Source organism: Peromyscus leucopus, chromosome X (genome assembly GCF_004664715.2).
Source record: "Peromyscus leucopus breed LL Stock chromosome X, UCI_PerLeu_2.1, whole genome shotgun sequence".
NCBI classification, from domain to species: Eukaryota; Metazoa; Chordata; class Mammalia; order Rodentia; family Cricetidae; genus Peromyscus; species Peromyscus leucopus.
The window spans coordinates 4,810,922-4,883,010 of NC_051083.1; the positions used below are offsets into that span (position 1 = coordinate 4,810,922).

General features: G+C 40.2%; 1 pseudogene; it reads left to right on the forward strand.

Moving 5' to 3' along the window:
- Positions 1-1,360: 1,360 nt before the first annotated feature.
- Positions 1,361-32,038, forward strand: LOC114686150 (annotated as a pseudogene).
- Positions 32,039-72,089: the final 40,051 nt, after the last annotated feature.

The window sequence follows — 72,089 nt, forward strand, 5'->3', positions numbered from 1 at the left end:
GATTTCCTTTATTGATTCTATTTCCACTTGCAAACTTTGAACTGCTTTGTTCATTTTCTTCTACTGTGAGTGCTGTGGGATGGTCTGTATGTCAAATTGCTCTGGTTGGTCAATAAATAAAACACTGATTGGCCAGTGGCCAGGCAGGAAGTAGGTGGGACAAGGAGAGAGGAGAATTCTGGGAAGCAGAAGGCTGAGGCAGAGAGACACTGCCAGCCACCACCATGACAAGCCACATGTGAAGACACTGGTAAGCCACAAGCCACGTAGCAAGGTATAGATTTATGGAAATGGATTAATTTAAGATATAAGAACAGTTAGCAAGAAGCCTGCCACAACCATACAGTTTGTAAGCAATATAAGTCTCTGTGTTTACTTGGTTGGGTCTGAGTGGCTGTGGGACTGGTGGGTGACAGAGATTTGTCCTGAATGTGGGCAAGGCAGGAAAACTCTAGCTACAGTCTTTCTGTATTTTCATAGATTTCTTTAAGGTATTTATTCATGTCCTCTGTAATAACCTCTATCATATTCATAAAGGCTAGTTTAAGGTCTTTTCCTTGTGCTTCAGCTATGTGGGAATACTCAGGGCCTGCTGTGGTAGGTTTGCATGACTCTACTGGAGATCTTTTGTCCTGGCTGTTGTTGTGATTTTACACTTGTGTCTAGGCACCCGAGATTGGGTGGATTGTAATTCACCTATACCTAGGTGCCTATATCTGGTATAGACTTTTTTTAGGTATGTCTTTTCTTTCTTGGTTTCTGCTTCCTCTCTGTTTCTTGGGAGAGTATAGTGGCTGTGTGTTGCTTGGTAGGAAATTGCCCCACCTGCAGGGCTTCTCGACCACCCTAAGGAGGGAATGTAGGAACAGGAGATACAAAGGAAAAGACACCAAGTCTAGATTCTGATCAAGGAGCTACTTTATTTCCTTCCACAAAGGTTTATATAGTTCCACAGGGTGGGGGGGAGCAAGAAGCTGTCATCTGCATAAGGTGGGGCAAGCTAACAGTATGTTTGTATAGGATGTTTACAGGGTGAGAGGGTCAAGGGCTCTGACTCCATGTCCTGTTGCTAGGCAACCTGACTGTAAGATGATCTAGTTCCTTGTCTTATGGGGGGGTCTGTATTTTTCCACTAACTAGAAATTCTGTCCTTGTCCCTGACATCTCCCCCTTCTTAGTAATAATCTAAGGGCCAACATAAACCAGGTTCGAATGGTCTAAAAGGAGGACTCTGAAAGAGGCTTTGCATGGAGGATTACAGAGGCCATATTCCTTTAAAGGTTGTGAAAAGGTCCCAGAGGGAATGTCTCTCCAGACTCAAGCACCATGGGTGTCCCCATAGTGCAGGAATCAATGGACCATGCAGTTTTTTGAGGGAGCAGAAATGGGTAAGCGCAAGGCTGCTACTGCACAACCACTGTGCAACAAGGCATATAATTCAGGCTCTCGGGATTTTGGGGTACCATGGCCCCAGCCTGTGCAGTCCCAGCTTCACTCCAATCATGCCTTAAGTGAGCCCTTTTCCCACACACAGGTGCAGCCTCCCCTGAGTGAAGGGGTCTGTGTGGGGCATCTCTCATCAGGGGAAATTTCAGCCCTGGAGTCCTGCATATCAAAGCAGTGGTAATGAACCTGGATCTGCCTGGCTGGCAGGTCTGTTATTTGGCTTCAGATGAACCGAGTGAGCCAGGAAAGTGCCCAAAGGCAAGGACCAGGAGCAGACCTACAAACAGGTCCTAGGAGGGAGGAAAGAAGGGTTATTAGCCAAGGGGAGTTTGAAAAACTAATTCTAGAACCACCCAAGCTCTTGTTCTCCTTTTCTTTTTCTCTTTTTCTAGTCCTTTTTTAACCTTTACTATACTATCTCTGACTACCCCGGTGTGGTCTGTAAAGAAGCAACATTTCTCTTTGAGCACAGTGCAAAGGCCACCCTGTTGTAAAAAGAGGAGATCCAGGCCTCTCCTGTTCTGTAAAACTATCTCAGCTAGTGAGGAAAGGGATGACTTGAGGGCAGAAATTCCCTGTTCAAATTGGGCAATATCCTCATCTATGGACAGGTGAAGCTCAGAGTAATGTTGGTTGAACAGGACCAGAGAGGCAATTTCTATGCCTGTTTCCACTGCTCCAACCCCCAGAAGGACTGCTAAGGTGATGGCAGTAACAGGCTCCAGTCAAGGCAGTCATCTCAGCATTGCTTCTCTTCCTAAAGATCTAGGAATTGATCTGAGGAATAATAGGTTAGTCTAGGTGGAAGGGACCTAAGTGCCCTGAGTGGCATCTCTGGTGCTACCCTGTTTGCTGTGCTACCTGCCAGCCACAGGCTGTGTCAAGCTGACCCAACATGGCTATGACCACCTGTGACACCAAGGCCAGCAAGTCCATCAAGCCTTTCTGACACTTTGGATGAAAAATTCAGCACTGCCCTTGGAAACATGACTCCTGCTGTCAGACTGGATTTGTGACAAGCAGTGTCCCTGCTCAGCCCAGAACATGATTGACTATGGGACTTGTATACTGTGTGAAAGGTCTCAAACACACTTTGCTGTAAAATTCCCGCTGTCCCCCCACCGGAACTCTGAGCAGAGTGATAACAGAGCTAAAGGGCTGGTGGGGGTTGCTGTGAATGAGGACAATAGCCTGGATTGTTTGACGGAGGGACAGCATTTGAAACAGAAGAAGTTTCCTCAGGAGAGGGGCTATCTCTCCTGGGCAGATCAGGTATATTTACAGCTCTAACCAGGCCTTCCGGCAACCATCTGGGAGCAGAATGTATCTCTTTTATGGCACCATTAACAGGATTTAGTCTATTTGTGATGCTCAGCAATGTTGTTAATGCTGAATGTTCTCCTATCTCACATCATGAGAATCAGAAGGCTGCTGGCTCCCCCAAATGCCCCCTCCCCCTGCAGGCCCCTGTGACTCTCTCCCCATGAATGAAAGAGCCTGCAGGCGCCCTCCCCTCCCCACTCCATGGCCCCACAAGCTCACCTCCCCCCAGTGCCATTAAGACCCGACCCTCCACAACAGCAAGCATCTGGCCCCATCAGCACCCCAGTCCCAGGAACCACCTCCAAGGCTGGCTCCATCCCCCCACCCCCCAAAGACAAACCATCGCCAACATCTCCTACACTTTGAGATCCTTTACCATCACCCCCTCCAGACCGGCCTTACTCTGTTGGAGCAGAAACAAGATCACAGAGACGGCCCCATCCTGCACATCAGGCAACTGTCTATTCAGAGACAAAATGTCCCCCATCCCCTCTAGACACCCAGGGGACTCATGGTTGCCTCAGGCAAATCTTAAAAGCACCAGTAGCTACCCCAAGCCCTAGTTCCTGGCAGGCAGGGTTTGTGTTTTTAAAGGCCAAGTGTTTAATGAAGGTACTTTTGTTTTTGTGCGGCCCAAACAGTCTCTCGGCCTGGAGGGAATCCTGCCTGTGCTGCATTTGTATCATAGGGGGAGTTGCCAAGAAGTTTCTTTAACATCCAAGTTTTTGAGGACGGCTGTTCAAGTGAAGTAGTGGGAGTGGAGAAGGAACAAAGAAATCTGCAATTGGTTGTGATCAATTAGTTGTGAACACCACTACCCTGGGACCAACCTTCTAGGGAGGCCTCCTTGGCAGGGTCTAGAGGGAAGCTAGAGACAAAATTGTTAAGAGCAGGATAAAGATGGGCAGGGGCGGACTCCTGAGGATTCCTAGGTTTAAAAGTCATCAGTGTCCCCTCTTCCATAGAGCGTAGGTCGTGATTTGAGGGACAGACTGAAGGCACTCAAGAAAGTGTTCAGGGAATCTTAGGGCAGGTAGAAAAGGAGTGAAAGGCTTCTTTGAAGATTTTTTTCTCCCATATTAATAAGCTCTTGCATGTCAGGGGAATGTTTATAGACCCTAAGAATATCATTAATAAAAAAAAAAGCTTTAAGGTCTTTTTTCTTTACCCTAGTTCTTTGTATCTTGAGGGGCTCATTTAGGCCAGAAATGAATAATCCTGTGACGACTTTGCCTGTCCCATGGCTCATCACTTTCTTACCTGCATCATCTCTGCTCTCCTCCGGATTGTGTCCTGAACCAGGCCATTTCAGGGGGATCCAACAACTTCACCAAGGCCTTGGTCTTCCTCTGGGCACCAGTCGCCCCACCTGCAGGGCTTCAATGGGTTCTCGACCACCCTAAGGAGGGAATGTAGGGACAGGAGATACAAAGGAAAAGACACCAAGTCTAGATTCTGATCAAGGTGCCACTTTATTTCCTTCCACAAAGGTTTATATAGTTCTGCAGGGTGGGGGGGAGCAAGAAGCTGTCATCTGCATAGGATGGGGCAAGCTAACAGGATATTTTTATAGGATGTTTACAGGGTGAGAGGGTCAAGGGCTCTGACTCAATGTCCTGTTGCTAGGCAACCTGACTGTAAGATGATCTAGTTTCCTGTCTTATGGGGGGGTCTGTATTTTTCCACTAACTAGAGATTCTGTCCTTGTCCCTGACAGGAAATTTTTTCTGGAGTCCTGATAGGTGTAGGTACTCGGGATTTCAGGAAAAAAAAGTTTGGGGGGTGTTGGAGCTGGCACTTAAGAATGGGGATGGGTTGAAACCAGGGCTGAGAGATTAAGGTAGAATTGCCAAATTAGGGCTGGTTCAGAAGAAAAGTGTTCATCTCCATTATATCAGAGAAGCAGGATGTTCTTTTTACCCACATAACTATTAGCCTTCTCCATGCTCTATTGTGATATCCTGGCTTATAGAGGCTTACTTTAGAAAAGCACCAATACTGTCCAGAGGCCATTTTAACTTTGAGCTTCTGCCTCACACATTGTCAGGTATATATATATATATATATATATATTCTTTTCTCCTAATAGTACATTTTCCTATAAATATCCTATTTAGCACTTTTTGTGAAGGAGATGTTGTATGTAACACACTAAGAAGAAAAAACACATTTCAAGTTATCTTGTGAAGGTAATTATGTGAGAAACTCTCAGGTTGTGAGGCCATTTGAACTTACTGGAAATCCTTAAAGAGTTTATTAATGGTGATGCTTTAATTACATCCTTTGGAGTAATGATGTAGAAGACTTGCTCTGTCCCACATGGTTTTTTGATGAATGGCAAATTAGAATGTGATTGTTGAATCCTGTTCTAACCTCAGAGATGTGCTAGTAGTTTTTTACATCCTGTGTTTGTGCAAAGCCCATGATGCACACTCAGACCACATGATAGAACAGAATCAGGAAAGCCAGTGAGTGTTTCCCCATTGGGTTCTCTCACATGTTGCCATCTCACTGTGTCTCTGAGATACACTTGCTTTCCCTTGGGTGTACAGCCATCTCTGAGCCCTTACTGGTTTGCATGCTTGTAGCACAAATCTTAGAAGGTCTTATTAATAAGATCAAACCTGAAGCCAGGTTTTGGGGGTGAATGCTGGGAGATCAGAAAAGCAGAACAAGCCACAGCTACCTCACCTCGGCAGTTCCTCCGCTGATCCTGTTTCCTCAGACTGGAAGCCTTTGAGTCCTTATCCAAATGAATCTCAGCTGAACTGCTTCTTGAAAGCCTGAATGCTTAACCAGCCTAGTTCCTGGTTTTCACACCTTATATACCTTTCTGCTTTCTGTCCTCACTTCCTGGGATTAAAGGCTCACTTTCTGGGTTTAAAGGCATGTATCACCATGCCTGGCTGTTTCCAATGGGGCCTTGAACTCACAGAGATCCAGACATATTTCTGCCTCTAGAATGCTAGGATTAAAGGCATGAGTGCCACCATTTTCTAGCCTCTGTATCTAGTGGCTGTTCTGTTCTCTGACCCCAGATAAGTTTATTAGGGTGCACAATATTTTGGGGAACACAATACCACTACGCATGCCCCTGGTACTCTCTTGGAGTTATTTCCTTATCACACTGCCTCCTTCCAAATATTTAAATGTTAAGGTCATGTATAAATGTTATCAGCAATGTTTCTTTAGTTTTTAGAGGTTATAAAGCATCTTCTCATGAATTTTCTTTTTTTCTAATTTTTTAGCATATGTTATTTATACTTAATTTCAAATTTGAGTATGTCATCTTCATATGTGTATATATTTAGCACATTCACTCTACAGTACCTCTCTTGACTGCCTCCCACTCATGGTGATGCACTTTTCCTCAAAACCAGTCTGCTTTCTACTTTCATGTTTATTTCTTTTGGGGTTATATAATGAGTTGTTTGTTTGTTTTATTCTTTTTGGTTTGTTTGTTTACTTGCTCATTTTGTGTTGTTCTGGTTTGATTATTTTTTAATTTTCCTTTAAGGGTTATGTAGGAGTGAGGGGAGGACATGGAGGTGACTGGGATGTGAACAGAATTGGGGAGCATGATGTGAAATTCCCAAAGAGTCAATAAAAATTATGTTTAAAAACAATGAGTTTGCAAGTCCTTATTGAAGTTAGCTTAGTGCCTGTTAGAGATAGCCAGCTTCTGAAGGGAAGCAGGCGCACACAGGATCTTCCAAAGGGAAACTCAAGAAGAGACGAGACATCCAAGGACCAAGAAATTGGTTCTGATGGGGAAGGAAATAAAATGGCCCCTCTCAAGAAAGTGGGAACAGAGGAAGCTGGCAAGAGTCTATCTACGCTTGCTGCTCCCAAGGAATCTACCAGTGTCTTATCCTCGGAACAAAACTCAAATGGGTCAGGTGGTGAAACGTTACATGCTAAGTGTCAGACTGGTTCAGCTGGGCTTTGTGAAATGGAAGTGGACACTGAGCAGAACACAGACAGTGTCCCTGTGAAAGCCTCAGCACCTGAACCGGCGTCACCATTGCCTCCGGTCCCATCACCAACCATAACGGCCTCGTCTTCTATCACTTTGGCTGAAAAAGAGTCACCGGACATTGATGAAGATGAAGGCATCCACAGCCATGATGGAAGTGACCTGAGTGATAATATGTCCAAGGGAAGTGATGATTCTGGGCTGCCACAAGAAGCAAGTTCAAAAAGTGGGAAGGAGGGGTTGGCAGTTAAAATAACCTAGGGAGAGTTTGTTTGTATTTTCTGTGATCGGTCTTTCAGAAAGGAAAAGGATTACAGCAAGCACCTCAATCACCATCTGGTTAATGTATACTTCCTTGAAAAAGCAGCCAAGGGGCAGGAGTAGTGAGCCGGCCGTTGGAGGGCAGCTCGTCACAGTTTGTAAGCAATGCCTCACTTTTAGTTTAAGGCTGTAGACACACACACAAGCTCGCTTTAATTAGTGTCCAGTGCTGATTTTTAAGTGACATTATTTCCTTAGGACTGTATGTGTTACCTAGTGACTTGCAAAAACCTTAGCAAATCCTAGGGAGTTAATGTAAGAAAACAGATACTTAATCTGTTAGCTTGTGCAGTGCGGTGAGAAGGGGCGGGATGGTGGGTGGCGTTCTCCGGGGTGTCTACCTGTGTGGAATCGGTCGGGTGTTCTGCCCTTTTTACTTCACTTGCTATTTTTAGTTCCTTGTTTAGGCTGATAAAAATTGGCGTAGCAAATTACTTGAAGAATTTGCTTGCTTTATATAAGTAAAGTTAGCACTTTAAGGTTTCTTTAGAGATGAGAAAAGACATTTAAATTGAAGAAAAATTCTTTCAACAGTGGACATTGTATCCAGGTAATTGCTTCCTGACTTATGGTCGATATTTTGTGCTTCTATGTTAATCATTATGAAAAGTGATTTTTGGTGGGTTTTTAAATTAAATTTTTTTTATTTTGGTGCTTTACTGGCTTAAGATGTTGCACATGGTTTTTTGTTTTTCTTTTTTAACCTATGCAGTTAATTCCCCCCCGTAGAGATAGCATTGTGTTTAATAGTAACACTTTATACATATATACATGTTATTTTTTTTCTTTTTGGGGGTTACTTTTAGGCTTGTTTGCAAAAGGGCCATTTTTCTTTGCTGCAGTTGTCTTTTTTGCAGAACAATAGTGTGTGCAAGTTTATGAGCAATGGAACATGCAGGTTCAATCCATTATTTTTATTTTTTTAATCTTAACCTCTTGATCTATGCCAGAAGCAGTTTCATGTAAGTTATTTTGATGGTGAGCATATGTGTAATTCTACAGCTCTCTGGGTCTGGTTTTTGCAGTAAGCCACTAGATCCCATATTGTACACAATTTAATCTCAGTATCAGCCATTAGAGTTTTTTTACTTTGCTGTTTCTAGCTTATTTCTTACAGAGTAAGAAGTCATTCTCCGTGTTGGCGCACGCCTTTATCCACACTCGGAGCAGAGGCAGCGATCTCTTGAGTTCGAGGCAGCCTGTCTCCAAAGCGATTCAGAAAGCGCAAAGCTAACAGAGAAACCTGTTCGAAAAAAAAAAAAAAAAAAAAAAAAAAAAGAAGTCATTCTTTGAAGAATTTCTTTTTTCAATAGATGGTTGATGTTGGGATGGTTACTCAAATCAAGTGATGAGTGATGAACTCCAAGTCATCCTTGGAAATAGCAAATCTGTAGCCTAACATAATTATCCTTTAAACTAGAGAATATCACTTGTGAGAAAGCCATCATGGCCACATGGCTGATCTAGAGTGGAGTGCTGAGTTCTGGCAAACAGCTGCATCTTTCTTCCAGTGAGTACCTGAATAGGGCTGATGTGAATTATGTACAGTCCAGATTTTAAGAATCATACTTTCTCAGGGATCTCCACAAACTAGTGGGTGTCCTAGCTGCCCCTGTGAGACAGCCTCTGTACGGGAGAGGCCTCACGTGACTTTGTCCCTGGTGTTCCTCTGGGGGCACCTGAGTGAGAAACTGCATGCTCCAGAACCAGCTTTTGTGTCCTTTGGCCAATGCCGGAGTGTGAAATAGTCCAACGTGGGATTTTTCTTACTGGTAGTAAATGAAGGATGATCCCAATCGGGAATCGTGACATTTTTTTTTTTTTTTGATGGTCATGTTCTGTTTTGAAATAACCTCTGTGTATTTCATTTATTTTCTTTTACCTGGCGTTCTCTGAACAGGCTTCAGATTTTGACAGTTGATGAAAGATACGACAAGCATTAATGTGTGGGTGAAAAGCTTGGTGAAATTCTGAGTGAAGTTTTAGTTAAAGTTGGTTGAACTTGGGATAGACTGGGAGGCCAAAGATTTAAAAAGCAGAAGATTCTCTCAAGACACAAGTTGTGTGATAATAGTGTGTTTTGTGTGTGTGAATGAGAATTTGTAAATGTTGAATTCTAGGCTCCGACAATCATTGTCAGTGCAGATCAAGCTGCAAGTATTTATGTTTTAAAACTTAAATTATAGAGCTAGTTACGTCTTTCTAACAACTAGTTTTAATGTTTATGAGCATATTTTACCTACATTACCTTTTCAGGATGTTGAGAAAGATGCATCACAAGCACAGGCTGGAGGCTGGGGGCTAGATGGTTTTGAGGAAGAGGTCTTGGTGGACTCTTTCATAGAGCAAAGGGAAGCAATGCCTTCTGGGAATTGAGCTAAGTTTTAATCTAGTCTTTAAGATTAGAAGTCAAAAACAAAAATATTAAGGAAATGAAAACCTAATTGATCTTTGAAGCATTGTTATGTGGAATTAAGTGGGACTTTTGAGGCCTTTATTCCAGAAAACAAGGACTTGGTTGTCAGACCTATATTAGGTCTAAACCTGGGTGCCATGTATTTGTACTTAAATCATTTCAATGGAAAGTGTCTTAGTGATTGGAACTTCTAGTGCAGTTTGGAGTTCTTCCATTTGAAAAATGTGATATTTGCATGGGATTGTTTGAATCTTGTTTTCTAGTCCCTCCCCATCACCACCCTCATAGTCTGAAGGTAGATTTTTCTCTTGATAAAGGAACAAAAAGGGTGAATATCTTGTTTGTAAATTGGTATCTAGTAACTAGTGGTAAACTTGAAATGGTAGAATTCTTTAAAGCCTAATTCTAGGTAGCCTTAGGAAAATGTATCTTAATTATTTTTGAACCTGTATTCACCTTGTTTTTTTCAAATATCTTAAGTTATATTTTATTTTTCAAAAAAGGGGAAAAAAGGAAAAAGAAAAAAAAGAAAAAAAAGAATTGACAATTTTGTAAAAATTAAAGCATAGAGACATGCAAAAAAAAGAAAGATATATAGAATAAAGAAAGGCAAAAGCCCAGAGGCAAAATGTAGTTAAAGAGAAACAGGATAATTTAAGTTAGAAAAGCTGTCTGGAAACAAGCCAAGCTAAGGCCAGGCTTCATAAGTAAGAATAAGTCTCCATGTGTTTATTTGGGAGCTGGGTGGTGAGCCCCCAAAGAGTAAAACACAAACCCAACAACAGTGCTATAAGAAAGCAGGCTGGCCTGGGCAGGCGTCTCCATGACGGGTAAGGTGACCTGCTGACGTCCCACGCAACCCAAGTCAGAAGCTCATTTTTTAATAAAAGGGGGACCTGCAGGGCCCTGGCCCCATTTTGGCTAACTGTTGCCTTGCTTGTGGACCTTGACCTTGATATCCTCCCAATGCTAATTCCCTGCCAGGTTCCACCCTCCTGAATGCTTAAGGGAAGTTCCTTGCCTGTGTATCCTGAATAATGGGCATTAATAGCTTAGATGCAAGATTGTAAAACATCAGTAGTGAACTTCTGCCCTCCAGGGTCCTCCCATTGTAAGCCTATAATTAAGACCTCCTACCCCCTTCAAGAAATGACATTCGCCATTTAAAATTAAATATATATATATATATATATATATATATATATATACATATATATAATTGAATGAATACTGTGAATGTAATCTATGAATACCACAAATGTGATTAGTATCATGAGTGTAATTTAAAATATATATATACATATATATATATATATATATTAAAAAAAACCAATGAGTTTAACTGGGGTGATTTAGAAGCATGTAGATGAAATGTTATTTACATTGTATGTTCAACTACTATTAGTTACAAAATTAAATAAAATGTCTTTTAATTTCCTGGGTAAGGCATTAAGTGACCATAGCTACTTAGAGAGGAGAAGAGCATATTTTTTCCTCTCTCTAGAAACTGGTAACTGACTATAAATCCTCTTGTGGGATAGAGCTAGGCAAGCCCCTGTGTTCAAAGCTAAAGTGTTGAAGGAGGCATTATGTGCAGATCTTGTTTATACATTTTCTTAATGCACTTCCTCCCATCTAAAAAGATTATATCATTAATCTTCCTAAATGAAGAAAATCCTAGAATTTAAGAAGGTCAAAGAGTGGACTAAATAAATCATGTTTCTGTGACCAATATATCTGTCTTTATTCTCTTTCCAGACTGAGACTCACAAAAACTGAATAATATGTTAATGTAACTGGGAGTGTGATATAAAAAAGAAAAGATGTGGTGAAGAAAAGCAATGGAGGGATCCACAGGGTCTATGAATGGCAGAGATTCTATGAAAAATAAGGCTTCACACAAAAGCTTGTAGAATATTATGTAAGCAGTAAGTAAAATAATAGGGAAAGAAAATATTGCTACAAAAGGATGGTGTATAGAAGTGAATATAGGTAAAGGAGAAAAAATGAACCACACTGGTAAAGGCATCAAAGAATGTGATGCTGGGACAGTATCACAACAAATCCTTTAGAGACCTCTAAATGGGAGATTATAGGCAAGGAGGCATCTGTAACACTTTTACATAGATCAAGAGGTATCATTAGCCACTAATCTTGAGCTGTCTTTCATTAAGCTTGCTTACTCATGGACTAGAAAAAAATCATGAACAGTTTGTTGAAAGAAAGCAGTTTCTGACTTGTAAACACTCTTTACTGCTTTTGTTTCCTATTTGATTTTGGACTTAAGGTCTCCCTAAGCTGACCTTATAAAGGTCTCTGTGTTATGATCCTACAACAGTCTTAAGAATACAGCTATGCCCCAACAGTGGTTAATGTAAACAGGGGAAGCAGTATAATGATAAAATTGTATAATTTCCCTTCATTCTTTGAATTGAATCCTCAACTGTTTCCTCATTCTCCTTACAAACACAAGGTCCCATAAAAAGCCCCTAGGCTAGATTCAATGGTGGAAACTTCCATTTTATAAATACTCAGGTGCCTCTGAGGGTTCCTCTGGATAGGGACTGTGGATGAAAGAGCTTTCAGATATTGACCATGTCTTAGAGGAGATCACAGTGAGAGGAGGGGTCCACAGTGAAAGCCCTATCATTACCAGTAATGGGAATGCTCCACTCTCAGAGCAGAGAACAGCTGCTGCCTCCAGCTTGGAAAGTAGATGTCATAATGGACCTATCAAGAATCTCTGTGGGACAAACCTAAGGGGCTCTTCAGATACCATGAAGACATAAATTCATTTCAAATAGCGTGTCCTATGGATTAGATTGGCAGTGGAACTGTTGCTCTGACCAATAAATAATTCAGCAGGTTTGTGCAGAACAGCATCATCCCCATTTTTATCAGCAAACTATTAACATAAGCTCATTATTATTTGAAGAAAACAGTGTACACATTTTTATTCTATAGCTTTTTTCTTAAGGGTTAATTTACAAGAATATTATTATATAATGATACACACCACTGTCCATAATACTGGAGATTAAAGCCAGGACCTTGATCATGCTATACCAGCACTCTAAAACTGGAGAATGACCTGGGACCTGCAAACAATATGCCAACTAATGCTATATTGACTATGAGAGTCATTGATGAATAGTATCATCCTATATATGTTAAGTCAGACATTGTGAAAAAAGGGGCAGGAAGACTACTGGGAATTTTCCTTAATGATAGAACACTTTATCAGGTGTGTGAAGCCCTTTGATACACTCTTTGTACAGCAAAAAAGTAGAAATAAAAATAAACAAAGAAACAACAAAGGAAGTAGTAAGGATAAGAAACAGAGAATATAAAAGAATACAAAAAAGGGAAGAAAACAAAGGGCTGAGCAGAGAGATGGTGTGGAGGCTCGGGCATTTTAGTTATTCCATCATAACCAATGAGTACATGAGGGGAGATATAAATATGGTAGAGTCCTGTAGAAGTTGGAGATATTTACCTTCAGGTGTTTCTTCTCAGCCATGCCAAAAATCGCTCAGGATGTTCATTTATAAGATGGTGACATGTCAGATTTTACTTGTTTGTAAATATTCCCAAAGTCCAGGATCTTACAGCTTTAGAGAATTCTAGAATGGAGGATTACAGTCCATTAATGGAAGAGGAGGGAGTATAGTGTGATTTCTCTTCTTTGCTAATAATTGAGGCATCATCTATAGCTTTATTTCAGAAGTATCCTTCTGATCATTTATGAAACATGGGGTAAGCTTCATCATTGCCCTAACCTCATCAATATCCCAGGACATGCCCTACCCCAGCATCATGCTGATTATACAAAATTTTAACAACCTGTACTTAGAAATGTGTAATAAAGAAAAACAATTGACTTTGAATGTGTGAGTCTTTGGGTGTTACGTGTGTCAGGGATGGTGGATGATTTATTTATTTATCCCACTGTTACTAGTGTCTTTGCAGTATGGTATTCTCCTTGAACATGAAAAAAACTATGTGGAAATCCCAGAGCTAGTATTTGATTTTAAGTATAGTGCTTATGGACAGTTGTACAATCTGGCCTGCTTTCCTGGTGATCAAAGGGAGACTTAGCACTTACAGACTACAGAGAAATTTTTTTTTTTGCTAAAGCAGAATAGAGACCAAACACATCTTGTCTCCTGTATCCTGATTACACGTGTTCCTTAAATGTGCAAGGATCTGAACTCTTAAATCTCTTACCTTTTTCCTTTATGGTGTCTATTACCTGATGTATAGATGTGGTATCTCTCTCTCTTCCCCCCTTACCCACCCTTCTGTGTACATGTTTTATATTATTTCTGTGATGTGTACAAATTTCAGTGTCTGCTTGTGCATGTTTGTGTACATAGGGTGGAGTGTATCAGTTTGTGTGTAGGATGGAATACATTATAGGTGAAGATGATATACACTGTCATTGTTTGACTGTACACAATAATGTACATTGTGCTTTAATGTTTGTGTTTAATGTTTAAAGCTCTTCTCAATAATCTTCTGAATAAACTCTTTCAAATTCAGACCTGACCTGAGAAAAAGAGAGATGTGTGTGACATTCCCAGGAATTTGACTAAAAAGATCCTCCACAGTCCCTCCTGCCCACTCAACTTTCACTCTCATGGCCACTACCTTTATTAGATTCCTTTACTGGGCTTCTATGATCTGATTTCTGCCATGAATAATAAAACTAGTTGGTTGTCTGTAATTCCTATCAGGAAAGAAAATGTCTTCTCCTTAAAAGAGAACACAGGATAAGGAATGTGAAGAGTGCCTCAGGATGCAGTCTAAAGAAGAGCAAAAGTCTGCAGAAGAGAAAAGGACATAGTGCAGGTCTGAGTCCTATGGTGGCTGGTCTCTGTCTCACCATAGGCCTGCATAAGATAGAAATGAGCAGTATGATCAGTGACTGCCTTGCCATTTGTCCATGAAGAAAAAGAACATAGGGAAGCTACAAACTCAGAAGTCATAACATTAAAGTGACTGGGGAACCATCTGGACTATTGGAAACAAGAACTTCCTGTTATCCAGGCCCCTCATTCTGATGGAGTTTCTTTCCATACACACATAAGCAACAAGAGCAGTAGCCTCTTCCCAAACACACTCTGGTGTTCAATACTGGTTGCTTGATCCTTTCTCCCTTGGGGCAATGGTGGCTCAGAGCTTGTGGGAGTGGCCAACCAATGACTGGTCTAACTTCTTGAGACCCATGCCATGAGAAGGAGCCTATGCCTAACACTATCTGGATTGCCAGTATCCAGAAGTTGGATGGCTCAGAGACCTAGGGTAGAACCAAACAAAAAAAGTCAATGAAGTGATTTCCAATGACATTCTGCTATACTCATAGATCAGTGCCTAGGCCAATCATCATCACTGAGGCTTTCTCCAGCACCTGATGGGGACAGATGCAGAGACCTACAGCCAAATATTAGGTGGAGCTCAGGGAACCCTGCAGAAGAGGAAAAAGGATTGTTGAATCCAGAGGGGTGGAAGACACAAGGAGAACACAGCCCACAGAATCAACTAAGCAGGGCTCATAAGGGCTCACAGAGACAGAAGAGGCAACCACTGAGCCTGCATGGGTCTATACAAGGCCTTCTGCATACATGCTGTAGTTATTTAGCTTGGGGTTTTTGTTGGACTACTTACAGTGAGAGTGGGCGTGTCTCTGACTCTTTTGCCTGCTCATGGGATCTTTTTCCTCCTACTAGGTTGCCTTGTACAGCCTTGATATGACAGTTTATGCCTAGTCTTATTGCATCTTGTTTATGCTGTGTTTGATCATTGGGGGGCCTTCTCTTGTCTGAAAGGAAATGGAGAAGCAGTAGATTTGGGGGAAGGGAGTAAAGGGCACTGGGGGGAGGAAGGGGAGGCAGGCTTCAATCTGATGTATTATATGAAAGAATACATTTTTAAAAATTAAAATAATATAAGGGGCTAAGAGTCACAAAAGGATCTTAGTTCCAGATAACCAATATGATCTCTTCATGATGTTATATCAGGACATGCTGAAAGGGAATGTTTGGAGAGAGATCCTGAAACTTCTGCATCTCCTATGGAGACCCTATTCCTTGGCTTCTGTGATTCTGCTCCCACTTTCCAAGGAATGTTTCTACATTAGTGTTCTTTATTGAGTTGCCTATGCCTGAATCCTGCCATGTCACCTCACCTTGAACATTTCTATTTTATTAATATATTCCCCAAGGTTTTTTAGACAGACGCAATCAGTCTTTATGGCATGGAAAATAGTGTGATGTAGAAGATCACAACCTGACTTCAGGTATAAGACCAAATGTTCAATGGAGGAAGATAGCAAAGAGGGACAGTAACAAACAGTAAGTACCTGGAATGGCATTGTGCTCTGCTTCACCCTGGTATTTCCTGTCCCACTGGGGGGCTCAAGTGTATCAGTGGTTAGGCATGAGATAGAGTCTATCACCAGCATGTATGAAGTGGCTTCCTGAGATGGATTAGTAATAACTGATTTTTTAATAACAATAGTTCTGAGTACTTCTCCCAAAGTGTATCTTAACATGAAACAAAAAGAGCATGTTGTTGGATTTGGTAGACACCGATATCATATGTGTTTATTTTAATGTGAAAAGTGAAAACTGATTTCACAGATGATAAGAATGAAAGTGATGTCACTAGCTGTTGACAATGGGAATTTCAGTAGAGGAAGGTAGAATGTTAAGTACCAAGTACATTTACAGATTAGGGATAACTTCTAGTTGTTTTATTTAATCTTTGACTGACTAATTATTATTTATGGGAATAGTGTGTGTGTGTGTGTGTGTGTGTGAGAGAGAGAGAGAGAGAGAGAGAGAGAGAGAGAGAGAAAGTGTGTGTGTGTGTGTGTGTGTGTGTGTGTGTGTAGGTGTGTGCATGTGCACATGCATGTGTACGCAGGTGCATGTGTCATAGTGCATACTGAATAAAGATGGAAAATTATGAAGTCAGTTTTCTCCTTCCACCTGCAAGAAATAAAATTTGATGTTTCATTTTCAATGTTCTCAAGTCATCTTAGACCCAGCTATAGATGAACAGAAAATAGTAACCCTGCTAATGTCTCCTAGTGTACTTCTTCCCACTTGATCAAACTCTGTTAAGTTTTGACCCACTCAAACTACAAGTTTAGAGTAAAAAATTAACTGCCCCTCCTCCCTTCACCCAGGCTGAGCAAACCAGTCTGAGCTGAATCCCCAGGAGAGTCCTTGCCCTGGAGGAGATTGGAATGGGGGTGGGCTGGGGGGAGGCAGGGGGCAGGAAGAGGGAGGACAGGGGAATCCGTGGCTGATATGTAAAATTAAATTAAATTATAAAATAAAAAATAAGGTATATCAATTTAAAAAAATAAGTAAACAAATAAACAAAAACATTTACACTAAAAAAAATTAACTGCCAAGCTTGTCTGCAAAGTCATGTCTGATGAGCTTTAAAAGAACAATGAACAAAACATATACATGAAACCACACATTTGTTTCTTTGTTTTTGTCTCTTTTTGAGAAAAAGATAACCAAGTGACAGAGGGAAGGATAAGAAGACCTAGATTGTGTGTAAGACTCTTCTGATTACTTTATAAGACGAAGGGGAGGAAACCTCATGCACAGGGTTTGTAACTATTCTCTGCAATCAATGTGCCTGCCCACTCTTCTGGGATGATATCCAACTTCTTAAAAGAAGCACTTTGACTACTCGGAGTCTCCACTACATTCACTATGAAATGAGAATCACTGTTTCTCACACATCTTTATTTGGGCACTGTGGACCCAACTCACATTGCCATACTTGGCCAGCAATCACCTCTAACCAATGAGTCATTTCAATGGCTCCAGTTCTGTTCCTTCACAGTACAACTGAAAACTATAGTTTATAACAACTTGTGAAGAATTTTGTGAAGTAGTAGAAGGGAAACCTGGTCTCATATTTCAAGCTTGTAATCTGAGGTAATCTTGAGGCTAAGGCAGAATAATGACAGATTAAAGGGCTTCCTAGGATACATCTTGAGATCAAAGTCAGTCTAGACTTTGTAGTGAGAAAAATAGAAAGAAAATATGGACAAGACAGTATGGTGGTATTTTATTTGTACTGAAATGTGATTTTAATTGTATGTTAATAAAGTTCCCTGGGGGTCAGAGCTATTAGAGCCATAGCAAGAGCGTGGTGGTGGTGGTGGCGCACGCCTTTAATCCCAGTGCTTGGTAGACAGAGCTAGGTAGATCTCTGTGTGTTCAGGGATACAGCCAGCATTGGAGACATACGACTTTAAGACCTGGAGGGCTGTACTTACAGGCAGTGACGAGGCAGTCATGTGTTTGGGTTTACAACCAATGAGAAGGCAGAACAGAAAGACTATATTAAAGACAAACACACAGGAAGTAGCTCTCTTTCGGAGAGGTAGGAGCACCACAGGAGGAAGGGTAAGATTTTAGCTCTGAGCTCTGACCTCTTGGCTTTCTCTTTTACATTGGTTCTGTGTTTCTTATTTAATAAGATGGTTGGTTACATCTACAAGACAGGAATAAAGAAAGAAAAGATCTAAGCTCTGGATACAACAGAGATGATACTGAGGGAAGTCAGAATAAGAACTCAAGGTAGAAACCAGAAAATCAGAAGTGAAGAAGAAATCACAGAGGAGTTTTGTTTACTGGCTTGCTTCCCATGACTTGCTCAGTTTCCTTTCCTACACAACCAAGGAGTGTTTCCAATCACAGTGAGCTGGGTTCACCAAACAAAACCCCAACACAAGGCATGAAAATACCTCTTTCAAGTTGTTGGTCAAGGTTGTCTATGAGATTCTTACAATATCCCAGGCTATTGCTATTGTCTTTGGTTGCCTCCCAGAGATGAAAGATAAGTTTCTGTTGCTGAAGGCCCCATACACTTCAGATACAGGGCCCAGAGTCTCCGGAACTGTAACTAACCTCAAAGCCTCCTCCTGAACACAAGCTTTCATTGTACCAGACAGAAGACACCACGCAAGCTTCAAAAGAATGGAAGCAATCAGCAGTTCTACACAGTTATGATACCTAATGAACCACAACAATGACCAACATGGCATGACAATACTAATGGTGCAGGAGTTGCATGAATACCTTGACAGAAACTAACACTTCTTTAATTGGAATTAAGGTTCTCTTACCAAAAGAGAAAGCATGCCCAGTACTGGAACCCAAGCCACCTACCCAGGACTAGTGAAGTTATGGATCTTGGAGGAGAACCTACAATCACAGCCTTGTTAAATCAGTGTAATCTCTAACTACATTCTAAATATTTGTCCTTATATCCACAGATAAGTGTACTCTTCAGATGGAGATCATTACAGAAAACACTTTAAAAGTTCAGTCTCAAAGCACTCCCTCACCTAAAGCTCATCAAACACTGTGGAACAGGGGTGAAAGATTATAATTGTAAGAGGATCAGGGAGTTTACTGTGAGATTGTGTCTCCTAGGAGTTTCAGAAACTACACCCATAAAGTCTCACCAACATGACTACCCTAACATGAACTGAACAAGAACACCAAGAGACATATTAATGTGGGTGGGGAAAAGCCCATGAGGTGGCAACTGTTCACAAAGTACTGTAGGCAACTAAGGAAAACTGAGAAGCAGAGAGATAGTTTTCTATTGATGTAACCAACCGTCTTATTAAATAAGAAACACAGAAATAATGCAAAAGAGAAAGCCGAGAGGTCAGAGCTCAGAGCTAAAATCTCACCCTTCCGCCTGCGGTGTCCCAGCTTCCCGAATGAGGGCCCTATCTCCTGTCTGTTCGTCTATTTAAAGTATTTTGTTCTGCCTTCTTATTGGTTGTAAACCCAAACACGTGACTGCCTCGTCACTGTCTGAATGTACAGCCCCCTAGGTCTTAAAGGCATATGTCTCCAATGCTGGCTATATCCCTGAACACACAGATATCTATGGGATTAAAGGCGTGTGCCACCACCGCCACACTCTTGCTATGGCTCTAATAGCTCTGACCCCCGGGCAACTTTATTTATTAACATACAATCAAAATCACATTTTAGTTCAATTAGATTACCACCACAGTTTTCCTAAGGGAAGAAGACACCATTGGTTATCCAATACCAAATGATCATTCCTAAAACATACATATAAGTAATATAAATACAAATCCAGCTGTATTTAGAAATATATGTATGTACACATATATATATATATATGCATGAAATAACAATGAAAACAAAGCCTATAAATTGAAAAGAGCAAGGGGAGCTATATTGGAGATTTTGGAGCTAAGAAAGGGAAAAGATAAATGTTGAAATTATATTATAATCTCAAAAAGAAACTAAACAAAATAGAACTACAATATGATATGGCTATACCACTGCTGGACATATATACTTAGAGGAGTCTAGTGCAGCATATTACAGGGACACCAGTTCATCCATGTTAACTGTAGTACTGTTCACAATGCCTGTGTTATGGAAGTATCCAGGTTGTCCACCCACAGATTAATGAATGAAGACAGTGTGATACACACACAAATATACAGATACACATGTATACAATGGAGGATTCTTAGCCATAAAGAACAACAAAATTATATCATTTACAGAAAAACTGATGGAAATGGACATAATACAGTCCCTGAAAGAAAAAAAATGACATTTTCTCTCATACATGGAACCTAGGTTACATATAAACACACGTAGAAATATGCACACATAAACAGAAATAAAAGTAGAAATATATTATTTGGGTAAAGAAAGGATAAAGGTACAGAAAGCAGGAAAGGTAGAGGATAAAGTCATGGACAATGACTGTGGTCAAATTACATGATTCCTTTGAAAATATGTTAATATAAAACTCATTGTTTCAGACAATGAATTTATATAACAATTTTAAAAATATAAGTAAAAACAAACAAGAATCTTAAAATGATTATGTTGAGTGGAAGAAACAAGGCAAATATGGCTATATATTATAATACTGACTATACACAACATTTAAATTTTATTACAGTGTGTGTGTGCGTGTGCATGTGTGTGTGTGTGTGTGATTGTGCTCCAACATCTGCCCCTCAAAGAACAATATATAGGAGTCAATTCTCCCTTACCACATAGGTCCAGGGATTGAACTTGGGTCATCAGGTTTTTCAGGTTTGGCAACAAGAACCTTTACCTGCTGATCCATGTCGCCTGCTGGGGATGTCTTTCTGTATGCTGTGAATGTTTTTCTCTTATTGATTAATAAATAAAATGCTAATTGGCCAGTAGCCAGGCAGAGAAGTATAGTATTGGTGGGATAAGGAAAGAGGAGAATTCTGGAAATAGGAAGGCTGAGTAGGGAGTTGCCAGCCAGACTCAGAGGAAGTGAGATGTAAAAGTACTGGTAAGCCACAAGCCATGTGGCAACTTATAGATGAATAAAAATGGGTTAATTTAAGATATAAGAACTAGATAGCAAGTTCTGAGCCAGGGCCACACAGTTTATAAGTAATATAAGTCTCTGTGTGTTTACTTGGGTCAGAGCTGCTGTGGGCCCAAACAGGACTGGAGAAAACTCCAACTACAGTGGCCAGCCCATACACACATATGTGTGTGTGTGTGTATGTGTGTGTATGGCATATTGCTGGCCCATATATATGCCGTTTTATAAAATGCAAATTAATATTAATTAATTAAAGTGCAAATTGGTGGTAGAGCAGATTAGTGGTTTCTTGAAGGTAAGAGAACAGAGAGTGGAAAAGAGAAAATGGTGAATGGTGGCTGTGTTGACTATCCTGATTATCTCTACATCAATTTTAAACTATCAATATGGGAAATTATCAATTATATCTCCATAAAACTGCATTTACCTAGTCAAAAAGTTAAGGCTATGGCTTGGGAGGTCATAGAATCAATGGGTAAAACTACTGCTCTTCTTTTGCTAAATGGACATGCTCTGACCACCACCTTACTACACAACTATACATGATTATACATGTTTACTATAGTCAGCTTTGGACAGAGAAGCTTCTTTTTGCAGTGGGCTGCAGTTTTTTCAGGGACTCAGAACTGGCCAGAGTGCTCACAAAAAAGTGACTGTTGCATAAATGAGACATTGGTAGTACCCTCTCCAAGATTCAGGGAACATCATAATAGAGGGGAATATAAGAATGCAAGAAGTGCAGGTAGGAATGGAGTCCTGTGGAATTTGGTTTGTTGGGAAGGACTGAGATGTTGAACTCTTGAATGCTCAGCAGCTATGATTGCCTTCACGAGACCTTCTCAAGGCAGGACCCATCAACATTCTATCAGAGAGTGGAGAAGAGTTCGTTAAGTCCTTTCTTTCCCCAAGGATTTAGAGGTGGTTATTTTCTGGGGAGGAGGGAAACATGAGGCCTGAGAACACTTTCCTGAGAATCTACAGGAAGCTAATGCTTACTGTGGGAGGGAGAGTAATTTTCCTCAGTTGTGTAACTACTAGTAAGTTATTCATGCTCCTGTAAATAACCCTAATTAAACTCATTGGTCAGCCTTGGAAAAAAGGGCATGGATATAGAAAGGGACTATTTGGAAGAAAAAGAATCAATGGAAGTGGGATGGGGATAAAGGATGGGGGAAATAGGATTAACATTCACTATATACATGTAGTGAAATCCATCATTACATAAGAGTAATATGTTTGTGTATGTATATATGTGTGTGTGCACCATGTACATATGTATACAGTTGCTCACAGAGGCATTTGATGGCAGTTGGAGTTACAGGTGGTTGTAAGCCACCTGATGTAGGTGCAGTGCTAAGAACTGAAGTTGGGTCCTCTACAAGAGGATCAAGTACTCTTAATTGCTGAGCCATCTCTCCAGCTCTTACATGTAAACAGACATTTCCTGTCCCAACTGCTGGTCCCAAATAACTGACTCAGAGGCTAAATATGAATTATAAATCATCTACTGATAACTCAGGCTTATTACTAGCTAACTCTAACACTTAAATTAACCCATATTCCTAATTTCTACTCTGCCACGTGGTGGTACCTTTATGAGCATGGCACATTGATCTCCTGCTCCCTCTGCATCTGACTGATGAGCCCTCAAACACCGCCCTTCTTCCTCCCAGAATTCTCTCTGTGTCAGGCTGTCTTACCCAATCTCTTCCTGCCCAATCAGCTTTTTATTAACAATGAGAGTAATGCACATTTACAGTATACAAAGATTTTTCCACAGCACTTACATGCCTTTTTTTTTTTAATTTTTGGGCCCAAGGGTTTAGAATAATTTCCCATAGTGGAGACTAGCTTAGTAATAAAGGATCGTCTAGGATAAGGGCTTCAGTTCTCCTTTAGGATTAGTGGACTGATTTTAGACAAATCAGGAACCCTTCCTGGTTCATCTGTCACCTGCGGTACAAATGCCAACAAAATATAACATGTTTCCAGGAAGAATGTGTTAAGTGTCATTGGAAAGGATGAGGGTGAAACTCGGTATAGTACAGAGCTAGTCTATATTCCACAAAGCACAGGGCTCTATTTACAGAACTTCCTAAAGAACAAAGAGTTTCCATAAAAATTAAAGCAATAGAGGTATAGAAAATGACACTATTATTTTTGCCATGTTCACTGCTTAACAAGACATAACAAAAGCTAACGTGTTGATCAGTTAGTATGTGCTCTGGCCTTGTGATAAGCATTTTACAAAGGTTAATTATAACAGATGCACAAGAATTGTGCATTGATTATCTTGTTTTGCAAAAGAGGAAATGAAAATTCTGGGAAGCTAAAGGTCTGGCTTATTTATGGAGTATGAGGATGTAGGGTCTGGGAAGTGAACAAAAGTCTGTCTAATGACCCATATCCCCCAACCTGGTTGACTGACTCTCCTACCTATGGACTCAAACCCAGTTGTGGTGATTTGAAAGAAAATGGCCCCATATGTTAATAGGGAGTGGCACTATTATGAATCATGGCCATCTTGGAATAAGTGTGGTCTTGTTGGAGGAAGTGTATCACTGGGGGCAGGATTGGACGTCTCAGAAGCTCAAGCTATGGCCCGTGTTGTATTCTCTCCCTGCTTCCTGCTGATCTGGATATAGAACTCTCAACTCCTCTAGCCATATGTCTGCCTGCATGTTGCAATACTTCCTGCCCTGATGATAATTAAACTGTAAGCCAGTTGCAATTAAATGTTTTCTTTTATAAGAGTTGCCATGATCATGGTGTCTCTACACAGCAATAGAAATCCTAATACACTAGTAAACCCATAACTCCACACCAAGGCTTCCCACTTACTCTTCCTAGTTTAATGATCCCTAAAAATATTACTTCATAATCCATGGAATTTATAAATGTTAACTTTCTTGAAAAATGGGCTTTGCCATTGTAATTAAAAAGATTATAGGCATCGACCACCTAAGCCCTAACTTCAATCACAAGTATACTTATCAGAGGGAATTAGAGATAGATTTCATACAGACAAATGAGAAGAAAACACTGTGACCATAAAAGTACACACTGGAGTGACTCAGCCACAGATCAAATTATGTTGTTTTATGCTACAAATATTTTGGCAATTTGTTACCTAGAGTGAATTGGGGTGACTGTGATTATGAAAATGACATTTTGTCTTGATGTTTTAAACTATATTCACTGACTCAGGTGACCAACAATTGGGTGAAGCAATATAGAAGTACAACTAACAGCCAACTGTGGATTCAGTTCACCTTGAGGTTGAGATTCAAAGGAGTCACCTGCTGCCTGTGTTACTTGAAGTAACTTTCTTAATTCTCTAAACCACAATCACAGTGTCTTCACAATGGGTATGATAATAGTACTTAAATCAAGATATTGTGAAAATTTAAGAAGATGCACAGACAGGTCTTTGTGCTGGGTCCAAGGGTCATGCGTCTTCTCCCTGTAGTGAGAGATTTCTCTGTCATTCTGAGAAGAGCATTTTAGGTCAGAGCTGTGGCTGGAAAATCCAGAGAGTATTGAGGAAGCATGGAAGACACTGGTTATGGGGACATTAGTGACTTCCTATAGGAAGTAATTTAGGAGCCACCTAAGAAACACGACCAGTTCTATCTCTAGAGCAGTGGTTTTCAACCTTCCTAATGTCCTTTAATACTAATAATACTTCCTCAAGTTGTGGTGACACCCAAACATAAAATTATTTCTGTTGCCACTTTATAACTGTAATTTTGATCCTGTTGTGAATTACCAATGATCTTAGGTTACCCTTGTGAAGGGATCATTTTTGACCCCCAAGGGGACACAACCCACATGTTGCATACCACTGATCTAGATGGTTTATAGTACCTTTTCTATAAATATTAAGTACTAAATATGCTTCTAGTTCTTGCGTCTTTGAGAGAAATTCACAGGCAGAAAATTTTGAAATCTTAATAATTGCTTTTTATGTGTTTATTTATTTTGAGGGGAAAACCATGGTCTTCCAGTCGGAAGTCACAGGACAAACTTTGGGAGGTTCTCTCCATCTACTCTGTGGGCTCTGAAGATTAAACTCAGGTTTCCAGGTGTGGTGGTGAGCACTTTTACTCACTGAGCAATCCAAACAGCCCCAAATTTTCTTTTTATAAACTTAAGGGTTTTTAAACTTATGCTAGCTATCCTATGATGAGAAGGATTTGAGGTGGTGGTCTGCATCATATAAACTATTTCATAAAGGTTGTTACAGCTTACCAGAGGGTTGGAAGATGGAGTCAGAATTCAAAAGGAAAACCTGAAGCCCAGTGTGATGGTGCATTTCTGTCCTTAATCCCAGCACTCTAGAGGCCAAATCAGGTGACAAATCCTGAGTTCAATGGCCCAAAACAATCCTCTCCCACAGAAATTGAGGATGCACATGACTGGGCACCACAGCTGATCCCAGAATAATGGATCACTAGTGAAAAATTGCTTCTTCGGGTAGTTTTATAAAAAAAATCCTTCCAGTAGGACCAGATATAACATCACATCCTTCATTACCAACCCCCTTCACACACACATCCAGGCCACATCCAGTTTCCTGATGCTGACTGAATAGTTCATATTCACTACTTGCCTTGATTGGCTGATCATCAGTGTACATTTAAATTACCATCTCTCTTTTTGGGAAGCTTCTCAGAGGCATCTGAGGTAGGTTCTCTCCAAGGAAGGCTTTGAACAAATTAAACCAGGGCAGATGGAAAACAAGAAGATGGGGTGTGGATATAGTTCAGCAGTGTTGTACTTGTCTAGGATTTGTGAGGCCCTAAATTCTAGTCCCTGCACCAGCACAAAAAAAAGAAAGAAAGAAAAAGAGAAGAAAGAAAGAAAAGAAAAGCAGGAGGACACTGTAGACAAAGGGAGTGCTTGTGACTTCCTAGTGCCTTCTGAGATCCTGGGTATCTGTAGTTATGAGAGTTGACACAATGCCAAATTCCCCCACAAGCCCAGACAAAATTGCTATTTTAGGTCTGTGAAAATTCCATGCCACTATTTCCGAGGGAAACAAAACTACTCCCAGTGCAATAAATCCATGAATCAGACAGATGCTCCTAGGATTTCACAGTCATAGATGAGAAAATGGCCTCTGCCCAAGGGCTGTTTTACTACATCAGATAGGATAAAGTGCAAATTGTCTTGGTCTCCAAGGCCAGCCTTAGGTGCTCAAATTTGAAAGGATCCTATTTCCTCATTGTGAATCATATATGGTCCTGTTGTCTTATAGATTCTACTTGGCTTCACTCAGTTAATTTTCAGATTAACCTAGTAATAGACCCTAAATTCGCACACATTCCTTTCCTTATAACCAAAGTCCATCCTGTAGAGAGGTCCTATCACTGCTGTACCCTTGAACACCACATTCAAAACTACATACCAGAGGGACACACCATAGCATAAGCCTGTATCTCTAATCTGTTCAGCAGACTGAGACAAAAAGACACATTGAATGCAGGACTTGGGTCCAGCAAGGGCATCATAGCAAGATCCAGTCTCAAAGGCAAAATAAAAAACCTACACATGTACTGACATACATACATAGAATGAAATATCACAGTGTGTACAAATGTATGTATGGGTGTGTGTGTGTGTGTGTGTGTGTGTGTGTGTGTGTGTGTGTGTGTTAAGATTTTGAATGGTTTGGGAAAATAACTCAGTTGATAAAGAGCTTTCCTTGTAAGAATGAAGACCCAAATTCAGTCCCTAACATTCAGGTCAAAGTCCAAAGCTGATAAATAGGGCAGGCATTTGCCATCACTTCTCTAGAGAGGTGGAGACAGCTTTTGAATGCTCCCTGGTTAGCAAGTCATAAGTCCCAGGGAGAGACATTGTCTAAAAAAACAAGGTGAATGGCTCCTGAGGTATGACACCTGAGATTGAACCTTGGCCTCCATGCACATGTGCACATGCACCTGTGTATGCATGCACACACACTCATGTACCTTTTTTTTTTCATTTTCAAATAAATAAAAGGTTAAAATGCCTGGAGAGAAAAAAATTTCATCATCATGAAATGAAAATATATTTTAACTATAAAACCTCATACTGATTTTTTTCTTTTCTGGCTTTAGAAATTATATGTTGGAACTTTCATAAATATCCTGCACATTTACTTCACTACCTTATCAAAAATTCTTTACTTTTTTGCTTGATGTTGTGTTGTAGCATAAACTTTAAAAGGTCTTCTTAATAAAAACAAACCCTGAACTAGGTATTGGGGTGAACCCTGAAAGATCAGAGAAACAGAACAAGCCACAGCCAACCTCACTTCACCAATTCCTCAGCTAATCTTGTTTCCTCAAACTGGAAGCCTCTGAGTCTCATCTGAATGAATCTCAGCTGAACTGATGCTAAAAGCTGAAAAGCTTAACAAACTTAGTTTCTGGTACTCATGCCTTACATACCTTTATGCTTCCTGCCATCACTTCCTGAGATTAAAGGTATGTGTCACCATGCCTGGCAGTTTCCAGTGTGGCCTTGAACTCACAGAGATCTGGATGGATCTCTGCCTCCCAAGTGATAGGATTAAAGGTATGTGTACCACCATTTTCTGGCCTCTATGTCTGTCTAGTGGCTGTTCTGTTCTCTGACCCCAGATAAGCTTATCAGGGTGCACAATATATTGGTGACACAACATCTCACTTATAAAGCCAGGCTAAACTTGAGCTCCCCATTCACCTGCTTCACTGCTTGGATCACTGTTGTTCAACACCAAGCCCAACTTCCTAAGAAGTATTTTTTTCTGATTATGTCTGTTGTTTCCTGTAGATATAATATGCCTGCATGATTATGGAATACAACATGAAAAATTAAGATGAACACAATAGGTTGTCATCAAATCAGGACAATTAATAAACACAGGACATTTACCAAGTCTCTGTGTTTACAGACTTCTGACTCCCCTCTTTATAAAGTAAATGATCAATCATAAACTGTGGTCATCATACTCATTACTTCTCTCTAATTGCATTTGGTACTGATTATCCCTCTTCCCCAATCACCAGTGACAACTGTTTATCTCCCTGTGAAATCAACATTTTTACCTGACATTTATCAGTGAGAATGTGAGGAATTTCGTGCACCTTCTCTGCCTGACTCATCCACCAATGTAGATGTAATTCTAAACGGTCTCATTAAATAAACACAGAGCCAAATAAAGAGTTAAAAGCCCAAGCATTGAGCATGATCCAAGAGCTAAGACCACCTTATCTTACCACTTGCTGCTGTCCTTCCCCTGACCTTCTTCCTGTGTCCTGTCTTTTTATTGACTTTCTGTTCTGCCTTCTTATTGGCTGTAAACCCAACCACATGACTTCCTCATCACTACCTGTCTATACAGACCTCCAGGTTTCTATGGTTGGTATTGAGATTAAAGGCCTGTGTCACCATGCTGTGTCCTTGAACACACAGAGATCAGATTAAGGGCATGTGCTACCACTCCCAGACTTCAGCTATGGCTCTGATCCCCAGGCAACTTTATTAACATATAAATAAAAATCACATTTCGGCGCAAATAAAATGTCACCATACACCAAGATCTTTCTGTATGCCCTTCGATTCAAGACATACCATAGTAACAGCAGTATCTGGTAGCATGAATCTTAAAAGTTCTTATAAATAAAATCAAACCTGAGCCAGGTATTGGGGGAACTGGAAGATCAGAGAACCAGAACAAGCCACAGCTAACCTCACCTGGCCAACTTCTCAGCTGATCTTGTTTCCTCAGACTGGAAGCCTCTGAGTCCTCATCCAGAATGGATCTCAGCTGAACTGTGCTACTCCAAAGCCTGAAAGCTTAACCAGCCAAATGCTTCTAGTTTCTGGTCTTCATGCCTTATATATCTTTCTGCTTTCTGCCTCACTCCCTGGGATTAAAGGCTCGTTTTCTGGGATTAAAGGCATGAGTCACCATGCTTGGCTGTATCCTTGAACAGATGGATTTCTGCCTCTGGAATGCTAGGATTAAAGGCGTGTGCTACCACTGCCTAACTTAAGTATCTAGTGGCTTTTCTGTTCTCTGACCCCAGATAAATTTATTAGGGTACACAATATTTTGGGGAACACAATACCACCACAGTATCTGACCTGCTCTCAGAGACTCAAAGTCATACCACAGGAACCCTCTCATTCCTAACCCAGATATGTCTGTCCCCAGACTTTAGTCCATGGAATCTCCTCAGGGACAAACAAGCCATAATGGAAAATAGTAGAATTTAATTTTAGGTTATTGGCTGATGCTGCCCTCCTTCACAGACTGGAAATTTCAAACTCTCTTTCAAGGATGCATCCCTAGTGCCATGAATAGAAGAAGGCCTTGTTCAATGAACCTCAGGAAAAGTGAGCATAAACCAGAGAAGACATGTAAGATGAGGTGACCTTCATGGGGCAGAGGAGTGACCAGGAGACACCATGAAGAATTAGATCTCTTAGTAGGTGATTGCAGAAGCACTGGGGAAGAGTAATAATGTTACTGTAGGACATCCAAAGTCAGAGTATCTTTCTGCAGCATCTCTGAAGTCAGCAGGTCTGCAACCTTGTGCTACACTGATTTGGCAACTCCCATAGCCTTCTGGAAGGTGGAAGGAGAACAAGCAAGTGGAACACATCTCTATTGCATGCTAAGGAACAGGCTGGACAGTGTGTTCACAAAATTCTTTCTTTGCTCTCAATCAACCATCAGGGTTTTCCCCCAATTCCCAATTATACCTCAGAGGTATAGAAGCAGAGGACATATTCTTGACTGAATGGCACACATGCACATCAGATTAGCTGACAGATTAAATTTTTCCTTCTTTTCTAGGCCTTCAAGGATATTTCCAGATACTTCTCTAAGGAAGAATGAACAAAGCTGAGACATTCAAATAAAATCACCTATGTGTATATGAAAAGGAACTACACCACCATGACCAGTCTAGATAAGAAGAAGTTCTGGGTTCAGATAAGGCTGTGTGTCCTCCAGTCCTTTCTATGCTGTGGCTTCTTCTCAGCCTCTTCCAGGTTCCTTTTTTCAAGAGAAATGTCAAGGCAACTGCTGAACCTCCTGCTCTTTTCCATCCTGTACAGGGTGAAAGCAGAGAACAGCCACCATAGCACTCACCCCTGTAGCTGGTACTTTTCCCTCCTGCAGGCTTTTGTTCTGGTGGCCCTTATTGTCTGCCATCATCCCTGTGCCAGCATCCTGAATTTTTCTTCTCAGTTGTCTGATAAGGAAGAAACATTTTCCTTCTTTCTAGGCCTCAGAGCCCATCTCCCAGATTTCATGGATTCCAAGGAAGAGGCCTCAAAATCTGTGCTCAGTGAATCTGATGAAGGTTGTGGCCATGAGAGTCAAGGTGAGTAGATAGGAGGGGCTTTTACAAAAAAAAAAAAAAAAAAAAAAAAAAAAAAAACTTTAAATCAAGATGCTGGCGAAGTTCACAGACAAATCTCCCATTCCTCAGGTCAGAGCTGAGGGAAGAGTGGTGTTGGAAAGTTATGTACTTGGGCACCACATAAAATTCTGAAACATGCAAAAGGAGAATGTATACTTTTATTCGCAGTAAGTAGATGGTAAATGTATAGATGCTGAGTGGACCTGGAAGGAGGGTGAGGTTGGTGAGAGCTGAACAGACAGCTTCAGCTGTGGCTGGTTTGTTTAAAGGCATCAGACAGATCTGAGGCACTTTGAGCGATAATGTTGAGCTCCAACCAAACTCAGTGTGATTCTCCATTAGTATTCGTACGCTTGAAATATTTCTTTCTTAAAGCTATGATAAATACTGTTCATGAATCACAGTGTAATTACAATTTAAATAATAAATCTATCTAAACTTTCAAAATCAGCATCATAACTGCGTACTCAAATCTAATAAAGATAAATATTATCCATTAGTATATCAAAATATATTAAGGAAATACAGTTTTACTCCCAACTGAATTTTATTTTGTATGTTCAGCCTGGAAAGGAATTGCCTGCTTATGTGTTCAGAAATACAGTCTATATTATTTCCATGCTGGTATTGAATTCGTAGACTCGAGGAAACATCCTGCCTCATTATCCCAGGTAGGTGGGACTAGAGGCAAACAGACCATGCCTAGCAGAGAATAGCTATTTTTCTACTCTACACACATACACACACACACACACACACACACACACACACACACACACACACACACACACACACGAGAGAGAGAGAGAGAGAGAGAGAGAGAGAGAGAGAGAGAGAGAGAGAGAAATGACTACACATATTTCTCACTGCTCAGTTAAGAGATAGAATATAGGTGAAAGGTGACCAGAGACAATAGCATGAAATTTTAAAGATTAGGCCTCATGCTACAGCTCCCAGCTGACCTCAGACTTATAGCAGCTCCCTTGCCTTAGCTTCCCAAATACTGAGATTAGAGGCTTGAGCCTCCATGTGAGCTTCAACCACACTTGATTAACAGACATAATCATCAACAGTGTAGCCAAATATGTTCCCTTGATCTTCTTTCTGGCTTCTCAGCTCTAAAAAACAAACAGTCAAAACTGTCTCCAAAGAATTGTGATCTGCAGTTAAGCAGGCTGAATTCCACAGGCTCCCACTGTAAGTATAATAGATTCAGAAATTTGGAGCTTGATATCTGCAAGGTGGTTTTGTTGTTGCCATTTTGTTGTTTCTGTTTTTACATTAAGCAGTTCCCTTATACTAGAAAAATTCCAGCACCACTAAGCTAAATCATCAACCCTTCCTCATACATTATGTCCCACATGATAACCTAGTAAAGTATCTCACTCCAGTCAGTGTTCCAGCTCTAATATGCACTCACAGGTACATGTTGGAGCAAATAGGTCACAGGGGAAGGCTCTCACTGAACTGGTCTTTATTCCAAATTGGTGAAACCCTGTTGTCTCAGTCTGTCTGTGCCAGAAGATGTTAAAAACAAGTGCTTGAAAAAACCCATGGGACACATGAGGTCCAAAACAAGACCCAGAAACTGTCTTTTCACCTAGCTCTCATGTACTACCCTTCCCTGTCACAGGACTCAATGAAAGGAATGTGAACATCTGGAGCCATAGGTTAAGGGAATGGAAGAAGCCAGTGATATATGAAGAGATCAGTGACCCAGAAGAAGATGAAGATGAATAAGAGGAAGGCTGGACCTGTAAGTGACCCTCAGACATACTGTACACCCTAGGATATACACATTTCTCACATAATATTGGATCCCACATGGTCAGTTGGACCTGCCAATCATCCATTTCTTGTCCTTTGTTGTGCAACATAATGGCTGAATGTAATAACCCATGCTCCCCCACTCCATATCAATTATGTTAGAAATCTTTCCTGCCCATAATGCTCCAGGCTCCCAAATCCCAGGTCAGCTCTTAATGTGCAGGCCACACTTTTCTCTGATCTAGGAATTCTGAGGCTGTCAATGTGCTCTGAGCAGAGGCTTTGCTTGAAGAGCAGAGACTCCAAGGTTGTGCAGAAGGGAGACATGTATGCTTTGCAGTGAAGGAGGGGGAGTTGAGCACTAAGAACTCAGTGGGATCTCACTGACACTTGCTTTTCTTGTTTTTCTTGTCTCTGTCCCAAACAGGAGAAATAAGCCGGTGATGTGAACAAGAACGTGATGGGCATCAGGATTATGAGCAAAACTGTGACATCCTAAGCATCAAAAAGAAAAAGTCTCAGCAGTGAAAGTTAAGCATCATTTTTTTTCTATAAGGACTGTTTCGAACATTGGTCCTAGTATGTGTCAGATGTTAGCATTGCTCTTGTTGTATGTCCCTCTCATAGCACTGATCATACTGTGTTTATACTCTATAAACACTGCTGTTCTGAGTGTGTTCTAGGACCTTTCTTAACTTGTCTTATTGTGTTAAGCACTTTGTTACCATTGTTCTTGTTTGCACCAGTTCATTAGCATTCTTCTTCATATGTTCAAAGAATTCTATAAGCATCACCATTACTACATTCCCTCTATAAGCATTGTCCTTGCTATATTATGAGCTGTAATCATTGTTCCCTTTTTTCAGTTAACTTCTCTCACAGAACTGCTGTTACAAGATACCAAGAACTCTGTGATCATTTTTTACTGTGATAAGCACCCTGTAAGATGTTAGTGTCCTGTTGAGAAATAAAAATTAATGATGTGTATTTCTGTGTGTCCCCATGCTTATCTTTTGAAGCAAGTATTGGCAGTCCCCTGCACAGAATAGCACTCCTCTTGTCTCTCATATGGTCGACTGCCAAAGGAAGTCATAAGTGTTTAAGGTCAGTCTTTTTTTTTTTCTCTGCAGTTGCTCACACAGAGGTTAACACTGTGAGCATCTGTCACTAGCTTTGCCTTACTACAAGTGAGTCTGAGATAAGTTTTTCTCAAGTTTTCTGTTTGATGCAATCCACATACTTCAAAGTCCCATATTCATGTACCCTGACACAGTCACTAACACTGGACATTTGTACTATTGGCTCTGTTTACTCTTGTGAGTGCATGTTGGAGATGTGAAGGACAGACTTTAGAGATAGAGTTGCTGTACTAAAGTTGTTATTCTTTCAACAAACACCTAATATGTGGAGTGATGCCCTAGGGCTGGAAGAGACATGGTGGTGTGGTGGGGCAGACAAATATCCCCGCCCAAGTGGAGGTGGTACCTAGAATAGCTTTCATTCTACCCTAGATGAGAGCTAGAGACCCAGATGTATCTGAGACATCTTGCCACAACTCCTGGAGCTATCTATCATCTTCAGGGGAGCTGAGTTTGTGTCTCACTGGGATAATAAGAACATTAAAAAGATGTGTACATCTTTTTACATAGGGGAAGGGGAAGGGATAGGGGAAGGAGACTGAATATGTCCAGGTTATGCTCCTAATGTCCAGTTTGAAGTTATTTTCCAAGATAAGGAGTCTTCAATGAAAGGAATTCAGGAAAGGAGGGTCAAGAGTCCTGCAGTGTTGTTAGCAGTGGAGTAAGGAGGAGAAAGAGCTAGGTAAAGTGTGCAGAAGGGAGCTGGCAGAGAAGCAAGCAAGAGCCAGGGAAACAGTAGGCTACCATTTTGTTCTCCACAAGAATACATACAGAATACACAGAAGAGACACAATGAAGATATGCTTTTGCTTTTCCAGGAAAACAAGGAATTCATAGATTGTCTGACACATGAGACATCCACAGGAAGGGTGCCTCAAAGGTACTGATTCATGATATAAAACTCATTTTTTAACAATTTGGGGATGTCCGTGTGTATGTGTGGTGGTGGGGTCATAAGACAACTTGTTGTAATCAGTTCACTTCTCCCACCATGTGACTTCTGGGATTGAACATGGATTGTCAGGCTTGGTAGTGAGCATCTTTATCCACAGAGTCTTCTTTGTCTCCACAAGGAAATATTTTCATGATGTTCTTGTTCTTTCTAATAGTTGAAGATCCTTGCCCCCATTCTCTCTTTCCCCTCACTCTCCTTTATTGTCTCTTCCCAGGTGACAGATGCAAATTCTGTAATGCAGCGGATGCTGGCTTTAAATGTCCCAACACCCAGCCCCGCTGCACTTAAAGTGTGGACCAGTAAAGACAGAAATGATACTATGATAGGATACTGACATTTTTCCTGGCTTGGCTTTATTTGACAATAATTTTGTGGTATGCTTCCAGGGCCTAACTGAGGATCACCAGTATGCCACAAAAGGTCTCTACCATTGAGTTACATTTCATTATTTAGTGTCCTCATCACTCTGACCAAATGCATGGGAAAAATAATTTCAATGGGAAAGCCTCCTTTGGGGTTCACAGTTTGAGATGGTTCAGTTTAGACTTACATTTGCAATAAATTTGGGCTGAACAGAATGTGATAGGAGTATCATTCCAAAGAGTTTTCTTCAGTTTTTCCTGGACGGTAAGGAGAAAAAAAAGGAGAGAACATGAAGGAGTCAGGGCAAGATCTAGTCCCGGGTAAATCCCACAGTCACTAACTTCCTCCAAAAAGGCCCCATCACTTGCTTTTTAACCACCTCTCAAAAATGCCTTCACTTATGAACCCATTAAGGGATTCATACATTGAGTAGGCCCAAGCCCTCAATATCTCATTATCTCTGGGAAAACCTTTATGTATAGACACACAGGTGACCTTTACTAATCTCCTGGGCTTTTCTGAATCTAATCAAGTTTACACTGAAAATCAATCATATATATATATATGTGTGTGTGTGTGTGTGTGTGTGTGTGTGTGTGTGTGTGTGTATGTGTGTGTGTGTGTGTGTGATTATCTTATATATCTATGGAGATATCATATACATCTCCATAGCCATTTTCATTTTTAAGCCTTGTCTCATTAAATTTGAGTGACATCAAATGTCCCATCTGCTTACCACAGTCTCCAAAACTGGGAATTATAGAAGAGAGGGGGGAGGAGGGAGAGAGAGAAAGAGAGAGAGAGAGAGAGAGAGAGAGAGAGAGAGAGAGAGAGAGAGAAAATATTTGTACATTCATGGTACTGTATCCGTCTTAGAATTTGTTTTTGTTACATTTTGTTAGGATGGTTGGGGGACGTACTTTTGACTCATGGTCCAACTATGTAGACCAGGCTATATTGGAATTTGCTTCACAGCCATGTACTGGTCATTTTTTCTGTTTTCAAATTGACACAAGCTAGACTCAGCTGGAAAGAGAGAAATTCTGGTGATGAATTGCCTCCATTATATTGGCAAGTCTGTGGAGGCATTTTCTTGGTAACTGATTGTTGCAGGCTGGGGAAACCTCTGGAATGGTGGTCCTGGGTTGTATAAGAAAGCAGTTTGAGCAAGATATGGAGAGTAAGACAGTAAGCAGTATTTTTCCACCACCTCTGCTTCAGTTTCTGTCCTGAGTTCCTGCCCAGACTTCTTAACCTTTCCACCATGATGGAGCATAATCTGGAAGATCAAATAAATGCTGTCTTTTCTCAAGTTGCTTATGCCCATTGCATTTATCACAGCAATAGAAAGAAAATGAAGAACATCTCTCATTGGTAATTTATAATCTTCCTCCCTCAACCTCCAGTGTTCTGGGGTTACAGGGTGTACCACAGCACCCTGGAGAATTTTGAAAGCAAGTATTCTAGTTGTTTTAAAACACTAATCCATGTCCTTTGTCTACAACTTGGAAAAACCAGGAGCACACATACAGGGATATCAGTAGAATCACTAGAAGGAAAGAGGTCTGAGCTTCATTCATTAAAACCCACAATACTTAACACATATCCTGGACCTGGAGTATAGTTCTGTAGAAAAGTCTCTGACAAACATGCACAGTGCTCTAGGATACAACACTAGAAAAGAAAAAAATAGTGCACACATGCATGGTTCAATGCAGCTTCACTTCATGTTGGCTTCCCTGGCCTGCAGGGTCCAATGTGGCTCTGAGTGTCTGGACTTTGGCATTAGCTCTCACCTTCATTCCCATGTGTCATCATGCAGCGACTACTCTAGCACCCTATGTAGTAGTCAGAGTCACACAGAAAAGTCATGCTGAGACTCAGAGGGGCCTGGGTGTGCCTGGTTTTCACACCTTCCAGCATCATTTCACGTTGTGCATAAAGGCAGAGCTCAGGTGCAGTCAGACCAAGGTCTGCTAAAATAGACATGCTACTAATTCTCATTGGAGAAGAGGTCAAGCACCGTATTAATCTTGTTTTCTGATATTTTCCATCTCTGTCATTTTTGTGGTAGACAATGTCTCTTTTCTAGAAGGTGCCAGCACTCTGTTTAATGCTAAAACTGCAAGATAGCCGGGCGGTGGTGGCGCACGCCTTTAATCCCAGCACTCGGGAGGCAGAGGCAGGTGGATCTTTGTGAGTTCGAGGCCAGCCTGGGCTACCAAGTGAGTTCCAGGAAAGGTGCAAAGCTACACAGAGAAACCCTGTCTCGAAAAACCAAAAAAAAAAAAAAAAAAAAAAAAAAACCTGCAAGATAAAATGGCTTTTCTCACTGTGCACAGCAGGTAGAACACCATGTGCATCACTCAGAGGGTGAAAGGTCAGGTATGAGGAGCAGTATGGCAGACGAATCAACAGAAGTCCAAGATGAAGGCTCAGATGTGGAGAATAACAATAGAGAAAAGTAACTCAAGATCCATTCAAGTGTGGAGAAGAGGGGATACATAATTTTTTGTACAGGCATGATTTCTGCCAGAGCCATGTCTTGACTTTCTTGTGGAATTCAGTGGTGTATAGAGTAAATTGTGTCATATAAGTGCCACCATCCTTAAGTTGAAACCTTGATGTTGCATGTGACTATATTGGAGGGAGGGTCTTGAAGGAGCCAATGCAGGTTAGAGGAGAGCATATGGATTAGACCTAGTGCCTCATGCAAGAGGGAAGCACAGCAGAAATCTCTGTCTCTATAGCAGTGATAACGAAGTAATATGGCAGCTGTCAGCAAGCTAGGGAGAGGGAGGACTCTCAGCAGAAACCAACCATGCTATTATTGAAGTCAGTTAAGCTGAGAGTTATATACAAGGCAGTCAAAGAAACTACAGTTGTATTTTTCTGGTGGTTTCCTGGCTAACCACAATGACCGTTTCTTTCCGTTATATCAGAGACTAAGGTGCCAGGGGTCATTGCCAGTTACCCCACAAATGAACTCTGGAGGGTCTGAGTCCTCAACACATCACAGCTTCATTTGCTTTGTGTTTTTGATTATCTTATCTATCCCCCATAGAATTTTCCAGAGAATCATAGAAAGAAACTCCCAAAATGAGAGATCTGGTCCACCATTTTTGGGAGGCCAAAAGCATCACACTAACTCCAAGAATATGGCAAGAACTTTCATGATATCAATAATATCTCTTATAAAGTGGAACTTCAAGACAGCTTACCATTAGCCAACCTTGTGTCAGTCCATTCTAAGCTCTCTGGAAGCTTTGCCCTTGTCTTTTCTTTGCTAAATAAATTCTTGTTTAAACTATCTGTTGGGTTGGAGATATTAGCTCAGTGGTAGAGTGTTTGCTTAACAGACATGAAGGCCAAGTCATACCTCAGAAGTACCAGAAACAATGACTCTATCTCGGGCTGGGGAAATGGCCCAGTGGGTAAAGTACTTGGAATATATGTACAAGGACCTAAGTTTGGATTCCCAGAACCCAAGTTTGGATCCTCAGAACATATATAAAAGCTGATGTGGCAGCATGCATCTTTAATACTAGTGTTTCTATGATGAAATGGGAGTTAGGTTCTCCTATGAGAATTCCCCCAAAAGCTCATGGGCCAGTTAGCTTGGCAAAAAGGAGAATATCTCTTCAGTAACTTGCCTGATAAGGTGAAGACTGATATCAGAGGACATCCTTGGCACTCCATGAGTGTCCATGAATGCTCCTAAATTTACAAACTCACACATTCTCTTTCTATCCCTCCCTCTCTCATTCTCACACATACATAATTAAAAGAACATAACTTCAACTGATTGTGTCCCTCAGCTGAATTCTTTCCTCATATAATACAAAAATTGAAGAAAATTTTAGTCCAGAAACACAAACCTTGGGTGTTGTGGAATATTATTTTAACTATGTAAAGGTGTGTTGCATTTGTTTATGCCATGGAATATTACTTTAACTCTGTAAGAGTGTTACATTTGTTTATGCTGCATTTGTTTAATTAGGTAAGGATGTGTTACATTTGTTTAATTATGAAAAGATGTGTTGCTGTTTCACCTTGCCTGCCTAAGGCACCTGATTGATCTAATAAAGAGCTCAATGGCCAATAACTAGGCAGAAAAAAGATAGGTAGGTGTGGCAGGCAGAGAGAAGAAGTAGACAAGAAGAGAATGAGGAGAAAGAAAGGTTACGTCCAGGGCCAGAAGCCAGGCAGCTGCCAGCCAGCCAGACACTGAAGGAAGCAGAAAAGTAATACATACAGAAAGAAGGGTAAAACATTCCAAGGCAAAACATACATAAAGAGAAACAGATTAAAATAGGAGCTAAGACAAGGCTGATCATTCATAACTAATAATGTGTCTTTGTCAAGATTTGATAGCTGGTTGATGGGCCCAAAATAAAGCCTGGCACACTTACCTGAGTTTTTAACCCCAGTTCTGTGAGAAAATAAGTTCTGTTTTTGAAGTTATGTTAAGTATGGTACTTTCTATGACAACCTGAGGTGAGAGGATCATCAGAGCTCAGGAGTTTGAAGCATCCCTGAGCAGCACAGCAATACTAGCAACACAAAAATATGAAAGTGTTTTTTTGGATGGGTGTGGTAGTGAAATGTCTTTAATTAAGCACTTGTAAGGCAGAGGCAGGAGAATGGCTATGAGTTTGAGGCCAGCCTGGCCTATATAGAGGGTTTTCGATCAGCTACATAGTGAGATGCTGCCTTGTAAATAAATAAATACTAAATGTTTTTCTCACAGTAAATGAAACGTAGTTTATCATGAAACAACCTTTTACAGGAGTTTGTTTGTTGCAAATATAAGGAGCATTTAAGAATCAGAAGAGAAATAGAGCATTCAGAGAACCCAGAGTCCTGCCACCCCACCCCTCATCATAATCATACAAATGGTGCCAGCAAAGCCTGTTCCCACTGTCTCAGTGTCAGATGAGTTCCTCATAGGCCTTCCAGAAATCCAGTACATGCCATGGGGAAGAAATACTTTGAAACTTGGTGAGATAGGTGTGGAGGTTCCTATGCTGCTTAGGCTGAATAAGAGGGCAGTCAAGAAGATGCAAGTCAGTAATCTAGTCACTATACTGTCTTTCTGAACTAAATGCATTTTGCATTATGAAATTGCCACAGCCTAAAAGGGGCAGTGAGTAGAATGTGATGGTTTGAATAACAATAGACCTCATAGACATATGTTTGAATATTTGGACCTCAGATGGTGGAACTGTTTGGGAAGAATTGGGAGGGTGGCCTTGTTGGAGGATGTGTGTCACTGGGGGTAGGTTTTGAGATTTCTCTGCACCTGTTTCCATCACTTTCTGAATGAAGCTTCTCTGATGACAATTGGGCCAGGCACCAATCCAGCACATCCTGTATGGTAGGCAGCAAAGTTTATAGGTTGAAGGTTTTATGGCTGGGTTGATGTCCCAGGCCCTCCACTGGAAGTCTTGCCTGGTAACAGGAGATTACTAATTCAGACTGCATATCCCTATTGTTCAAAGTCTTAGCAGGTGTCACCCTTGTAGATTCCTGGGAATTCCCCTTATACTAGGTTTCTTCCTCACCCCAAAGTGTCCCCCTCTTCCAGGCATCTTATTTTGGTACTATTCCTCTCCACCTCACTCCACCTAATCCCTCATGTTCCCATCACTACCTGACCCCAGTATACCCACAAAATCTATTCTATTTCCCCTTCTAGGGAGATAAAAAAAACATCCCCCACTTGTTATCTAGCCTCTCTGTTTCTGTGGATTGTAGTAGAATGGTTATCCTTTACTTTACAGCTAATATCCACTTATAAGTGAATAACAACATGTTTGTCTTTCTGGGTCTGGGTTACCTCACTCTGGATAATTTTTTTCTAGTTCCATCCACTTTCCTGAAAATTTCATGATGTCATTGTTTTTAGTAGCTGAGTAATACTGCATTGTGTGAATGTAAAACATTTTTCATTATTGATTGTTCAGCTGAGTGACATCTAGGTTGTTTCCAGTTTCTAGCTATTATGAATGAATAGTTGAGAAAGTGTCCTCATAGTATGATTGAGAATCCTTTGCATATATGCCCAAGAGAGGTATAGCCGTGTTTTGAGGTAGATCAATTCCCAATTCTCTGAGAATCTACCATATTGATTTCCCAAGTGGCTGTACAAATTGACACTCAAATCAGCAATGGAGGCATGTTCCCCTTGCTCCATATCCTCTTCAGCTTGAGGTGGCACTTGTGTTTTTATCTTAGCCATTCTTACAGGCTAGATAGAATCTCAGAGTTCTTTTGTTATGTGTGTCTCTGATGATTAAGGATATTGAACATTTCTTTAAGTGTTTCTTGGCCATTTGAGATTCTTTTGTTGAGAATTCTGTTTTGATCTGTACCCAATTTATAAATTGCATTATTTGGTTTTTTGATGTCTAGTTTCTTGAGTTCTTTATATATTTTAGATATTAGCCTATTGTCAGATGTGGGGTTAGTTAAGATCATTTCCCATTCTATAGGTTGCCTTTTTGTCCTACTGATGATATCCTTAGCATCACAGAAGCTTTTCAGTTTCATAAGGTACAACTTTATTGTCAATCTTAGTGCCTGTGCTGTTGGTATTTTTTTCAGGAAGTTATCTCCTGTGCCAGTGCATTCAAGACTGTTTCTCACTTTCTCTTTTTAAGGTTCAGTGTATTTTGGTTTTATGTTGTGGTTTTGATCCACTTGGACTTGAGTTTTGTGCAGGGTGATAGATATGGATCTATTTGCATTCTTCTACATGCTGATATCCAGTTACATCAGCAAAATTTTAAGATACTTTCCTTTTTGCATTGTATAATTTGGGCTCCTTTGTCAAAATCAGTTGTCCATAGGTGTGTGGACATGTGCCTGGATCTTTGATTAAATTCTATTGATTCTTCTGTCTGTTTTTATGTCAATGTCATGTGTTTTTTTATTACTGTAGCTCTATAGTAGTGCTTGAAAACAGGGCTGCTAATACCCATGGAAGTTCTTTTATTGTACAGCATTGTTTTAGCTATCCTGTTTTTGTTTGTTTGTTTCTTTGCTTGCTTGTTTTGTTTTTCCATATGAAATTAAGTATTGTTTTTTCAAGGTCTATAAAGAAGTGTTTTGGGATTTTAATGGGATTGCATTGACTCTGTAGATTGCTTTTGGTAATGATGGCCATTTTTAATATGTTAATCCTACTGATCTATGACCATGGGAGAGCTTTCCATTTTCTGATATCTTCTTCAATTTCTTTCTTCAAAGATTTGAAGTTCTTTTCATACAGATCTTCCACTTGTTTAGTTAGTGTTACACCAAAATATTTTATATTATTTGTGGCTATTTTCAAGGGTGTTGTTTTCCTGAATTCTTTCTCTGCCCATTTTGCCATTTGTGTATAGGAGGACTAGTGATTTTTGAGTTAATCATGTATCCAGCCACTTTATTGAAGGTGTTTATCAGCTGTAGGAGTTCCCTGGTAGAATTTTTGTGGTCTCTTATGTATACTATCATATCATCTGCAAGTCGTGATACTTGGACTTCTTCCTTTTCAATTTGTATCCCCATGATCTCCTTTAATTTTCTTATTGCTCTAGCTAGAACCTCCAGTACTATATTGAATAGATAAGGAAGCAGTGGACAGCCTTGTCTTGTTCTTTATTTCAGTGGAATTGTTTTGAGTTTCCCTCCATTTAATTTGATGTTGGTTATTGGCATGTTATAAATTGCCTTTATTGTTTTTAGGTATGTCCCTTGTATTGCTGATGTCTCCAAGAGTTATATCATGAAGAAGTGTTAGATTTTGTCAAAGGCTTTTTCAGCATCTAATGAGATGATCATGTGGGTTTTTTTTTTCTTTTGGTTTATATGGTGGATTACATCGACAGATTTTTTATATGATGAACCATCCCTGCATCTCTAGAATGAAGCCTACTTGATCATGGTTGATGAACTTTTTGATATCTATTGGTGAAAATATTAAGGCCACTCCACGTAGTTAAAAGAAAGATTTATTTAGTGGTAACTTACAAATGAAGGGATAGGTAGGTGGCAGGTTCTGGAAAAGACACAGTGCAGTCTGGCAGTGTTCTCTGGAGAACTCCCCTTGGTCTACCTCTATTGTCCAGGTCCAGGAAATAAGAGAGTATGGCGCGTCCTGGTCTCGGGTCTTCAGGGCCCTCCCTTGGCCCTGCCTTGTAGGCGTGATGGTTACCGAAGCCTCAATGGGGGTTGGAACTTCCAGACCAAAGCTGGAATGGCTACCTACTACAGATATCTTCTTGGATTTGGTTTGCAAGTATTTTATTGAGCATTTTTGCATCAAAATTCTTCAAAGATATTGGTCTATAATTCTCTTTCTTTGTTGAGTTTTTGTGTGGCTTCCATATCAGAGTGACTGTGGCATCATAGAAAGAATTTGGCACTATTCCTTCTGTTTCTATTTTGTGGAATAATTTGAGAAGTATTACAGGCTTATATTTCTTTTTATAGAGGTAAGGCCTCATGAGATTTTCCCCAACCACTTTGGGATATCTTTTGGTATTGTCCTTGTTCAGGTCATGTTTAGGCAGTTTTTGGACACCATGACCAAAAAGCAAGTTGAGGAAGAAAGGGTTTATATTTCAACATTGTAGTCCATCATTGAAGGAAGAAACAACAAGAATTTAAACAGGGCAGGAACCTATAGGCAGAAGCTGGTACAGAGGCCTTGGATTGAGTATTGCTTACTGGATTGCTTCCTATGGCTTTCTCATCCTGCTTTCTTATAGAACCCAGAACCACAATCCTAGGGGTGGCACCATCCCCTATAGACTGAGCCTTCCCCCATCAATCATTAATTAAGAAAATGCCTTACAGCTGGATCTTATAGAGGTATTTTCTCAATTGAGGTTCCCTCTTTTCAGACAATTCTAGTTTGTATGTCATATTGATATAAGACTAGACAGCACAAATGACCTCTTGTCAACTTGACACACAAATATTTAGCCACACAAATTAAGCCACAATTCTTCCTTTCTTATTCATCCCCAATATCTCACATTAAAAAATACATAAATTTAAAAGTTCCCCAGTTTTCACAAATTCAAACACACTAAAAATTCAGTCTCTTTAAAATATCCAAACTCTAAAAATCTAAAATCTCTTTTAAAAGTTTGAAGTATTTCAGCTTTGAGCTCCTGTGGTGATTTACTGTGTACCCTAATAAAATTTGCCTAAAGATCAGAGAACAGAACAAGCCACTAGATTAAACATAGAGGCCAAGCAGGGGTGGCACACATCTTTAATCCTAGCACTTGGGAGGCAGAGATCCATTTGGATCTCCATGAGTTCAAAGCCACTCTGGACTACATGAGATTGATTCAGTCTAGGATAGAAACACAACCAGGTAGTGGTGACACACAATTTAATTCCATCACTAGGAATGAACTAGTATGACTGGGCAGAGAAAGGTATATAAGGCATAAGGAGACAGGAACTAAGAGTTCTTTCAGCTGAGGATGCAAAGGCAAACAGTCAGAGGATTCATAGAGTTGGTGAGTCAAGATGTGGCAATGGTTTGTTCCTAAGTCTCTCTGATCTCTCAGCATTTACTCCAATATTTGGTTCCTGGTTTTTATTCTAAGACCTTTAGAGATTCAAACAACATCTGGCATCCAACTTTTGGGGCACAAATTCACACAAAAAAAACTGCTTGCATGTGGCCTTGTAGTCCCCAGCTCAAGCCTGAGCTACATGGGTCCTGAATCTCCACCCAGCCTTGGCTGGAGTGAGTCCCTACCCTGCTGGCTAAGTGCTGTGGATGGTCTGTATGTCAAATGCTCTGATTGGTCAATAAATAAAACACTGATTGGCCAGTGGCCAGACAGGAAATATAGGTGGGACTAACAGAGAGGAGAATTGAGAGAACAGGAAGGTGGGAGGAGACACTGCCAGCCACCGCCAGGACAAGCAGCATGTAAAGATGCCGGTAAGCCACAAGCCATGTGGCAAGGTATAGATTTATGGAAATGGATTGATTTAAGCTATAAGAACAGTTAGCAAGAAGCCTGCCATGGCCATACAGTTTGTAAGCAATATAAGTTTTCGTGTTTACTTGGTTGGGTCTGAGCAGATGTGGGACTGGCGGGTGACAGAGATTTGTCCTGACTGTGGGCAAGGCAGGAAAACTCTAGCTACAAATGACGTCCAACCTTTTTTGTTGCAGCCTCTTTGCTGCCAACTCCGTAGGTTTTGGGGCTTCAAAAACCACAGGAGTTAGGCACTTTCACACACTTTCCTCATGCAGATGGCTGGATCTTTTGCTTATTTCCTCTCCTGGTGGGTTTTGGCTTTCTCTGGGCCCCCTCCTCAGGTTGCTGCCTCACTGTCATCTGAATTGTCATTGTCAGCAGATTTGGTGAGTCAATTGGGATTTCTTAAAGGAAAATAATAGTTAAAAAGAATTTTTCCAACATTAAAAAATGGGAAACATTTTTACAATGGAGGGAGTTTCATCTCTGATAATACAATTGATGGCTTAAAAATAGAACAATTGAATGAGAGGATAATTAATGTTAATGGGACTTACATAATGTCAATTATAAGTATGATTTGTTCAATCTTTTTTTATCATTAAAAAATTGGTTAATATGAGTGCCAAGATAAAAGCTTTAGAAAAACCTGTTAAAACAGATCATAGAGATATTCAAACTCAGACATAAGGATTTAAAGGAGAACCAATTTCATTATTGCATTATAATGTTACAGAGAAACAGCCTAAGGCTTTCAAACAGCCAACCTTAATCTATCCAGTAACCTTATAGGAATTACCCAGTAATAGATATGCTCAAAGCTGTGTAAGAGCTGACTGGATGTCTGTGCAAATGTTAGATTTGAGGAGATTCAAAGAAGCAATAGTCTCATATGACATCCACTTATCTTATGTGAGGCAGATGTGAAACTCATACTCAACTTGTAATAGAATTATCCCTCAAGACTGGAGAGATTTGGTTGCAACAGTCTTAGAGGCTGGTCCCCAATTATAATGGAGGACCTGGTAGAAAGATGAGGCTAAGACCATTAAACAACAAAGTAGAGCTAGAGGTATTGAAATTTGCCAAGATCATCTTAGGTCCTCAAGCAGACTCTGCATGATCAGGAACTCTGACTTCAACTAGGAACTATGACAGCTCCTGATGCTAGGCCCTCAGGCAGACTCCAGGGTGCTTTTTTTTTGGTTTTTCAAGACAGGCTTTCTCTGTGAAGCTTTACACCTTTCCTGGTACTCACTTTGTAGACTGTGGGAGCCCATTCTCGGGTTCCTCGTGGCTTTACCCAGCAGGTCCGAATAGAGGATGATCAGGACCATGGGCCTGAGTGCAGGTGTCTGAGATGGTCTACACTTGGCTGTGCTGGGGGAGGAGGTCTTTTGCTCCACCCCTTGGCATCTCTATAAAAACCCTGGGCCAGAGACAGTCGGACCGTTGGAATAGGTTCCAGGCCCTCTCAAGGCTATCCTTTATTTTCTATCTGTTTATCTCCGCAAGATTCTCTGCTATAAATCCTTCTATCTAATATTTCCTGCTGCTCACATTCAAGAAAACTCTGGGGAACTGTGGGGGTGGTGGGTAAATGCCCCACAGAATGGTGCCCAAACAGGGATTAAAGAAAAAAGAAAAAAAAAGGGACTAAAGAAAAAAAGGGGGAACAAAAAAGGGGGGACTGAAGACAAATGAATTAAAGACAAAGTAATTGGGACTAAAGATAAAGGAAAATAATAGTTTTATTACAGAGTTTTTGGTGAAAGTACTGTCAGCCCTGCCAGTGGAAAGGTATGCCGGTGTTATAGAAAATATATATTTTTTATATATATTTTTGGGAGGCAGGGGTTTTATCCTCAAAAGAAAAGGAAAGCTGACTGGAAGGATGTCCGATGCTGCAGTGAAATTCTCTTCTGTCAAAATTTTCTATCTTCTATCCCTTTCTCAGTTTCTATCTGTGAAAAATAAGTATAAGGTATAGGGTAGTAATATAGTGTAGGAAAAACTTGTAAGTGTAAGATCGTGTAGGAAAAAATAAGTAAGGCAACTAGACAGAAAAACTCTTCAATTTTCTAACTTTGGAGGATATAAACACAAACTAGGGAAAATCTTTCTTTGGGCTTTTCGGGTAGTAGAAAAGCTCTTTGAGCTTATGGGGAGAGTAAGGGTGAAGAGCTATAGAGAGCCCCAAAGGCCAGGAAACTTTGCCTGAGAAAAACAGAAAAACCAAGCTTTTCAGTTACAGCCAAGCTGAGGCATCAAGGGTTTTGTTTGAGTGAGCATTTCAGAATGAAAAGGTGCTCCTAAACGTCCTAATGCAAAGATCCTCTAAAGCAATGCAAACTCTGTTAGCATTGTATCCTCATTTCTGACAAAAAACCCAGAGGCAACTGGCCAGCGACTCTGAGTTGGAGTGCATTTCGGAGATACCAGGGTTCCTGCAGTTGTAAACTTCCTGGAACACAGAGCTGAGGCAGGAAGATGCAGGACTCAGGAGAAGATTGCTAATCAACAAAGCAAGCTAAAGCCAGTGAGAATGGCACAGTTGTCTACTTTCCTACAAGTCCAGGGTTGATAGGTCTACAGCTACAAAAAGAAATCTGAGAAAAAGCTTTTCTATCAGAGTAAGGACCTTTTTGGGAAAACAGTAAAGCTGAACTGTATCTGAAGCAGTTGTGCTGCTGAGTCAGAACGCTGTCTGGGGAAAGAGCCCAGCCAGGGCAGAACAGAACTATCCAGGAGTAAAGCTTTCTTTTCTATCAGAGAAAGCATCTCTTTGAGAAAAGCTTTGTTTCAACTGACTCCTGGTGAGATGAGGGAGTGTAGCCCTGAGGGGTGATTGCCTTTGGCATAAGCTCTGTCCTTGAGCACCCAGACAAGCAAACACAACCCACTGGGGGACTGGGCCAGGTGAAGGCCTGATGAGGCAAAACACTTGTCCTAATGGGAGTTTAGAAATGGCAAAAACCTCCCTTGTTAGATTTTTCAGTCTGTACGCAAACAACACAGACCCCTGAAAACAAACGGACAAAAAGCCCTACCTTCAGTAGCAGGGAAAGCTGCCACTGTAGTGTCGGAAACTGTTTCTGGGGTAGATGGGATAATCTGAGACCAAACTGAGAACTGTCTGGGAGAAAGACTCTGAAGAAACAGAGGGGACAGATTCCTCCCCAGAAAATGCATGACCTGACAAAGCTGCTAGAGTTTGAGGCATATTCAGGGGAGAAAAAAAAAAAGCCCCTACCTCCGAAGGCAGCTAGCAGAGGTACAGAGCCGCAGACAGATACCTGAAGCTCTGCATCTGGGGGCGGGGAGGAACAAGCAAAATGAGAATAAGATCAGTGGGAGAAAATCTCTCTGAAAGAGCTATGGAAAAGCTCTGTTGCAAATGATCTTGTTTTTCACTGACTGGCTAAGGCAAACACAAGCCCCGAGGAAAGTTGCTATCAGGAATGCCAGCCTCAATGCCGGCTAACGAGGCAGGTGCAGTTCTGATCCGGGGCCAGTGTCAAATGAAGGAGAGACACCTGTTTAAAGCCAGCTGAGGAGAGACCAGAACCTCCCAATGTGCCATAGCTGAAAATGTAAAATGCTTGTTCAAATCTCCGGTTGCAAAGACAAGAGACTTTGTTCAAACCTCCCGGGCAAGAATATGTAAGCAAGTCCAGTAAAAAAAAAAAAAAAAAAAGAACTTAGAAGTTGACTCTCAGACCCAAAAAGAACTATGAGAAATGAAGTCCAAAAGCTAGCTTGCAATAAAGGAATGATATAAGGGACTGATATTATTATGCTAACTGATATAAGGGAAATGCATTCTGGGAAAGGTAGTTTTTCCGCTAAAGATGGTGACATTGCCCTGAAACACTTTTGTCAGCTCAAAAATTAAAATACAGCTTTTAAAAGAATAAGGAGGAAAATCGTCTAAGAGTTTAAGTGTCAGTTCCAATGAAAAATCGAAAGGATACGGAACTAGGTGCTTCGAGGTTTGGGGCTCCATTGGTAAAATGCCTTATTTACCCTAATAGCTGTGAAAAGTTTTTACGGTAGTTGGATGACAAAAAGCTACCTATAAGAGCAAATAAGCCACTTTAAAATCCTTAAAACAAAGGAAATCAGTTTATACACTGAAAGTTGTCTTAGATATGAAGAAACATGTTGAAATTAAAAAAGTTCTTTGCCTTGAACGAGCAGCCTGCAATGAGTAATTCCTTAGCAAATCTAATAAGGAGACAAGGAAACAGGCATTCAAAAAAGAAATGACTGCTTTATAGATGGGAAACAAACTTCAGAAAATCTAGCTGTCTCAAAAAATAGTTGCTTCACCTGAAAGTTCCCTATAAGAAACCAATGCTAAATATCACCAATGCTAATAACATCCAGAGTTAAAGCTAATGAATTGAAAATACTAAATCCTGAAACTCAAGTGAAATGGAAAGACCCCTACTCGGGATTATGGAAGGGTCCCGATCCTGTTTTAATATGGGGTCGAGGACATGTTTGTGTTTTTTCACAAGAGGAGAATGAAGCTGGGTGGTTACTAGAGCGTTTGGTAAGGAACATGGAACTAAGAAAAGTCAGCTCCGATGACAGTAAGGAGCGTGGAACTAAGAAAAGTCAGCTCCAATGACGTTCCTATAAAGGAACCAGAATGAAAGTGGCTCGATTAGTATTTGAGGTTTTTGTCACTGGTTAATGCAAACAGTGAGTAAACAGAGTTCAGAGCTGTGCTGCTTTACTAGCTCCTTTAGAAAAATACCTTATATCACCTAATAGCTGTGCAGTATTGGCGAAGAGCTTTACAGCAGCTAAATATGGTAATTTCACCCTCAGTGTGAAGTGAAGTTTTTCAGTAGAGCAAACCAAAAGTACTGCTGTGATAGAAACGTTTGTTTGAATTGAAGTTCTTAGGGGAGCTATTATGAATTTGGGTGAAGGGACAGCCACTAGTTAAAAACCGTTTACTGCTGACAGTATATCTCTGCCGATTCAGAAAGGCCAAGAGAACTCGGCAACTTTGGGGTGTGGCTTTGTCCTGAGAATGTTACAGCCCCCTAGCAACAAGTATCACAACTCTATAATGACAACACTCACTAAATCCCAGTGCTTTATAACAAAGCTGACTATAAACTGTAAACTTTAGAAATGATGTACGTACTTCTTGTCTAGTTAATAGAATCTTTCTAATGGAGATGGTGATGATAATTAAGAGTAAGAAGTAGAAAGATGAAAATAAGATATGTGAGTTTGTAAAAATTCCATCTTGTTAGATCTGTGTTAAGAAATCTTTAGGTGTTTGCTAAGTTAGATATATGCTAATGATAGCCTATATAAGTTTGTAAAATAGATCTATAGAGTTCCTTTAAGAATATAAGCTTGTAAGAAGTATTTAAGGTAGTCTTAAGACATGTAGTAATAAGCTGGTAAGATGCTAGTTGTAAATGTAAGTTCAAATAAGAAATAAGATGGAATGAATATAAGTATATAAGAATTAATAAGAAATATATTTGCTAAAGTAGTTCTATAGTTTCCTTAAAGTAAAAATAAGTAGATGTTAATGTTATATGTGAGTTTGTAAAAATGTGTAAATGTTGAGTTAGTTTATGCTTAAGCACATGTTATGTGAGTTTGTAAAAAAGTGTAAATGTTTAGTGTGAATCTATTCTTAATGTATATGGTGAAAGAACCTGAGACACAGAAGGTTAGTGTCCCAGTAGACTGCAAAGTAGGCAGTCTGAATGGTTTCAAAAGCTCCAGAAGCTGCTAAGAAGCTAAGAATGGCGGACGCCAGAACCAGCATAACAAGGCATTCACAGTTGAGATCCATGGAAAATGGAAGCAACACAGAAAAACCTGAGCTAACATAAAAAACAGTGCGGTTTAGAATACTACTGTACCTAAAAAGGTCTCTGGTTTGAGAATAAAAGTTCAGAGATGCTTGTTTGAACAAAAATTATTAACTGCAAAAAGTTTTGGTTGAAAAACGTCTCTTCATATTTGGAAGTGAAAGCCTGATAGCAGAATTTTTCTTGTTTGAACTTTTTGAAATTAAAAATAAGATAAAATTACAAAAAGATTTTGGTTATGGATTTCTCATATTTGGAAGGCTAGTACCAGAATTTATCATTTGAATTTTAAGACTTAAATGAAATAAAGAATAGAAATTTCATTGCAATGGGACAGTTTTGAGTAATGACCTAGGAACAGTTTTCTGGAATTGGGTTAAAAATGGAACTGTTTAAATGAAGAAATGTATTTCTACTTAGAATCAAGATGCAATTTTGTATATGCATATATGCTTTATTAACTGCTGATTTATGAATTGTTTTGTGGAACTGTTTATGTGAAAATGGAATTACTTATGGAACTGGTTTTGTGTTACAAATGGAACTGTTTAAACAGAAAAGTTTGGGTTTTCTAACTAGGCTTGAGATTTTTGCTTAAAATTATAAAGAAAATGGAGAGTTAATATTCCTTAGTCTATTTAATTTAAATTGCTGTTTGAGTGGATTAATGTCATGTTTTGTTAATGCACCCTGGTTTTGTGGAGTTGAGGAAATGTTTAAGTTTGATGTGAATACATCGAAGTTTTTCCTATGTTCTGTTAACAAGAAAATTCAAAGGACTGAGTTAAAGTTGTAAGACAGAGAAAATTGTTAACTATATATAGTACCATATATGCTAATTCAAATGGTTCTGTTAAGAGTTTGCTTTGAGTTGTAAGATTGAGAGAATTGTGACTATGTATAGCAATATTTATGTTAATCTGTTAATGGTAATGATGAAGCTAAGGGATTCTTTAAGTTTGTAGTCGCCTTAAGAGTTTTTGGTTTAGAAAGGGCTTGAGGCAGCTAAGACTGCTGTGGTCACCTTGGACCTAACTCAAAAGAGAAATGCCATCTATATCATCCTCTACTCCCATACTGGGAGGTGTAACAGCTATGGAGATTGCTGTAAGCCATTAATAGTTATTTTTTTATATATTAAGAAGGGGGGACCTGTGGGAGCCCGTTCTCAGGTTCCTCGTGGCTTTTCCCAGCAGGTCTGAATAGAGGATGATCAGGACCACGGGCCTGAGTGCAGGTGTCTGAGATGGTCTACACTTGGCTGTGCTGGGGGAGGAGGTCTTTTGCTCCACCCCTTGGTGTGTCTATAAAAATCCTGGGCCAGAGATAGTCGGGCCGTTGGAATAGGTTCCAGGCCCTCTCAAGGCTATCCTTTATTTTCTATCTGTTTATCTCCGCAAGATTCTCTGCTATAAATCCTTCTATCTAATATTTCCTGCTGCTCGCACTCAAGAAAACTCTGGGGAACTGTGGAGGTGGTGGGTAAACGCCCCACAGTAGACCAAGCTGGCCTCGAACTCACAGAGATCTGCCTGCCTCTGCCTCCTGAGTGCTGGGATTAAAGGTGTGTGCCACCACCACACGGCTCCAGGATGGCTTTTAAAGAGTATGTTATATGCATGCCTTGGCTACTGGTCTGACCCAATTTCCTCAACCCTATTGGTCTGTCGTACTACATATCCACCCTTTTATTTATTACATGGGCACTCAGCAGGAGTTGGATTTCTTTGCTCTGGCCTTGCTGACCCCGCCTCAGGGGGGCGAAACAATTGGACTGTTGGATTGCCAAACAAGCTCTCACCTGTCTTTGACTACCAGCCCTTGAAGAACATCCAACCCTGGGGAGTCGCCCTGGGTGGGCAGTGTCAGACCTTTTGAATTTCAGAAAGTGAGGCATGCATAACCTCCTGTGGGGGCTATGAGTTGTATGTCTAAGATCCATTAACACATATAGAGTCATCTTAGTGGCCATCTGTTGTTGTTGTTGGATGTGCAGTAGGAAACACTTAAAAAGGAGAAAGATCAAAAGCACCACCCAACTAATCAAAACATAAGTGAAATCCAGGAGGGATCAAACAGCCTCTTTTATATCATGCCAAGCTTTTTCAAAAAATAGAATCAAAGGCTATCAGCTGTGCTCTTGTCTGATTTAGTTGGAAAATTTCATGTGTTAGCTGTAATGGATAATATAGAAACTTAGCTGACCATGGGCCCTTAATATATTTAGCTAGCTCCCAGGAAAAGGCATTATACAAAATGAGTAAAAGCAAGGCTCCACAAGTTTTCAGCCTTTAGAGGGGCAATGAGAGCAAGAAAGGGGAATATATATATTACCCATCCTGGGTGATTTTCTCTTTGGTGGAAGGCTGATCTATGGCCAAGCACAATCTCTTGCTTGGACCCAAATTGGTGTAGGGGCAGTCTGAGCAAAAACACAAGCACACCCTTTCCTACAGGTTAGCAGGGGGACTGGTGGCTGCTGTTGGAGGGAGATAGGATCTCTCCATCCCACCTGGGGACAAGAAATGTTCCTTGCCTGCTGGGGACCAGCCTCAATGGTTTCTAGGGTCTCAAAGGGCAGGGATGTCTGGCAGGCACAAGAAAAGACTGGGACACAGAAGTTGGTGCAAGCTGACAAGCCTTGTCAGATCTGGAGATGTGCATTTTTTCTGCCTTCTTCTACTGATCTGACTCAACCCCAGTCTTTTATTGTAATAATACAAGGAAATAGGGGATGAGAAAATTCAACAGGTGATTTAATTCTTCACAATAGTTTTAAAAGTTCTTTTTGTAAATCAGCAAAGTGTACCCATGTCCCTTGATTGCACATAGAAGTTCCCAGGAAGAAAGCCAAAGCATACCAGCTTATTCTTTTGCAGGATAATAATTATCAGAACATCCGAGGTAATCACACCAGAGGCCATCTACTTGCGGTTTCTCAGAAAGCACAGAAGTACAAGCAATGGTTTAAAGTATCAAACTGCCAGCTTCCTCTCAGCTTAAGTCCTTCTTCATATCTCTGTAATTCATCAAGTTGTCTTTTAACTAGTTCTTGACAACTCTTGTCTTTTATCCCATCTATATGTCACTCCATTTACAGTTTTCTGCGACAAGCCTTCTGGGTTTTTCCCATGATCTGCATAACAGCTTTAACTCTCGCCGTTGTCACAATCTCAATATTATTTCTAATTTCATGGAAACCACTGCAGGAGAGAAAAAGAAAACCATAAAGAATAAATAGAGTAGTAGGATAATAAGAACCAGTAACAGTTGCATGGATGAGAATATGACATGTATACGCCATAAAGTCTGCCCTCGGGATATAAGGGTTGTTTTCTCCCTGGCTCACAGAAAGCAGGCTTAGTAGAATATCCAGTGGGGCAGGCCTAGAGGGATTGATGTCCTCATTCTCAGGTACCTCCAGCACAGATTTCACTGGCAACATACCAGGCTTTTCATATGCCATATCCAGCACTTGGCAGAGATGCCTAGTGATTGCAGGTTGGAATGAGCCCCTTTTCATAAAAACTGAGAAAGTTCTTATGGAAAAGGACTTCTGTTAAGGCCAGATGAGGATCTCTCATAGCCTCTGGTGAAATAGTCCTCATCAACAGCTTTTTAAGATCTCTGTTGGTCCTCTCAACAGTGGCTTGTCCCTGTGGATTGTGGGGGATTCCAGTGATATGGGATATCTTCCAGGACTCCAGAAAGTCATTAAATTGTTGAGAGGCATAAGCAAAGCCATTGTCAGTCTTGGGGATTAACCCTTGCACATTGAAGTGGTTATATGGGGGCAAGAGGAGTGCAAGTAGCACATGCCTGGGGCAAATGTTTACATTGGGAAACCGGTAATTCTGGAAGAAGTATCTGTATTACAAGTGTGGGGAGTTCTGCTAAGATCTTATTTTTGGCAAATTATTGTCAATAGTTCCTGTGAATCCTGCAACCATTTCCTGGAATGAGGTAGAATCTGCCCAGAGGGACTGGGTATTCTTTTTTAAAAAAAGGGGGGAAGCCAAGCTTATCTTGCTCTTGTCTATACATTCTCCATGCTAGCATCCATTCCTTAAGGCTGAGTTGGAAAGACTGGTCAAACTTAGAGGTGACCTTGTGCAGGTCAGAATGTGTTTGATGTATCCATAGAAGAGTCCCAGATTGTCATAACACTTCCAAGAATCCCCTACATGTCCAGAGGATGATTGCCAATAAAGATCTTTGGGGATCATGGCATTGCAGGCTGGAGGTGGCTAGAATGGCCAAAACCTTTTGTAGCAACTTTCTTTAGCTTCTTGGGTAAGCCTAACCTTAGTGAAAGAACAGGTGAGGCCCTCCAACAATGAAAAGAGGTGTCTCATCTCTTGGTCAGGGATGGGTAGGAAAGGTTTAAGAATTAACTGTGCCACATAATTGTAATTCTGATAGTGAGTCATCTTGTTTTCTCAGGGATAACAAATATAGGGGTATTATGTTTACTTGTAGACTGTTCAATGTGCCCCATCTTTAACTGTTCTGCAACTAATTTCTTTAGGATTGACAACTTGTGTTCAATTATAGACTACTGTTCCACCCATACTTATTGATCTGAGAGCCATGTCAATGGAATGGAGCAAGGAGGCTCGATGGTAGTGGATATCATGGGAACAGTGCCCCTTAGAATTGGGGGTGCAGATCTTGTGCAGGGTCATGGACCACAAGACTCATCTTTTCATGGACTTTGATGTCACCAAGAAAGACCCTGTCATCTGTAGTTAAGACAACATCCATATCCTCCAAATATCTCTGCCCCACAGGTTCCTTGGTATATTAGAAATGATTGTGTGAATGGCTCCCCAATTGCCATCAAGATCCTCCCAATGGACCAGATGAGTGGTCATCTTAGAATCTTCTTGGCTTCCCACACCACTGATGGGGGGTCCAGGTTTAAACTTCCAATGAGGGAAGTGAAGCACCTCAGTCTTGGTTAAAATGGTAGCATCTGCACCATGTCAACCAAACTTTTGACAGCTTGTCCATCAAAATAAATGGTTATCATTGGGAAGTGTGGAAAAATGGGCATTGTCCAATAGATTTTTGGATTACCAGAGCCTCCTCTTACTGGCAGGGATGAGGAGTGCCCCATCTGGAGTTTAAAGAGGCTGGTGTTTCAGCAAGCTGTGACCTACAGTCCTTTGCTGAATGAAATCCTTTATTGCATCTGGGGTATTGGGTCCTTGGTTTTGTCTGGGGACAGTCACACCACAAATGGCCTGGTTTGCCACATCCCCAGCAAGTTCTATTTAACCTGGGGACCCTTGGGGGTGTTATTAGCACACTGCCTATCAGTGAGGAAAGCATCCAGTTAGGCAGTAAGAGCAGTAATGGGATTGGTGCTGGGGTCAAGATCTCTGGTAGCCTGCACCCATTTGTGTAGGTCCTCATTCCACACAGCTGCAACTGCATTATGGGTTTGGGCATTGGGCACTTCCAAGTCAGTTTTTTAATCAGCATATCTCTAGTGGGGCCCACATCCACTCTGTGCTCTACTGCCTCATTGACCTGAGCCAGGAAGTCAGTGAAGAGCTTCCTGAGCTGTTAGATTAAGATTGCAAAAGTTTGCCGAGGGGTCCTGAGGAGTACAGGCTCTGAGGGCCTTGATGGCCAGATCTGAGACCTGTTGAAAATAGGCATTCAAGTCAATCTGTACTTGGTTAATAGGATGGACATATTCCCCACACCCTGTGAGCATATCATAGGTCACCTGGATGTTAAGTAAGATGTTCATCTAGGCCTGGGATTCTACCTGATCCTCATAGGCTGATTTTTAGCTAAGAAAGACTACAGGCTCCAACACAGATTTAAGCAAATGGTACCAATCAAAATAAGTTTGTACCTGCATGGACCATTGAGCAAGCACTTGCTGAAAGTAGAGGAATCTGGGTGTGACTCATTGACTGCCTTCCTGATGAGGGAGAGATCAAGCTATGGGAGTGAGAATCCAGGGCTGGTCTTTAGTGTTTGGGCCCATATTGACTGGGGAGGCTTTTATGAACCTACTGACTAACAGTGATGCAGGATATGAGGGTTGTAAGACATCTGGCACTGTGGAAGAGTAGCCTCCTGAGGCAGGCTGGTATTGGGGTAGATTGCCCCAAGAATACTGCATCAGAGGGTTATCTACCAGTGGTGATAGTGGGATAGCGGCACATGACTTAATGACAGCTGCCTTTTCTTTGACAAATTTAGAGGACCCAAACTGATAGCTACATTCTCCTTGACCGATTTTGTTGGGCCTGAATTGACAGCTACATTCTCCTTGACAGAATTTGGGGACCCATATTGAAAGCTATGTTCACCTTGCCAGATTTTAGGGGGCCCAAACTGACAGTTATGTTCTCCTTGACAGATTACATGGGACCTAAACTGACAGATTTCTCAGGGCCCAATTTGTCTGTCTCCTCCTCATTGGATATTGTAGAGATATCTGACAGGGAACTGGTGGGGTGTGAAATTATTACCCATCTTTTCAACAGGGTAAAAATTTGTATTAGACCCTTATGTCCTGTGCTTACTAGGGGGACTTTCATGGGTTTTTTTTTTTTTTTTGGCCATGACCATATGCCACACCATGTCTCTGGATGAGGAATGGCAATTGGGAGCTGAGCTTTGCTTCCACCTTCTGGGGGGTCAATCCTTGTGTGGAGGTGCCAGGCAAACTGAAGCAGAAAAAATGTGACTTCTTAATGAAATGGGCAGATAAACATGACAGACAACACAAAAGAAGGAAAGAAGTGGGGGTCCCAAAGCTTACCTGCCAAAGGATGGAAAGAACACAACACTGAGAGAGGTCTTCTCACTGAAACACACCATCTTGTGGGGGGGGGCACTGTCAAGTACCACAAGTGAAGAGAAGGAGCCAATCAGAACCTGCACTAGGAGAAACAAAGTAACAGAAGTCCCACGTTCAAGCACCAGATGTTGCTTGAATCCAATTCTAACAGCTCCCTCAAGGGAGGGTATGAGAATGTGCAGCATCAATGACTCAGATACTGGGAGTCCATTGAAAGCAAATAACAAACTCCATTATTCAATAACAAGGAAGGCATTATATACCCTCCTTCCAGCACGCAGTCTGTGTGTTCATCCCTCATTGGCTGGGCACGATCAGGAAATCTGACAGCAACTGTTGCCAGGTCCTCAGGCAGACTCTGCACAATCAGGAACTCATACTTTGACTAGGAACTATGACAGCTCCTGTTTCTAGGCCCTCAGGAAGACTCTAGGGTGGCTGTTAATGAGTATGTTATGTGCATGCCTTGGCTACTGGTCTGAGCCAATTTCCTTGACCATATGGGCCTGTACTACTATATACCCTAATAAAATTTGCCTGAAGATCAGAGAACAGAACAAGCAACTAGATTAAATATAGAGGCCAGACAGTGGTGGCACACAACTTTAATCCTTGCACTCAGGAGGCAGAGATCCACTTGGATCTCTGTAAGTTCAAAGGCACCATGGACTACATGAGATTGTTTCAGTCTATGAAAGAAACAGAGCCAGGCAGTGGTGGCACATGCCTTTAATCCCAGTAAGAGGAATGAACTAATATGGCTGGGCAGAGAAAGGTATATAAGGCATAAGGAGACAGGAACTAAGAGTTCTTCAGCTGAGGACACAGAGGCAAACAGTAAGAGGATTTGTGGAGTTGGTGAGTTGAGATGTGGCAGTGGCTTGTTCCTTTGTCTCTCTGATCTCTCAGCATTTTCCCCCAATATCTGGCTCTGGGTTTTTTATTGTAACACAATTTAGAATCTGAACAGCATGCTCCTCCTGTAGAAATTAAAACTAAATTAAATACCTTCTTCAAGAGTGAAGAACCAGGGCACGGTCACAATCTGAAACAAGCAAAACCTAATTCCAACAGTATAAATAACTCAATGTCCAATTATCTGGGATTAACTCACAATCTTCTGGACTCCTCCAAGGATCTTGGGTCACTTCTCCAGCTCTACCCTCTGCAGCGCACACAGTGTGTCTTCTAGGTTCCAGCTGGCTCCACTCCACTGCTGCTGCTGTTCTTGGCAGTCATCCCATGGTACTAGCATCTCCAAAATACTGGCGTCTTCTGCTGCAACTAGGCTGCACTTTCACCAATAGCCTTTTATAGGCTCTCTTCATGATGACAAGCTTCAACTTTTCTTCATGAACCTATCAATCCTGGGTCTTCAACTGCTGTTCTGGCTACACCTTCACCAATGGCCCCTCCTGGCCTCTCACAGAGCTAAGTCTCAACTGATGCTGGTCTCTTCTCAATCACCACTAATTTGTTAGCTTCAGCTGAGCCACATCAATTGTCCCAGTAATGCAAAGGTTTCACTTCAATGTTGCCAGTCTCTTGTTAATTACAGATGACTCTTCACCCCCACCTCACCAGAATGACAAAATCTCAATTCAAAATAGCAAATGAACCTAATAGTCTTTAAATTTCCATCTGAAAATTCACAAAGCAGGCCTCTATCTTCTGGGCTGCTCTCAATATTCTTATCTTCCAAGCTCTTACAGAGCAGTTCAGTGAGCTCTCAATATTCAATGGCTTTTCCAGCCCACAGTTCCAAAGTTCTTCCACAATTCACCCCAAACCATGGTCAGGTTTGTTACAGCAATACTCCACTTCTGGTACCAATTTGTCTTATTTAGGGTTTCTGCTTCATGACCAAAAGCAAGCAGGGGTGAGGTGGGGATGTTATTTGGCTTACACATCCATATCACTGTTCATCATTGAAGGAAGTCAAGATAGGAACTCAAACAGGCTAGGAATCTGAAAGCAGAAACTGATGCAGAGGCCACAGAAGGGTGCTGCATACTGGCTTGCTTTCCATGGCTTTCGCAGCCTGCTTTCTTGAGGAAGCCAGGACCACCAGCCCAAGGATGGAACCACTTACAATGGGCTGTTCCCTCCCCCATCAATCACTAGTTAAGAAAATGCCTTACAGCCAGATTTTATCGAGGCATTTTCTCAATGGAGGGTCCCTCCTTTAAGATAACTCTCCTTTGTGTGTCAGATTGACATATGACTAGCCAGCACACACACGCATATATGTATATAAATATAACCTGTTCTGTCTGTATAATATATCTTGTATGTATATTTTCAGGGATGATCATTTGGCACTGGATAACTATTTGGTGTACTATTATCTGGGGAAGACCATATCTCCTGCTCCCAGCTTTCGTGAGTCATTTATAGGTCTTTGTGTAGGGCTGGGGCCTTGTCAGCTTTTCCTCATTCACTTTGATGTGTCTATTAGTGTTGTCCTTGTTCATCTCATGTTTGGGCAGGCATGCTGGTAAGATCTTATGGCTTTAACTTCCTGTATTAATAGGAGACATAATTTTACAGAAAACTCCATGATCCTTCACCTCTAACAATTTTTTTCATCCCTTCTTCATCAGTGTTCTCTGAGCCTGAGTTGCAAGTGTGTTGAAGATGTATACTTTAAGACTGGGCTCCAAAACTCTGCATTTTGATTGGTTGTGAATTCCTATAATGATCTCTATTGCAAAGATAAGTTATCTTGATGAGGAGTGGAGACTACATTTATATATGAGTATAAGGAAAATGTTTATAAATTGTAGTTAGGGATTATGCTGGATTACTAAAGTAGTGGTTATAGATTCTCCTCCAATAACCATGACTTACTACCACTGAGAGTTTAGCTAGGTGTCTAGAACCAGGCATGATTTCTTTCTGGATGTGTCTTCAGTCCAATTAGAGAGCTGTTAGTTACTGCCAATATTAGCATGCTACTACTGCACCCTTTGGCTTATTGTGCCATGATGTTCAGTATGGTTCATAGGCATCATACCTGGGTAGAACTTTTGGTTGCTTCCCTTTTTTGGAAGTTTGCATTGTACCTTTTGTTACCATGAAACTAGTCCCATGGGAAGAGGCATTCAGGTAAGTTCTAGCTCAGGGGCCTGTAGGTGCTGTTTCTAAAGTGTTCGGAGCCTTTATCAATAATCACTTACCTTCTACCTTTTGTTTTGTTTTTGGTTTTTTTTGGGGGCGGTACAGAGTTTCTCTGTGTAGCTTTGCACCTTTCCTGGAACTCACTTGGTAGCCCAGACTGGCCTCGAACTCACAGAGATCCGCCTGGCTCTGCCTCCCGAGTGCTGGGATTAAAGGTGTGCACCACCACCGCCATGGCCTTCTATCTCTTTAGAACAACCAAGGACATCAACAATAGATGATATATGCTTTCAGTGTCTCTTAGATAGCCCTGACCAACAACTCAAAAAAGAGCTTCACAAGTCTGGTATCGGATTGGGTGGTCTTTGGCTCTTTTCTTATCAACACAGCTAATAAAATGTTTGTTAAAACTATGTATGTATAAATATACACTGAGTTACAAGTTTTATAGGTTTTTTGTTTTAAGTAAATGGCTAATAGTATAATTGATTCCTTGTGGATTTCCCAGACATCCTTATTGTGATCTTACCCTTTTCCCACATTATTCTGTGTTTACTCTCCCTGTCCCTAAAGAGCCCCTCCCCCACTTTCCCATTTCTGCTATCAGATCACTTGTATCCTACTGTTCCCTTTATCATCTTCCCACATTCTTCTGAACTTACTCTGGCACCAAAGACCCCTTACTTCCTTTGTCCCTTATCATGTCACTTGTACCTTAATTGCCTTCTCTATTGCTCCCCTACTAAACTCCCTAACTTTTACCCTTCTGTAGTTACTACTGGATATGTACTCTCATATGAAGATTCACTGAAGCCTCCAATGAGAGAGAACATGCAAGGTTTGTCTTTTTGGGTCAGGGTTATCCAACATAATATGATCATTTCTAGTTCCATCAATTTGCGTGCAAAGTTCATGACTTCATTTTTCTTTACAGCTGAATATTATTCCTAATGTATATGTATCACATTTTCATTATCCATTTGCCACCTGAAAGACACTTATGTAGTTTCTATTTTGTAGGTATTGTGGGCAAAACAGCAATGACCATGCCTACACAAATATCTATGAAGTAGGAAGTTGAGTTCTTCAGGCATATGCCAAGGAATAGTTTGCCTGGGTCATATGATAGATATATTTTATCTTATTGAGCACTCTCCACACTGATTATCATAGTGACTGCTCCAGTTTGCTATCCCACCAACAGTGAATGAGGGTTCCTTTTCCCCACATCCCCTCCAGCATTTGTTATTAGTTCATCAGTTGATCTTTGGCATGCTGACTAAGATAAGATGAAATCTCAAAGTTGTTTCAGTTTACATTTCCCTAATTACTAGGCTTGATGAGCATTTTTTGAGATATTTCTTAGCCATTGGTTTTTCTTTGGAGAATTCTCTATTTAAGTCAAAGACCATTTTTCAAATCAGTCATTTGTTTTTTGATGTTCTTGTTTTTTGAGTTCTTTGTATAATCTGAATATTAATCCTCTGTCAGATGAACAGCAGGGCAAAGATTCTTTCCCATTCTGTGAGCTATCTCTTCACCTGGTTGATTGTTTCTTCAGCTGTGGAGAAGCATTTTGTTTTTTAAAGTTCCACCTGTCAATTGTTGGCCTTGATTGTTGGGCTTCAACTTTTCCCCATTTAAGATGATGTTGCATATGAGTTTCATATATATATATATAGTTTTTATTATTTTGAGGTACGTTTCCTCTAACCCTACATTCTCCAGGAGTTTTTTTTCCTTTTATTTTATTTTACAATACCATTCAGTTTCACATATCAGCCACAGATTCTCTTGTTCTCCCCCCCTCCTGCCCCCTCCCCATTCTCTAGGACTTTTATCATGAAGGCATATTGGATTTTGTCTAAGACTTTTTTCTGCATCTATTAAGATGATCATGTGATTTTTGTCTTTAAGTCCATTTATGTGGTTTATTACATTTATTGACATTCTTATATTGAACTATCCCTGCATTTAAGGGATAAAGCCAACTTGCTCATGGTGGATAATATTTATGATGTCTGTCTTCTATTTATAAGAATTTTATTGAGTATTTTTGAGTCTATGTTCATGTGGGTTATTAGCCTGTAGTTTTCTTTTTGTTGTTGTTTTTTTTAACATGGTTTGTGTATTAGAGTGATACTGGCTTCTTATAAGGAGTTTGGGAGTTCTCCTTCTGATTCTATTTTGGGAACAGTTTAAGAAAGGCTGTCTTAGAACTTATTTGCATGCCTGATAATGTTTTGTGATGAATCATCTGGTCCTGTACTTGTTTAGCTGGATAGCCTTTTACTAGTATTTCATTTTCTTCATTTGTTATGGGTTTGCTTAGATTGTTGACTTCTTGGTTTAATTTTGTTGCTTTGGATCAGTCTAGTAATTCATTCATTTCTTTCAGGTTTTCCACCTTTAGTGGAGTACAGTTGTTGTTTTTTTTTTAAATATTCCATTATTATCGCTTCTCGGGCTTTTGGCTAAGATCAAGTGTAAATATTCCATTATAATATTTTGAATTTCTTAGGTGTCTGTTGTAATGTTTCCTGGTCATTTCTGAATCTGTCCATTTGGGGCCTCTCTTTCTTTCTTTTATTTAGTCGGGCCAAGGGTCAGCCAATCTTGTTTATCTTATAAAAGAACCAGCTCTTACACTTGTTGATTCTTTGTATTGTTTTCTTTGTTTCTATTTTGTTGACTTCTGCTCTTATTTTTACTATTTCTTAGTGTTTTATTATTTCTTAGGTTTCAATCTTGTTTGTTCTTGCTTTTCCAGCTTTTTGAGTTGCATTATTAAGTTAATATATATGCTCTTTCCAGTTTTTTTTTTTATGTAGGTATTTAAAGCTACACATTTTTCTCATAGAATTGCTTTCAATGTGTCCCAGAGGTTTTGTTGTGTTGTATTTTCATTTTCATTTAGTTTCAGGAATTTTTTTAGTTTTGTCATGATTTCTTCTTTGACCCATTCATCAGTTAGTAATGAGTTCTTTAATCTCCATGAGTTTATATATTTGCTAAAGTTTTTTTCCTGTCAAATTTAAGTTTTATTTCCTGTGGTCAGATGCAATACAAAGAATGGTTTCTATCTATTTTAATTTTTCAAGATTTGCTTTGGGTCCATAAATGTGGTCTGCTTTAGAAGAGTTTCCATGTGCTACTGAAAATAATTTGTATTTTGGGGGGTTTGGATATATTATTCTGTATATATCAGTTAAGGCCATTTGACATATAGTTCTGATGTTTCTATTTTTTTATCCAGAGGACCTGGCTATTGGAGAAAGTGTGAGTTTGAAATTAATGAACTTATATTATTGTGTCTTTAATCCAGTAATAGATTTATTAATAAAATTTGATGCCCCTGTGTTTGGTATATGTATTTAAGACAGTAATATCTCCTTGGTTAACTATTCCCTTGGTTATAATGAAATGACCCTATAAGTGGTTTTGCATTAGTTTCAGTTTGAAGTCTATTTTTTGAGGTATTAGGATAGTGACAACTGCCTCCTGGTCACATTTGTTTGGAGCACTTTTGTTCACGTTTTTACTCTAAGCAGGTGACTATCTTTAAGACATGGATACTTTCCTGGGAAGCAACAGATAGATGGATTTCATTTCTTGATCCATTCAGATAGTTCAAGTCTTTTGATTGGAGAATTGAGGCTATTTATATGTAAAATCATATTGAAATGTGTATGTTAATTGTTGTCATTGTGCTGTTTATTTTTTGGTGTTTGTGTTCTTAGTGGTATTTTGTGTTTTAATAATCACATATTCATATTTCTTTCTATAGTTTCTCTGTTGTGCTTATTCTTTTCTTCAGCCTCAAATAATGCTTCCTATTTTTTTTAGGGTTGGTTTGTTATTTTTACATTTATAAGACTGTTAATGCAGTGGAAAGTTTTTTCTTTCTCCTCCAATCATGGCAAATAGTTTTTCTGGGTATATTATTCTAGGTTGACCATCACAGTCTTTTAGGACTTGGAATTCATTGTTCTAGGTTGTTCTGGTTTCCAAAGTTTCCATTGAGAAATAAGGTGTTATTATGTTCGAGTTTTCCTTTATATGTGACCTGTGTTTTTTCTCTTGCACACTTTGTTTGTTTTGCATACTTAGTATTTTAACTATGACATTCCCTAGAGATTTACTCATCTGATTTTGTCTATCTTTTGCTTAGTTGTTTCTGGTTTTGTTTTTTTTTTGGTTTTTGGTTTTTGGGTTTTTTTTTTTTGTGTGTGTGTGGGGGGGTGTCTTTCCTAAGTTTGGGAAAGTTTTCTTCTCTGATCTTTTTGAAGTTCTGGTCAATGAGATTGTCTTGGCATTCTCCCTCCTGTATGCTTGTAATTCAAATGTTTGATTTCATCATGGTATTCCATATTTCCTATGTTAAAAATCATATTCTTGTTTATTTGTTCTAGATATTCTATTTTATCTTAGCGTGCTCATATTTTATCTTCCACTTATTTCATTCTACTTGTAAGGCTTTGTTTTGAGTTTTCAAGTTGAAATATTGGATTTTTTCAATTCCATGTTCATTTCTGCTTGAATCCTCCTGGATTTTCTTCCTCGTTAGCCATGTGTTGTGTATTCATAGATATCCCTTGGGCATTTATTCTCCTTAAGACCTTTCCCCTTGATTTTATTAAGATGTTTCTTTGTGTCTTCTATATACTATTTTAATTCTTTGATGAACTTTATGAATGTTCTATTAAATTCTGAATCCTAGGGTTCATCTAAGTAATTCTCTTTGTCAACCATTTCTATAGGACTGGTAGATTCTCAACATATGATACTGGCTTGATCTTTCAAACTTCTGGTATTTTATGATGATGTTTTGGGTACATGGACTTGTTTTGTTAGATGTAGAAATGATGTAGGAAGAGAAGGTTATCTCAGAGGAGAGGATGTCTGGTGGATTGAGCCTAGAGGTTGGAAATGGCTTGTGTGGGATGAGGTCAGGTAGATGGAGAAAACTGTGCTGGTGTACAGGATGTGAATCCTGGTGCAAGCCTGGAGTGAGGAGATTGATCTGCCTTGATGGAGTGTGGTTGATACATTGTGCACCCCAATATACTTATCTGGGGTCAGAGAACAGAACAGCCACAATATTAAACATAGAGTTTAGGCAGTGATAGCACACACCTTTAATCCTAGCATTCCAGAGGTACAGATCCACCCAGATCTCTGTGAGTTCAAAGCCACACGGGAAACAGCCAGGCATGGTAACACATGCCTTTAATCCCAGGAAGTGATGGCAGGAAACAGAAAAGTATATGAGGTGTGAGTACCAGGAATGAGAGCCTTTTTAAGCTTTTAGCTTTTAGTAGCAGTTCAGCTGAGATTCATTCAGATGATGACACAGAGGCTTCAAGTTGGAGGAAACAAGATCAGTTGAGGAATTGGCGAGGTGAGGTTAGCTTTGGCTTGCTCTGTTTCTCTGATCATTCAGCATTCACCCCAATACCTGGCTCCAGGTTTTTTGTTTTTGTTTTGTTTTTAATTTTTTCTTCTTTTATCCCTTCCTAACCAGGCCATTAAATAGGTTTGCTTTTATTAATAAGACCTTTTAAGATTTGTGCTACAGTGAAGTGGTAGTATATAGCAAGAGAACACCCTGCCCACATAAAGCACGGATCCCACAGACCTTCCACCTTCTAACTTTCCTCCCCCAACTTGTTGATTTATCCTAAGTCCCAACTACAGCAGGCAACTACTACTAACCCGTAGGCCAATTCTGCCAGGGAAAGCGCTAGGCTGACAGCATATCTTCACCTTTCTTTCTGCTCCTTCACGCCAATGTCCCCAGTCTCAACTCCAGATCTATAACAAATGCAATGCTGCTGTCTCTATTTCATCTCTAATCCCATCCCAAACAGATCACAAAGAATTCCTTCTCCAAACTCATCTCATTATCCCAATTTGAACAGACCTATATATAACATCTAGTGAAAAATAAATTTCAAAACAAAACAAAACTTGAAAGTCCAGGGCCACATGGTTTATTTAAATTCTAACAGACATTTAAAGAAGAGTTAATATGAACAATCCCCAAATTACTACACAAAATAGAAACAGGAAAAACATTACCCATTTCATTTTATGAGGCCACAGTTACCCTGATACCCAAAGCACATAAAGATGCAACAAAGAAAGAATTACAGACTAATTTTTCTATGTGAAAACAGATACAAAACCAATAAAAATACCTGCAAAACAAATGCAAGAACATCATAACAAACAGATACCATGATCATGTAGGCTTCATCCCAGAGATTCATGGATGGTTCAGTGTACAAAAATCAATGAATGGTATCCACAATATAAACAAACTGAAAAGAAAACCAGACATGGTCATCTCACTAGATGTAGAAAAGGCCTTTGACAAAATCCAACATCCCTTCATGACCCAGGTCCTGGAGAGATTAGGGATACAATTGATATGTCTCAACACAATAAAGGCAGTTTACAGCAAGCTCACAACCAACATCAAATTAAATGGAAAGAAATTCAAAACAATTCCACTAAAATCATGAAGAAGACAAGGCTGTCCATTCTCCATAGTGATTGAATGTAGTACCCGAAGTCTTAGCCAGAGAAATAAGGCAACTGAATAAGGGGGGGGGGGAGATACAAACTGGAAACAAAGAAGCTGAACTATGATTATTTGGAGATGATATGATACTTTACATAAGTGACCAAAAAATCCACCAGGGAACTTCTTCAGTTGATAAACACTTTCAGGGAAGTGGCAGAATACAAGATTAACTAAAATAAATAAGTAGCCCTCCTATATACAAAAGACAAATGGACTGAGAAAGAAATCATGGAAATAGCACCTTTCACAAAAGCTTCACATAATGTAAAGTATCTTGGGGGATAACTCTAACCAAGCAAGTGTAAAACGTGTATGATAAACTTCATGTCTTGAGCCTGGCAGGGGTGGCGGTGCATGCCTTTAATCCCAGCACTCAGGAGGCAGAGGCAGGTAGATCTCTGGAGTTTGAAGCCAGCCTGTGCTATAGAGTGAGTTCCAGGAAAGGCACCAAAGCTACACAGATAAATCTTGTCTCGGAAAAAAAAAAGGGGGGGGGAACGTCATGCCTTGAAAAGAAAGAAACTGAAGAAGACATCAGAAGATGCAAAGATCTCCCATGGTCATGGATCAGTAGGATTAACATAATAAAAATGGCTATCCAACCAAAACCAATCTACAGATTCAATGCAGTTCCCATTAAAATTCTAACATAATTCTTTACAAACCCTGAAAGGACAATATTCAATTTCATATGGAAAAAGAAAAAAAATCCCAGGGTAGTTAAAGCAATCTTGAACAATAAAACAACTTCCAGAGGTATTAGCATGATTTCAAGTTGTATTACAGAGCTATAGTAATAAAAAGCAGCATGGAACTGGCATACACAAAGTCATATCGATCGGTGAAATTGAATTGAAGATACAAACTAACACACCTGTGGACATCTGATTTATGATAAGGAAGCCAAAGATATACACTGAAAGAATGATAGCATCTTCAACAACTGGTATTGATTGAAGCTGGATGGCTGCATGTAGAGGAATGTAACTAGATCCATACTTACTGCTGTGGATATCACTCTATATAAATAAAACACTGATGGCCAGTGACCAGACAGGAAGTATAGGCGGGACAAGGAGAAAGGAGAATTGGGGAAACAGGAAGAAGGAGGGAGAGACACTGCAGCCACTGCCAGGACAAGCAGCATGTAAAGATGCCGGTAAGCCACCAGCCACGTGGCAAGGTATAGATTTATAAAAATGGGTTAATTTAAGATATAAGAACAGTTAGCAAGAAGCCTGCCACGGCCATACAGTTTATAAGTAATATAAGCGTCTGAGTGATTATTTTATATGTGTGGATTGTGGGACTGTGGGGCTTGGTGGAACCTGGAGAGAAGCCCTCCAGCAACAGAAACTCTTATAAAGGAAAACATTTATTTGGGGTGGCTTATAGTTTCAGAGGTTTAATACATTATGATCATGATGTGACACTATGGCATGGTGGCTAACATGGTGCTGAGGAGCAGAGAGTTCTACATCTTGATCTGCAGACAACAGGAAGTAAACTGTCTTACAGGCATAGCTTGAACATAAAGACCTCAAAGCCCATCCCCATAATGACACACTTCCTCCAACAAGGCCATACTTACTCCAACAAAGCAACACCTGCTAGTAGTGTCACTCTCTATGGTGGCCATTTTCTTTAAAACCACCACACACCCCAAGCAGAAGAACTTGGCAGCTTTGGCCATGTGGCTCTGGCTTTATCAAGGAATATACAGTAAAATGGTTTGTGGAACCTTCCTTCATGGTTAAGGAAAGCTGTTGAGGCCAGGCATGTGATAGGGGAATCCCTGCATGGTGGCCCAGAGAAGCCATTGTATGAGGTTATGAAGGTGAACCCTGGATTACCTTGGAGACAACAAGATGTTGGAGATGCCAGAGCCATGAAATACCTACCATGAAGAGCTATAGACAAGTTGTAGAACGAGCCCCAAAGAGAGAAGTGTATTGCAGCCCTCAAAGCTGGATGGAAAGAGCCATCTAATAGATCCTTTAACTTCAGATGGAGCTGTACAATTTGGAATTTGCCATTGTTATGGAGTTTAAATCCACTGGGAAAAGAAAACTGATTCAATTCAAATTATAATTACTGCTAGTAGGCTGGTAGACATAAAGTCAAACTGAAGGCATGTCATGTGAAAGAGGCTAGAGAAAGGGTTTTTAAAGGTGAGCATCACAATTATCTCATTTGCATGGAATGTGTAGCTGGGGGAGAAACTACTTTTAGTCTTCTCAGCTGTTTGGAGCTATATCTCTCCCTTTACAAAGCAATAAAGTCACTGTCTCACTCCTTAGTACACAGAGGTAAGTGGGTTTACAAGAGCCAGAGCAAGCAGATAATTATCTCATAGCAGTTTTACAAAGAGTCAGAGTTACTGGGAGGCTATCTTTTAGGAATTTAGAATGGGTGTCTCAAAGGGAGCACAGAAGGGAGTTTTCATTACCCATAATGGGTTTTAGTCTTGCTTTGGTCCAGCATTGCTTCCCTATTGGTATGATAATGTATATTCTGTGACGTATATTGGTAGTATATAATCTGCTTTTTATGTTGATTTTAGAAGTGTTTATGGTTAAAATACTGCCTTGAGTCTCAGAAGAGACTTTAGAATTTTAAACTGTGTTGAGACTGAAAGACAATGGGGACTTCTGAAGTTGGACTAAATACATTTTGCATTATTATATAGCTAAAGCCTATCGGGACCAGTGAGTGTAATGTGGTAGTTTGAAGAGAATGATACCCATCAGCTCAAATGCTTAGTCTCTAGTTGGTGAACTTTTGGGAAGGAGGTGTGGCCTTGTTGGAGGAGGTGTAGCCCTGTTGGCAATCATTATCATCAGCATCCTTATAAGAGCTTTGATGTTAACATCATGTATATTCCCAATTTCCAGGCAAATTAGTTTCCAATGCATTTGTGAGAACTCTTGTAGATATAGCTACTGTATGTGTTTACTCAGGTCTGTATAAGAAATACTAGGGAAGGAGTATCTTAATCAACAGAAATTATTTTTTTCCACAGTTCTAGATGAAGAAAAATCTAGGGTCTAGTTTCTAGCAGCACAGGTTGGAGAAATGTGGCTCTTAGGTTTATCTCATGCACAAGATCAATTCATCAGGACATTATAATCTTCATCACTTCTTTACAGGCCTTATTTATAATGCAATTCCAAAGTACATTAAGGTCTCAGCTTATGAACATGGGGCATGTGTAGCACAATCCATATTACAACAGCTTCTGTACAACACTAATAAAATGTAGACATAACTGTGGGTTTAGAAAAAACAACACAAATTATATGTTGTCTTTTTTCCACATTGACTCTGAGCCTTTGGTCACATTTCTACTGTCTATGACCTTCAGAAATGAGCCTAATCATGGTCTTCAGTTAGTTATTCTAACCTCACTAGTACTAAAGGTTTGACCTCAAACATGATTTCCACTGGTCCAGTGACTTTAGATCTCTGCTAATATTAATAACTATTTCATCACCAATTCATTTCTGTTTTGAAAACAAAGCTCTCTTGATATAGATATATAGGAGGATATAGAGATGATAAGATAAAAGGGTAGATTAATGAACCTACTTTTAAAGAACAACTTGTTTAAAATGTGTTACATTGGTATAGATTTTAGTTTATGTTTAAAATGTTTTACATTGGTATAAATTTTAGTTTATTGATACAAACTTAAAGTTAATTTTGTTATACTGTATATATATATATATATATATATATATATATATATATATTTCTATTCTTGTTTAAGGTATTATGTTTAACTCATTTAAAATTGTAATGGATAATTAAAAATAGATTAATAATTAGTCATCTATGATAATCATATTTGTAGCCATGTTAGTTAAGTCTTCTAGGTATACATAGATATATTTCAGATAGATAAGTAATCTTCAAACACTTCATAGACCTAGAAAATATGGCATTTAAACAACTTAAAATTCTGTTGACATGAGACACAATTGCTCCTGGCTGCACCAATTGATCCCGAGAGAATGTTGGGCTTCTAAGACATTTCCATTTGGAAGTTTGTCTTCTTGGCACAAAATGGCCTACTGGGCAAAGAACTGCCCTTGCCTTGATGGCTGACAGTACAAATGCAATACTGTCCTTTCTGGACAAGCAGGACACAAGGAAAGTGACCACTGTACTCTGCCAAGACAGGGTAAGATGGTCTCTCAGAATTCCTGCTTCTGAAAATGGTCTGTCAGATACTCTAGGCCTGTAGCCAATTTGAATGCACCAACAATGCTGAGAAACATTAGGTGACTGTCCAGGCTGCCAGCTGTCTTGGTCTACTCTTACAAGATTCCCGAAAGTTGCTTGCATCCATCTACCGTTTCTCAGGTACCATTATGTTCCTTCTCAGGTCTTTGATGTGGTTAAAAACTAGATAGTTGTAATTTCCTCAGTTATGATAAAAGATAAGTTAGATATAAAACCTTAAACTCACAAATATAAGATAGATAGGACATCTTCTTTAATATTGTAACTGTAATTCTTGCTCGATAATTGTTTTGTTATATGTAATTTTACCATGTTAAAGTTAAAACCTTCCTTTTTAAAAAAAAGAAAAAAAGGGGAAGTGCTGTGGATATCATTCTATATAAATAAAACACTGATGGCCAGTGATCAGACAGGAAGTATAGGCGGGACAAGGAGAGAGGAGAATTGGGGAAACAGTAAGAAGGAGGGAGACACTGCAGCCACCACCAGGACAAGCAGCATGTAAAGACGCCGGTAAGCCACCAGCCACATGGCAAGGTATAGATTTATAGAAATGGATTAATTTAAGATAAAAGAACAGTTAGCCAGAAGCCTGCCACGGCCATACAGTTTATAAGTATTATAAATGTCTGAGTAATTATTTTATACATGGATTGTGGGACTGTGGGGCTTGGTGGAAGTTGGAGAGAAGCCCTCCAGCAACACTCTCTCTCTTTCTCTGTCTCTCTCTGTCTCTTTCTCTCTGTCTCTCTGTCTCTGTCTCTCTCTCTCTCTCTCTCTCTCTCTCTCTCTCTCTCTCTCTCTCTGCAGAGAATGGCACTCAATCCCTGTTATTTTTTCCTCCATGAATGCTAATTCTGATCTGTGACTCAAATCCAGATCTCATATTACTATTCAATGCTCCTTCAATCTACCTATTAAATCTAGACTTCAGTTA